The following is a 71,244-nucleotide window of genomic DNA, read 5'->3' as shown; positions in this document are numbered from 1 at the left end:
CATAGCAGCTCTACCCGAGAGCTCAGCCAAATGTTCTATAATCCCCGAAAGGCTTTTGCATGACTGCACAGGACAAGTGACAGCCTGGATGTCTGGTTTAGCCAAGGGGCACCTGGAGGTCATCTGCCACTAGTCATTTCTGGAGAAGGATGAGACTTAAGCTCCCCAGAGGTCCTTTTTTGTCAAGACTATCAAGACCTGAACCTCAAGATTTCAGTCCTAGCAATGAGCATCCATCCACATTATGCCTGGCAGGGGTGGTAACCCCAGTTTTCTTTTTTATATACAGCTTTTAACTCCCAGGGGAAGGATAGCTAATAGCTCATACTTACTGTACGTTTATTAAGTGCCGGCTACTATGATGAACACTTCACATCAATAATCTCATTAATCTGCAAACTGCATTGACCAATATCTTCAATTTATAAATAATGAAACAGAAGGGAAGACACAGTAAAAGATGCCTTTGGAATCCAGACTCCGGAAATCCTGTTCCAGGGCCTCAGAGCTTCCCCAAACTGCCCTGCTACTTCCCAGAGAGCCCTCCAGGGGAGCTCCACACAAGCTCAGCAACCCCACACCCACAGGGGGGCTGGACCTCAGGCCAGAAGAGGAAGCACACTCTACCCAACTTACAATTTAATTAAATTTCTGAACCATGACTGCAAATCAACACTTCATAAACTAAGCCCTCATTTCCTAAAGGCATAAAGCTATAAATTAGAGTTCTGTTCCTAGAAATCTACTTTTTAATAAAAGTACACAAATTGATCATTGAAATAAAACAAAACACACCAAAAAACCTCTCTATATTTACATATATACACAGATATTTATTAAGTAGAAGAAAGCAAGTAATAGAAAAACTAAATGTTATAAGTGTCAGATTGGGTGGACTTATCAGCAAGGACTAGATGACAATAGTGTCTTAAAACATGAGTTAAATGTGATTTAGATTAGAAATGCCTTCATTTTTATTTATTTATTTTTTTTTGAGACAGAGTCTTGCTTTGTTGCCTGGGCTAGAGTGCCATGGCGTCAGCCTAGCTCACAGCAACCTCAAACTCCTGGGCTCAAGCAATCCTTCTGCCTCAGCCTCCCGAGTAGCTGGGACTACAGGCATGCGCCACCATGCCCAGCTAATTTTTTCTATATATATTTTTTTAGTTGGCCAGATAATTTCTTTCTATTTTTAGTAGAGATGGGGTCTCGCTCTTGCTCAGGCTGGTCTCAAACTCCTGACCTCGAGCCCTCCACCCGCCTCGGCCTCCCAGAGTGCTAGGATTACAGGCGTGAGCCACCGTGCCCGGTCTTCCATATTTTTGAGCAAAATTTCTCTGGAGCAAAAACTGGCATTCTTCCTTGTTCGAAGGACTTTTGTGCTGAGCTCCAAATCGGGGACCTCTTTCTCAAAAATTTTCACAGCACGAAAGCACCTGAATCTTTGAATAGTGTTATTGCTGCTTTGATAGTTTCTTCTGTTCTGTTAGAAGTTGCCACATGATACAAATGTGAGTTTGGTCATTGCAGTGAGGGTCTTATGGTGCAAAAGGACGTATTGGTGGAGGTGACAATTCCCGTGGTGGAGAATCAGGGAGCAGCCTGACTCAGCAGTTGTGTGGACACACTCACAAAGCTCTAAGGGTGGCCCCTCTGTCCCCAGGCCCTCTAAGGCCTCCACCTGGCCGGCTGGGGTGGTGAGGGGAGGACAGGATCTCGTGTGATAGGGCTAGAGGTGGGATAGACACATATACAGGGCTGGGGAACAGTAACAAAGGGAAATTGAAGGAGTCATTTCCAGCCAATGGCTATCTCACTTTTTATGATCTGCCTGGGATAGTTAAATTTATGTGTCCGCTTGACTGGGCCATGGAGTACTCAGATATTTAAGCAAACATTATTCTGGGTGTTTCCATGAGGGACTTTTTAGATGAGTTTAACATTGAAATTGATAAACTGAGTAAATCGTATCGCCTTCCCTGATGTGGGTAGATCTCATTCCATCCCTCGAAGGCCTGAATAGAACAAACAGGCTGAGCCTTCCATGAATAAGAGTGAACTCCTCCTGCCTGACTGCCTGTGAGCTGGGCCACTGGTTTTTTCAACCTTCAAACTTGAACTAAAGCATTGGCTCTTCCCGGGTCTCGAGCCTGCCGCCATCAGACTTGGACTGGAACTACACCATCAGATCTCCTGGGTCTCCAGCTTATTGACTGCAGATCTTGGAATCTGTCAGCCTCAGTAATTGCATAAGCCAATTCCTTATAATAAGTCCTTTTCTGTGTATGTATACATCCTGTTGGTTCTGTCCTTCTGAAGTACCTTGACTAAGATGCTGCTGTAAGCAATCAGAACTGAAAAACAAACATCTTAAAGAATTGACAGCCAGCCTTCTCATAGCAATTGCTGGGGATCTTTTTAAGTGCAGATCCTGATTTAGCTGGTCTGAAACGGGGGCCTGATAATCTGCATTTCTAGCCAGCACTTAGGTGATGCTAACGGTGCAGACCCATGGACCACACCTTGAGTGACAAGGACTTACAGATCAATAGTCACGGAGCAGTTTTCTCTGCTTTGTGCAACCTCTGCCCTAGATGATGCTTCCTTTAGATTCTTATCCAGAAACGCTTAATCTTGGGTCATCAGCACTTTTAGTCTTGGTAATTTCATATTTGGTTATATTATTTAGCCAATTCAATAGTCTCAGCCTTCTATGAGTCAAAATCGAATAGACTTTTTCAAAGGGGCTCTACAAAAATGCTCAGACTTCTCCTGCAACATGTCCTTTCTCCAGACTTTTCCCTCCATCCGTTTGTCCCCAGAAATCTCACTCTGATGATTTTCCTTCTTTGCTCTTTGACTATACCGTTTTTCATTACTGATAAAAATCCTTGCTACAATTTGTCTCTTCTCCCATTCTTAGTAATAATAAAAAAGTGGTCCATGATGGCAGTTTTGTGTCATTTTGAATATACAGGAAATTAGAAACAAATGGATGAGGAACACAATGTAGTTCAGAGGAAATTCTCGGGTTGGAAAAACATGCTTATGAAAAGTAAGTGAGTGAATATGATTTGGGCTGGGTAGGGCATTGGAAGATTAATCACGAGTTGGCAGTGGGCTGAAATGGGACCTCAGAGTTAACAAGCCGGATCTGAAATGCCCCCATTGCTGTGTGATTTCTTACAGCAGGAACCCCAGGGGACAGCTATAGGCAGGCATTGGCTGCCCCTTCCTGGTCTCAGGCCCACCCATGACATACGAGAGGCTCAGGGGAAGGATACAAATGGAGCCCTTAAACCATTTGACTAAATATTTAAAATTATAAATCAAGGTAACAAACTGTAAACAAAGTGTTCTATCCTCTGTCATGACACATATATCTCTAAAATCACCTGGAAGGCCAGATGTAGAGGGTCAGAGTTCTTGGATTCCTGGGCCAGAAATTGGTGGCACCAAGATAGTCACCCATGGCCTGTGGCTCATGCCACTCCCTTTCTTTCTACTTCCACCCCCAGCTGTGTTCCACAGCAAGAGGGACCTTGTGCCCATGTGTCTGGCTACCGCTGCCTGCAGGCCAAGCTCCTTCCCGACCCCTCCAAGCAGCAGCCCTCGGCTACTCCTCCAGCCTAGGGAAGTGCACCCCTAGGATAGGGTCTCTCCCCGGGGAGGACGGCCTCGAGAGAGAGGCTGCATGGCCCACTCCACCCCTCAGCAAGATCAGGCTGGGTTGGAAGAGTGAAAGAGGAAGAAAACGTCTACATCTTCAGGATGAGTCACCTCAAGTGAGACACCTCCAAGGACTAGGCTGTGACATCGATTCTCCCAGGACAGCCCACAGACCTTGCTCTGTGTGGTAGGCTCTGTTCTGTGAGCCATGCCCACTGGGAAAAAATCCATACATGGATTTTTGAGTTTACCCTGCTAATATTGGCCATGAGCTGTTCAGAGAAATCACTGCTGAATTTCCGTGGCATGGATTACAGTGCAAAGGAGGGGGGATGGGGGGGGCCGGGCAGGAGCCTTCCCTGTAATTTGATTCATTTTCTGTTGGAGAGAAGCATGACTGAGTGCAGGCTTCTGCAGTGGCTGATGGCTTAATTGTCATATACACCTTGTGGGGAGCACTTATTGGCATCCCTGTGCTTGACTCCCTGGCACTGGGAAACAGCTGACACCTGGAGTGAGGGGAAGGAGCCAAAAGGGTTGGTGGCTGATACCCAACAGTGAAGGAGTTGGAATCATCATTCCTCTACTCCCATTTACATCACCTCTTCATTTTTAAGGACCATGCAATCTGGTGACATTTCCAACAGGAACTGTTCCTTAATTATTCATATATTATTCCCCAGTACACAGTGCAGTGCCTGGCACAGGCCAGGGTCTCAGCAATGTCTGGTAAGGACACCCTGGCTCTGGGTTGGCTCTTTGTGAATGGCTGTGTGACATTCCTAGAGCACACAGTCTGCACCCGCCCCTCACTTTCCCCTCTTGGCAGACTGTGTCATTGGTCAGGAAACACTCCTCCCACCCTTCCCATCTATGGTGGTGTGTACTGTCCCAGTCCACTGACGTTAGGCTTGGTCTGTGACTTACTTTGGCCAAGGACACATGAACAGATGGGAGGCAAGCAGAGGCTTTACTTGTGCCTGGTGGTCTTGCTGGGTATCTTTGACTCTCTCCTCAGTCATGAGAGGAACATGTCTAGGTAGCTGCTAGCTCCAGAACAAGGAGACTTATGGAGCAGACTTGAATCCAGCCAATCTCAGCCAAATCCAACAATGTCAGGCTCAACCTTCTCGTCTGCAAGAGAGAAGTAAATATGTATTGCTGTACGCCTCTGAGATTTCGGGGTTATTTGTTACACAGCATCATTAAAGAAATAAACTGATTCATACACCCTCCCCTGCTGGACACTAACACCTGGTTCAGAGCAGCGGCAAAGGTGGCTTTGATAATCACAAAGACCAGAAAGAGAGAAATGAGCAGATCCTATTATATCTCATGTGTTTCCAGCATTAACATACTTTTGTTTTATGTCGACATCCCATCAGTGAACACATCCCATGCTACCTCACCAGTTGTTATACTTCAGCTCCTTTTATTAGGCCTCTTAAAATTGACATGTCCTTCAAATTCCAGCTCAACTCCCATTTTCTCTCTTATTCTTTTCCTGGTGACTCCACTCCTCCTTTTCTCCAAATTGCCATGGCATGGTTTGAACCACAAAATTTAGTCCAGTATGTAGTATACATAATGCTATATATTCCTCATGCTAGAATTTGTCCTCCTTGTACCTCTCTCCTCCCTTAGCTTCTGTATTTCTTCTCTCTCTGGTTTTCTTCCCAAGACATTTCCCCCAATAAAACAAAAGCATTTGTTTGTTAGGAGCTTCTGGGTAACTTTTTGCTCTTCAGTTGATCACTTATCCTGCCTTCCTCCTGCCTGGAATGATAAAGTGAAGCTTGGAGCTGCGACAGCCATCTGTGACCATGAGGCAACAAGCCTAAAGGACAAAAAGGCCAAGCCTCTGGCCAATCCTGGGCTTCCTACCTCCAGACATTTTGATGTGCAAGTTACTGAAGCCACCATTAATTGAGGGTTCCATTTACAACTAAATGCATTCCAAATACAACCCATAAAGTAAAAGAAAACCAGGTGCCCACAGAAAGCTTAACGATTCCTGGTGTGGTACCTAATGCATCAGCTTATGAATGCAACCATAAGCTATGACTCACAGATCAACCTCATCAAATAAAGGTCAGCTGTTTCTATAATACAGTAGTGTTCCCTCCCCCCTCCCCCTTGCTTACCTGCAGTTTCACTTTCCACGGTTTAACTTATCTGTGGTCAATTGTGATCCAAAAATATTAAATGGAAAATTCCAGAAATAAACAATTCATGAGTTTTAAATTTTGCACTATTCTGAGTAATGTGATGAAATCTCATGCAATCTTGCTTCATCCTGCCCTGGACATGAATCATCCCTTTGTCCACAGGTCCATGCTATAGCTACCTGCCTATTAGTCGCTTAGTAGCCATCTAGGTTAGCAGATTAACTGTGGTGGTCTCACAATACTTGTGTTCAAGTCACTCTTATTTTACAGTAATGGCCCCTAAAGTGTAACAGTAGTGATGCTGGCAATTTAGATATGCCAAAGAGAAGCTGTAAAATGCTTCCTTTAAGGGAAAGGTAAAAGTTCTCCACCTAAAAAGGAATGAAAAACCCATATACTGAGGTTACTAAGATCTATGGTAAGAATGAATCTGCTGTCTGTGAAACTGTGAAGAAGAAGGCCAGGTGTGGTGACTCACATCTGTAATCCCAGCACTTTGGGAGTCCAAAGTGGGAGAATCACTTGAGACCAGGAGTTTGAGACCAGACTGGTCAACACAGTAAGACCCCTGTCTCTACAAAACATAAGAAAAATTAGCTGGGCATGGTGGTGCATGACTGTAGTTCCAGCTACTCAGGAAGCTGAAGCAGGAGGATCCCTTGAGTCCAGGAGTTTGAGGCTGTAGTGAGCTATGATTGTGCCACTGCACTCCAACCTGGGTGACAGAGTGAGAACCTGTCTCTAAAAAAAAAAGAAAGAAAGAAAAGAGGCCGGGCACAGTGGCTCGTGCCTGTAATCCTAGCATTCTGGGAGGCCAAGGCGGGAGGATTGCTTGAGCTCAGGAGTTCAAGACCAGCCTGAGCAAGAGCGAGACCCCGTCTCTACAAAAAAAAAAAAAAAAAAAAAAGAAAAGAAAGAAAGAAATTAGCTGGACAACTAAAAACACAGAAAAAATTAGCCGGGCCTGATGGTGCATGCCTGTAATCCTAGCACTCTGGGAGGCCGAGGCGGGCAGATTGTTTGAGCTCAGGGGTTCGAGACCAGCCTGAGCAAGAGTGAGACTCCGTCTCTACTAAAAATAGAAAGAAATGATCTGGACAGCTAAAAATATATATAGAAAAAATTAGCCGGGCATGGTGGTGCATGCCTGTAGTCCCAGCTACTCGGGAGGCTGAGGCAGGAGGATTGCTTGAGCCCAGGAGTTTGAGGTTGCTGTGAGCTAGGCTGACACCATGGCACTCTAGCCCGGGCAACAGAGCGAGACTCTGTCTCAAAAAAAAAAAAAAAAAAGAAAGAAAGAAATGAAAAGAAATTGTGAAGAAGGGAAAAGGCATTCATGCATAGTATATATAAGATTTGGTACTATTTGTGGTTTTAGGCACCCACTGGGGGCCTTGGGATGTGCCCCCATGGATAAAGTAGAACTACTGTGTACTTCTCATCAGTCCCTGTAGCTAGCCACATGCCTCTGTCTTAAAACTGCTATAACTATAACACAAGGCTTGGTGGCAATCACATGGAACAAGAGATTAGAAGAATTACGATCGTCTGGCTGATTTCAAAATCGCAGAGAACACAGCTCACTGGAGCAATAAGACTGTAGCAAAACTCAGGAGCTGACTTATCAGCTGGCATGAAATTGGAAAAATCAGGGTGTAACTCATAACTCTAGACTTTCATATTTCCATAGTGGCTCAGTGTATTCAAAGTGTCTCCACGTAGACTATCTCAGTTCAGCTTCACAGCAGTCCTGTAACTTAGTTACCACTTACAAAACAACCATTTTCTTAAATTTTTGATATTTAAAAAATGGTTTGGTGACATGAAGGGCCAGTATTAGGTATGCACATCTCTATGGGAAATAAATTGAGCCAAAAGCATTGGTTTGAATCATCCTGGGGTGTTTGCCGTCTGAGATGGAGCTAGGTACTCAAGCTTTTCCCCTTCCCCTTGCACCAGGACGAAGCAGCAGAGATAACTAAACCCCCAAGCAGCAGAGGAGGCAAGGGAGGAAGGCCTTGCTTGCTATGGGTTTTGTTTTAAAAGACAACACTTCCTTTATCAATAAGAACCCTGCCAACTTAAATTTATCTTACTGAATACAGAGAGGTCAGAGGCTTATAGGAGCAAGGTCAAGTTGTCCTCTTCCCACAGTGTCTCCTCCCTCAAGTGCATCTTTTTACAGGGCACGAAACACTCGGCAGGATTGAAAGGATCTTCCCTCCAGCTTGGAGGGCCAAGTGTGCTCTTTGCTCTGGGTCTGGTTCAAGTTTTTGGCAAGGCCAGTCAGTTCCATCCCTGCCATTGCTTTGGCCTCTCTGGGCACCCGTAAACATGGGTGGGACACAATGACTCCCCCGTTCTAGGATTCTCGGTTTAGAAAATCAAAGCAGTAGAGTCTCTAAAACTGACTAAACTAAAACTCTAAAACCCAGACAGTGGTCTCCTCTGTTTTTTTAAAGTCCTATCTCCCCAACCCTCCCAACCCCAAGACAGAAGTGCCTTAGATCAGCGGTCCCAAACCTTTTTGGCACCAGGGACCAGTTTCATGGGAGATAATTTTTTCCACCGACCGGCTGGGTGGGGGGTGGAGGGGCCATAGCAGGGGCAAGGAGAGAGGAAGAATGCGGGGGCGGCAGGAGGCGCCATGTGCACTTAAGAGGGAGGGAGGAAAGAGTGGGGACCAAGGCCATGTGGGACAGGCAGCCCCTCACACCGTGGTGAGTGCTGGGCAGGTTTATAAAGTCTCTAAGCTCACTGAAACCTAGATTGATTGATTGATTCCTTCCTTCCTTCCTTCCTTCTTAGTGTCCTGCTGTGTTTCTCCATCCATTCTCTGTCTTGACTCATTATCGACACTTTTAAAACACGACTCTTGCAAAGCGTTGTCAAGAGACACGAGGGGCACCTCCATCAGTGAGGTGGGGAAGGAGATCAAGCTCAGTGAGCATAAAGACTCCAGACAGACATTGGAGATAATTCCACATTCCCTAAACTGCAAAACATCCCCGCACGTCTTCCCAAGAAGAGGGGCTGTGACCCCACTTGTCCACTGCTCCTCGTTTTGTCTCCCCGAGGGCACAGTCTCTGCCAGTTTGCACAGCAGCTCCACGGCCTGACTGGCCTCCCCTCGTCTTCTGCTTGTTCCTGGGACAAGCAGGCCCAAACCCCTTGTCCTTCTCCATTTCAGATGCTCCTTCAGCCAGGCTGATCTGTGACAGTCCACAGGCATCTAGGATGGGAAGACAGATTGCTGGCAGCTTTCAGTAAAACATGCTCGAGGGAGACTGGTCTCCATCTGCTGCACCTGCAAGCGTTTGAGGACAGACACTCATGCTGCGTGTGGGGTGACGGTGCCTGCAGAGGGGGGCAGGTGCAGAGGCAGGATGGCTCCCCCGAGTGCAGTGGTGATGGGGCCTGGAACTAACTAAGCAGCCATTGCAAGCTCAGGGACACCAGCACTTCCAAATTTTACAAATGAACTATTAAGAGTACAGAGAATGAGAAACTTAGAGCCATAAAGACTTGAGAGATCCAGTGGTCTAGTCCTCTCCTTTGACCCTTGTGGACACTAAGGCTGAGGGCAATTAAGAGAGTGTCCAGTATCACCTAGAGCCCATAGAAGGCAGAGCTGAGACATCCAGTTTGAGCCCTGGTTTATCTCTAAGGCATCCAGGCTTCTCATTTCTGCCACTGAAATGCTCCATTTGACAGTTGACTTCCTTTTTCTCTGCCTCACTGACCTCACCACTTTGCTAGTTCATTGCAGAGAGTTTGCCAGCCCAAGAACTGTTTCATCAGCTCTTTCTCCCAACTCAGAGAGGGTCCATGGTGGGTCAGGATTGTGCCAACTTGGCTTAGCTGGAACTAGGTTTCCCAGAACTCGTTCCCTGCATAGGTCCAAGTGAGTGTGGCTGCAGGAGACACCCTGAGTGAGCCGTGGAAGATGGAGGCAAAGGGACAGTCCCGGTGCTCTTGGTAGGTGGGTGTGATGTTGCTGCTCATGAACGGTGTTACGCATCTGCTGCTCACCTATCTACAGGTGCAGCATCCTGGCTGCCATGGCCTGCTGGGTCATCCCACAGCTTCTCTGGCTCCTGGGGCCAGTTGCAGCTCTATGACAATGGGCGCCTCATTCTTAGGTTGGGCACCTTGTTATTGAAGGTGGAGGCTTGGGGCAGTGGGAGAGCAAGGTGTCAAAAGGGCTATGTTCTTTCTGGAGGCTCTAGAAGAGAATCTATGTTCTTGCCTTTTCCAGCCTCTAGATGCTTCCTGCTTTCCTTGGCTAGTGGTTCCATTTTCAAAGTGTATCACTCCAATCTCTAATTCTGTCATCACATCTTCTCCTCTGACTCTTCTGCCTCCAACTTTTCCTTTTAAAGATGCTGTGATTACATTGGACCCACCCAGATAATTCAGAGAAATCTCCCCATCTCCAGATCCCCAGCTTAACCACATCTGCAAGTCCCTTTTGCCAAGTAAGGTAACATAGTCACAGGTTCCAGGGATGAGAGCATGGACATCTTTGGGGGTCATTATTCTGTCCACCACAGTGATTTAAACTCTGGTCTTTGTGACTCTAAAAGCCATGCTCATCCAAGGATATACACCCTGCTCCTGTAGCCCACTGTTAGAGCACGGGCCACACATGCACAGAAAGTGTTTCTGTAGGTGTCAACTGAGAGACTAAGCCGTCTTTGAGCTACACATGCACACTGGTGATAATAGCGACAGTGCTAAGGTCAGTCCTTGGTGTGGTGGCCCTGAGCCCTCTACATGTCCTTAAGAGTTGAGGGTTTTTCTCTCTGGAAAAGTTGTTCATATCAGCTAGAGTCCTGACATCCCGCTCGAAAAGATGATTCCAGCCACTTTCCTGAGTCTATCTAAGAAAGGACATGATTTTACAGTACACTAAGGACTTTGCCACAAAAGATATTTAAAAAGTCATAATAATGTAAAAGGTGACTAACAATTTAAAAGAAAATATTAATGTAACTACCCTGAGATGAAGGGATTGGGAGATTTATCATCTACCATAACCAGAAACTAATAGTGTTTAACACTGATAAATCATAGTTATGGCCTTAGCATGTTGTTTTTTAAAAATACAGGAAGTAACCAGAAGAAAAGATGGAAAAAGTTTAAAGTATATGTTTTGGGGGAGAAGAACTTGGAGACAGGAGACTGTGTTTTTTTTTTATTATGTCTTTCAGAATATTTTCATTTAAAACCAGACCTTAAAAAAAAATCCAGATCTATTCTTAGTATACAATTGTGGAAATATGATGACTGGAAATTGGAAAGATCACTTAAGAGCTTCCTGGTATAATTTCAACTTGTTTGCAAAAATAAGGGAAGGGGAAAAAAAAAACAACCTTTTATTGTATTATGTAGAGACTAAAATCATACATAGATGAAAACCCAAGTCTTTATTTCCCCTGCAATCGAAACTCAGCACAAATGAGCAATTAAGTCCAATTATAAAGGCAGAAGAAAATCATATCACTCTATTATGCTTCCACCAGCATTTGAACCATGTAGACATAACTAGTTAGAAAAAAGATCAAGTTAATCTGTCTCTGTGCATGTAAATATATATTTATATATAGAGAGAGAGTCTGCAAATGCCGGGCAAATACACCTTCACCTCCTGATAGAAATAAACTATCACAAATCCTGTGAAATGTCCGGGTCTCATCTCCAAGCAGGGCTGAGATCAGCAGCCTGCCTTTGGTGAGAACTCAGGCTAAAGGACATGGTGGAGCTATTGTCTGAAGCAAGGCAGCAGCCTCTCCATGAACATGTGAAAGGGGAGGCTCTAGATGCCCTAAGTACCCTCCTATAAAAACATCCCTACTGTCACCCCTGCCTAGGCTGCCAGTTCCCAACAGGGAATTTACAACTCTACTCAATTCTCTGGATTAAAGTCCAGCCTTCAGGAAAACCCAAGTAAAACACCACTAAATTAATCTGGAAGGGACCAACTTGTGATAAATCACTAGGCCATTGTCACACATTCAGTCATCTCTTACAGAGAGCTGGTGCTAAGGAATGGGACACATAGGTTTTCCCAGAAAGGGTCTGGAGTGTGGGAACTGGTGAAGCAGGGGGAGGGGTCATGAGGTCACCTTGGATGAGGATGGAAGGGGAGCATGGGGGGGTCTGGGAGATGGTTAGGGAACAGAGACGAAGGAACATGCACTGAGAACAGTGTTTCCCTTGGTCAGGAGTCCACGGTGGCACTGCCCAACACAACACAGACCATGGTGTGAATAGTGCTCTGGAGCAGTGCAGCATGGCACCCAGGGGTTGCACATGGGTGTCAGCCCTGCCTGTGTCACTAGGGAAATGGAAGAGTCAGATGAGCTAAAGGATTGAAAACCACTTTGGTGGGAACAATGTAAATAAAAGGGAAGCTTCAATTGACCCATTGTGGTTTCCCAAAATGTTCACTTTTCATTCAAATACTTTGACATACAAGTCAGCCACAGAGTGGGGAGTGTTAACGGTGCATCCAAAAGTAGCTGTCTTAAGATGAGCCAAGTAGGACTGTGGGGCTGTGAATAAGGCAGAGATATTAATGAGAGCTCTGCCCCACCAGTTTCAGTGAGAGATGCCCATGGAGGGAAATGTTGGTATGTATCTACATCACTATTCATTTAGAAGACATAAAAAGCTCTCACAGGCAAAGCCCTCCTCACCCTTAAAGACTTACGTTGAAAAGCCTTTTCAGATGTCCCTAAAATATCCTCCCCTAGCTCCTTCATCATATTTCACAACAGCATTCATCAGTTGGTCTTACAGTGATGAGTTTATACGCTTGTTTATACCAGCAAACTATGAACTCCTTGGACTGAGGGGCCCTGGGAAGAACATGCAGGCATTTCCCATTGAGTGCTTTTGGAAATAAACGAAAGACAGTGCCACAGAGAATTGAAGCCCTTAGGATCTCTTTATTTTCTCAAAAGCACACACCTTAATAAATGTGCAAAATGCAAAACTTGCTTGCGTAATCAATCCTTGGCCTCCCTTCTCAAGCGCCAAAGGAACAAGAAGGCAAGAGGCATCATATTCAAAAAAAATAATGCCATCTATCCATCCAAAGGAGATTGGGTAACTTCTATGACCATTAAATACCAGAAGATTGACTTGGGCGTGCTCTTCTCCCCTTTCTCCTCTTCCTTTCAGAAGCTGGGGGCATGTAGGAGAGCACATTCTCTGCCCTCCTCCAGGGGTGAGCTCCCTCATAGCACTGCCTGGGACAGAGGATCAAGTCTGTCCAATTCTGGGGTCCTATTAAGCAGGTCCATTTGGTTCTTGTACTAAACTACATCCTCTGTCTTAGCGATGAGGGTTATTGTGGTCTCCATCTTAGTCCTTTTCATATTGCTTGGTGCATTTAGATATCAAACAGCAAAGAGATGTGATGGTTTTTAAATTAACTGGATGATATATTCAAACCTATAAAATGCTAATTCTTGATCTACTGTTTGACCTGGGTGTATTACTGGGTTTTAATCAAGGGAAAAGAGAGACTAAAGAGATTTCTTGGGTCTGACAGAGAGAGGATCCAAGAATATCGGGGATTTATAAATATGGAATGAACTGTGAATCAATTCACCTGTGACCTTAGAAGGTTTTTTCACAGATAGGTATGGACCATGGTAACTATCCACAACCCCCTCCTGATGACCAGGGTGGTGATGACAATGATAATTTGACTGATAGCTGCCCTTCTTTTATTGAGAGCTTACTATGGGGCCAGGCTCCATGCTGAGTGTTTTACATGGAGTGTCTCATTTAATCTTACAAGTCTGTGAGGCAGGAGCTTATGCCTACTTTACAAATGAGTTATCTGAGGCTTACAGAAATCAGGTCATTGACAAAGATCACACAGCTGGTAATGGCTGAGAAGGAACATGAGCAAAGGCCTCCTAGCTTCAGATCTCCTCTTAATCAGAGTCATAATTTTGGGAGGCTTTCAACAGAATCAGGGCATGCATTTGTAGTCCACAGTCTCTGTGCGGGGTGACCAACAGGGATGGCCCTACAATCATACCTGTGTCCATACTGCCTGTAGGAAGTGGCGAAGATGCATTTGTGAGTAAGTAAATTAATGGGGCCTTTCTGTTGGCTTTCAGCTCTCACCATAGCCCCTAAAATCACAAAGATCATGGATCCCCTAGTCTACAAAATCAAACCAAAATCACTCACAAACAAAGGAAAAGTCTAAGCAGTGGTGTGCCAGTAAATATATAACAATTGTCCCTCTGGAGGAAAAAATTCTAATATGTAGCATTTGCCAGTTTCTATGGTGTAAATACTTCCAGCACAGCCAGTTTCAAGCTATGAACTTGACAACTCTGAACACGGAGATGTGAAGAGATGCACCGAATTGGCTCTTTCCAGCTGGTAGGAGTCTAAGCAATTCCATAAAGTCAAGTTTTAGGGAAGGAGATGAGAACAAAGCCTCTTCCCATTAGTCTGAACTGGAAAATTGGTCTTACCTTCAATAACTTTCTGTTTTTCTATATTGTGTACATTTATTTCATTCCATATGTGCCATCAAACAGCTAAAGGGCAGTTCCACAAAAGCTGTGATGGGAGAATGCAAAAGTCATAAAGAAGATGGTCCCTGCCTTGTACATTCACAGTCCCCTTCTAGAGTCACATACCTGAACTCACTGGTCCTCGTGGCCACCCTGTAAGGTGAGGGAGAGGCGGAATAGTCGATGTTTTGGAGGTGAGGATACCAAAGTCTTATGTGGTCTGCCCAAGGTCATACAGGTTATGGGAGAACAGGGTCCCAAAGCCACCTCCCTCGCCCAGTACAGGCACTTTTATTTGCAATTCATCACTCATGCAGGAGGAATCACAGGGCGGTATCAATGCTGGTTCCTAAACTTGGGTGTTTAGGGTCCACTTAATACTCACTGTCCTCTTCTACATAGACTATTTAACCCTAGTGTCTATCACTAAATAGTGGTTCATAGTCTTTGAAATTGCTTTGGGCTCCATACTCTTGCCACATTCTGTCATAAAGAATGATTTTGCTTTTCTTATAGGTCCAGTTCTATCTCCTTTTAATAGCATATTTTCAGTAGAAAGAATGCAATGACTCCAAAGCTGCTACTCTGAGATGTAAATGCAATGGATGCTGAACCAAAAGTGGGTTGAGAATCACCAAAGTAGATTATTTTCTCCCATGTGATTTATTGAAAATTCAGGTGAACTACCCTCGTGTGACCAGCAGGGGCTTATGGGAACAAATAGCTGAGGTTCCATTAAGCAAATTTCATGAAGCCAAAGGAAAATTGTACACTTCATTAAAAATGAACTGCACATTAAAAATAGGAACTGCAAATATTAAAAGAGCAAAGGATCACATTTAATAATCACAATATGAGGCTTAATAAATTACTATATTTATATACTCACGTCATGTACTTTTGAAAATAACAAACTATTAGAGCAAAATGTAAGGAAACGCAAATGCTGAAGTATAATTACTTAGTTTTATCTACAACATCCACCTGTTCTTAATTACCTCATTTTCCCCCCAAACAAGTGAGCAATCTGACCTTAATTACCTCTTAACCTGGCACACTCTGAGTTGTCAGAGGAATAGGACGTTCCAATTTATCTTAAACTCTTTGATACAAAAACCATTTGAGGACATATACCCAATACAAATGCTATGGGGCTACATTGTAATTGAATTCTACCTAATGATCATCTCCTTAGTTTTGTTTTGCCTGTTTCTTACCTACTCAGAGAAAAACGTATTATACAGCTTTCGAAGATTCCTAGTTTGTTCTCAAAAATGTCCCCTTTGACTTTCTTAATTTTTTTTTTTTTTTTTTGCATGGCAGAAAAAATAGGGTCATGTTGTAGCATGATCCCTCTGATATAAGTAGAAACCCTTACTGATGACAACGTGTGGTTTCCTTGGTAGGGAGCAGCTACCTTCTGCAGGAAACTCCCCCTGGGTGCTCTCTGGGAATCAGCCCACAGTTAACCAGGCAGCCCCCCCACTTATTTATGTATTTATGACTTGACCTTTAACACAGACTTCTTTTAAAGGGACCTGGAATGAAATCATTCTAACCATTTAGAATGAAATCATTCTAAAGCAGATTAAAAATCTGCTTTAAATTTCTTTCATTTACCAAGAAGGAAAGAAAGAATCCCAGGATGTTTGCAGGTTAAAAAAAAAAAATAGAGCTATTAGAAGAAAGGTGCCATGAAAATTAACAATGAAGTAAGAAATGGTTTAAAGGAGATAAACTCTGCACGGCAGCCGCTGCTCCAATGCAGTGTTTTGCTGATGAAAATCTTTCTGAAGGGCTTTACTGGAACAAAACCATATTAGGAAGTCCTAATTCTGTCTACAGTTAAGGCATCCATAAAGTCAGTAGCATCTTGGGTTTTTTATTTTTTTCCTTGAATGTTACTATTTGCTATCTCTGTAACTGAATATATTATAAAATTAAACATTCTATATGTCAGCTTTCACAAAGAAATTTGGGTTATGCAAAAAAAAAAAAAAGCAATGTCTAGTTTGTTTATGAGTCTGTTGGTTTTACAGAATCTGAAGAGAGAAGGATAATTTTACTGATAAATAATTCACCTTCCCACCTCTCAAATAAAAACACTTTCAGTACGTGTGAAAACTCCATTTCAGAAATCAAACCCAATGGTGGCTCCTCCTTAACTGGCAAACTGTGCCCTAGAGGCCCCTCCACCTCCACCCAGAGAACGTCAGGGGCATCCTGGTGCCCACACCCCTGAAGGCACAGGCCCAAGAGAAGCCTATGGTGCAGTGGGGACCTGCTCTAGTCTGTGCCAACGCCTGTCCCTACTGCCCACTGGCTCCTGATGACCCTAGTCCTTGGTTACGGGGAATAAAGCAGACACTAATCTCTGCCTGCCACTCCCCACCCCCACACTCAGGCAGACCCTCAGCATCCAGAGCTTCCACAAAGGAACCATTGTGCAAACACGTACTCCTGTAGAACTATCCCAGATTCCTCCCCTGTCCCAAGCCTCAGGACTCTCATCCAGTTACCCTCTCCCACTTCCCAACGCAGAGCTGCCCCCTCATCACTTCCCACCTTTATTTCTTCTAGACAGATATGTACACCCCTGGTTACTCAACAACTCATGATCAATGTCGTGCTTTACTTCGTGCTGTTTTACCAATGCACGAACAGCCTTGCCTGAGGCCCGGTATCATCATTCTCATCTTACGCATGAAGAAGAAGCTGAGGCTTGCAGTCGCCAGGAGAGCCCAGATCAAAACAATTGCAAAGGCCGTCCTCAAATCCGAGGCTTCTGCCACAGCGCAGGCTGCTCTCAGCTGCACGGTGCCCCGGTCTCGTTCTTCTCGGGTGCCAACTTCTTTATAACCTGTAATATTTTTTATTTCGTGCCTTGGAAGAGTTCATTTTTGAGATTGCAGTTGGAGCTTTAACATCAGGAAATGCCCATCCTGCTAGCAGGAGCTGGGTGCAGAGCTGTTGTATCCTAAGGCAGCCGACCCTGCAGCGAGAGAAGTGAGACCCGAGGTGGGCAAGCAGAGGATGCGCCCCCTGCTGACTGCTGGCCGTTCTCAGGGCTCTGGATTACGAGGGCTTGAGGGGAGCCCTTTCCAGATGCATCACGCCCGGCATCTGACACTGAGGGTGGCATCCTCTGAGGGTGACAGCTGCAGCTGTTGGAAAGGGGGTAGGGTGAAGTCCCGAAGCACTGAGAGCTTAGGCTCCAAGCACCATGCTGGATAGACCCTTCCTTTCCTCAAGGCAGCGTCATAAGCTGGACATTGTGCCCATTTTGCAGATGGGGGTGAAGGCTTCCGAAAGTGAAATGATCGATCGGCCTAGCTGAAGAGCCAGGATTTGGACCCCGGCCTGCCTTCCCAAGCCCACGCTCCACTGAGCCACCTCCTGATCTCAGGACCCATGGGGAACAAGAGCCCTGTGTTAGTCAAGGTTCTCCAGAGAAACAGAACCAATGGGCTACATAGAGATGAATAGTTACGGGAAGATTTACTATAGGAATGGGCGCATGTGGCTATGCAGGCTGAGAAGCCCACAGTCTGCCAGCTGCAAGTTGGAGAACCAGGAAAGCCGGTGGTGTAACCTTCAGCTCAAGTCCGAAGGTCTGAGAATTGGGGGCCTGAGGGTGCAAGTCCCAGAGTCTGAAGCCTGAGAACCAGGACCGCCAATGTCCCAAGGCAGGAGAAATGGATGTCTCAGCTCAAGCAGAGACAGGGAATCGCTTTTCCTCCACCCTTTTGTTCTATTTGAGCCTCTAGTGGATTGGGTGATGCCGCCTGCACTGGTGAGGGCATCTTTACTCAGTCTACTGTTCAAATGCTAACCTCTTCCGGAAACACCCTCACTGACACCCAGAAATCACGTTTTCTCAGCTGTCTGGGCATCCCTTAGCCCAGTCAGGTTGACACACGACCTTAACCATCAGAAGGCTCCTGTGCAAGGGCCCTGGTCCACTTCCTGGGCTGGCTTCCAATGCTGTCCGCAGGCCAAAGGACCAGGATCTTGGATCTTGGCTAGGGTATCCCTGCCCCGAGCCATGCAGGACATTCCTTCCTTCCTGCCCAAAGCCCTTGACCCATCTTACCACTCACCTTGGGGGGCCAGGGTTTCAAGGGAGCAGCAGAGAAGGCTGTATATTCAAACTCCTGAAAGGTGTCTTAAGTTTGTCTCGCGGGGAACAACCCCAGGGATTTCTGCCAACCCACAGTTATCTTATATCCATGGCTCTGATTTAAGACACAAACAGAAGCAACTGTCTGCCACATTGGCCCTTGGCTGGTACACAAAGAGTTGAACCATCTGTTGGGCAGTTTGCCCGAGCTTCGTTTTGCTTTTGGCAGCCCGTATTTATCTACAATGGGCCTCTCTAAGACGAGGGCAGGTGCTGCTGGAGGCTGGGGTAACATAGAATAGGAATTAGGCTTGTGCCTCCTTCCTTGATTTTCCAAGATGCCTTTACAGAGCCCTCAACTTCCTGACACTTGCCGACTACCAAAGCACTTCCCTTTCCCACAATTGCATTTACAAACAACAGATAAAGGGAGGAAAGGTGGAGGGACTTGGGAAGGTGTCCCTGGCAGCTGTGTGGGGAAGAGGACAGCTCACCTTGTGTGGCTGTGATAGGGCATTCTCATCACAGTCTTGTGAGCAAAGGAGGGCCAGACTCTTACTCCCACTTGCTGAAACAAGAGGTGACACATTTTGCTGGAGGTAAAAAGATCCAAGGGGCCGGGCACAGTGGCTCACACCTATAATCCTAGCACTCTAGGAGGCCGAGGCAGGAGGGTCACTTGAGGTCAGAAGTTCGAGACCAGCCTGAGCAAGAGCGAGATCCCTGTCTCTACTTAAAAAAAAAATATATATATATATATATATATATATATATAAAGTTAGCTGGGCATGGTGGTGCATGCCTGTAGTCCCAGCTACTCGGGAGGCTGAGGCAGGAGGATTGCTTGAGCCCAAGAATTTGAGGTTGCAGTAAGCTATGATGATGCCACTGCACTCTAGCACAGGCAACAGAGGGAGACTCTGTCTAAAAAAACAAACAATAACAACAAAAAAAAAATCAGCTTTTCTAAAGCAAAAGTCATTATTCATAATAGCTGCCACCAATTTCTAGCTTTATGCTGCCAATAACAACATATAGCATGTCATTAAATTCAGCTATTGGGAATATTTTCAGCCATTAATGTTGGTATGTGGGGCACAGGCTTATGACTGTGGATACAGGGTTCATACTTCCCAAGTTCAAAACCTTGTTCACTACTTACTAACAGTCCAAACTTGGGCAATTCACTAAGTCACCATTTTTTCATCTGTAAAATGGGAGTATATGAACAGCATATTCCTCATATAGCTGTTGTGAAGATTAAATATGTTTATAGACCTAAGGCAATTATTTCAATTCTGAAAAAATGTTATCAATTACTCTTATTATTTTTCTCAAACTGAGTAAACCATGAATGAAGTTTTTAAGTCAGGCAACTAAAAATTTGTTCAGAAAATTAAATATTTTGCTACTAATAAGGCAATCAAAATAATACTCTTCCTGTGTACATCATAGTCTTGAATTTGCATCTAGCCTATAGCCCATATCACTTTGAATTTTTAACAACAGACTTTACATTTAATCCTCGTGTCTCCTTAGGCTCCTCTTGGCTGTGACAGTTTCTCAGGCTTTCCTTGTTTTTGATGACTTTGATGATTTTGAGGCATACTGGTCAGGTATTTGTAGGATGCCCCTCTACTGGGACTTGTCTGATGTTTTTCTCATGATTAGACTGGGACCCTGGGTCTTGAGGAGGAGGTTGGTGGAGATGAATTGCCATTTTCATCACTTACCAAGGGAACATACTATTGTATCAGCATGATCTTTCACTGTTGATGTTGACCTTGATCACCTGAGGAAGTATTTGTCAGATTTCTCCACTGCAAAGTGACACTTCACCCAACCCCTTTTCCATACGGCACTCTCTTAAAAGGAAGTCACTATGTGCAGCCCACACTTAAGGAGTGAGAATTTATGCTTGAGGGCAGAGTATCTGCATAAATTATTTGGAATTCTTCTACTTGGGAGATTTGCCTCATCTCTTCCATTTATTTATTTAATAATTTATTTATAGAAGTATGGATACATGGATATTTATTTTATATTTTGGGTTATAGTCCACTACTACTTTATTTTCTTGCTCTAATTGTTCCAGACTTGGCATTTGGAGCTCTTTCAGTTGGCTCCTGTGTCTCTTTGACATACTCCCATCAATGCTTTTATTTATTTACTTACCTATTTTGCACTTACTTTCAGGCACTACAAGATGTTCCAGGCTTACCTTTTGTATTTTCTGCCCTGGTCCTGGAATCAGCCATTTCTGCAAGAAGCCCTATTCCCTTTTCCTGGAGAACTAAGATCTGAGAACTAGGTGTGGTAGTTCTGCTGCTGTGTGTTGTTTCTTTTAGGTTCTTAAACCTCACAGAGCAAGGAAATGTGTGTATACTAATCCATGTATAAAGACCTATCTATAAATATTCCTGTATGTAACCATCTATACCTATATTAAACTAAAATGAGTTCATTCTGATGTCTCCATCTCTAATCTATTACCACATAGGTCGTTTTATCTTTCTAACCCCCTTGCTTATCAGTAAAGTTTTGCTCCAAAAGTAAGAAATCTGGCTCCCACCATTTGGTATCCATTTACTTGATTGTTCAATTCCAGCATACATGTATAGCAGTATCAGAATTACTGACCTGTAGTCCCATGGGAAACAACTTTATCAACTACAGTACAGTGCTTACATGCAGTTCTTTTCACCTGCAGTATTTACAGACTCCACCCATTTCCAAAGTTACTTAGGTCAGCATCTTTGCCCCCATCCACTTTGATGAAGTTGGACATTGTAATTTTTTAATGAATGAACAAAAAATTGGATGCTAAATCAATGCTAAAAGAATTTCATAAAGACATGTACATATGTACATACAAACACACATTTAGAAAAAATATAAAAGAATAACATTTTATATAAGGTCTAATGTAAATTGTCATCAATAAACTTTCCTTATCTCACATATTTTTGACATATTTTTATTAAGCTTGTCCAATATTGTTCATGCACTCAATCAACTGTAATTTACCTTGGATCCTGCCACCTAGGAAAAATTTCTTTCTGACCACTGTGTTTGAATTTCTATGTTATTTTCTCCTGGGAAATAAACTTTAGGCAGTTGAACCACACTAAGCCTTGAGCCCAGCCTGGAATAAACCATACTAATTTGTTGAACTCCAGGATGAATCCTCTCTCTGTTGGTGTATATGTATCACTTTTTTAATTTACAATTTAAACTAAATTTTCCCACCTTGCCACCTATATCTATATATCTGTGCCTATATTACCTACACTTACACATCTATATCTATATCTACATTTAAACACAAATCCTATTGAACCCATATTGTAAGAGACTATTGTTAAGGCCAAAACAAAATTATATTGGGGATTTATGGCATATATCACAACAATGAGAAAGTCAAACTTCAGGAATTTCTTAGCTCCTAATGGTTTAAACAAAGAGATATAGTAAATATATTGATTTTAAAAAGTCATCCCTCTGGTTTTCTGGACTGACCAGTATTTTTCCCGAAAAAACAGAAAATTCAAGTTCCAATAAAGGTATTCTTGAAAATATCTCCTGCATTTCTATTATAAAACGTGAAGTAGGCAGCACAGACCCACATTGACAGCTACCTCCGTTGCTTAAAAAGGAATTTCTGAGGCAGTTTTAATGAAATGGCAATTTTGCAGACAATGTAAAATTCAAAAACATTAAGGATATGTTAGGAAAAAACATGCCAAGCACATAAAAAGCAGCATCTGGCAGTTTCCCTTTGGAGGCCTCCTGTGCCAGCATTTCACTTAAATAAGAAAAAAAGTCTCCTTTTTTTCCAGCAATCTTCTTAAATGCTTTAATTTGACACTATCCGAAAGTGATACTTAACTGGTGGTAAACCACATTTAATTGCAGCAGTCTGCTCCTTATTATTTGACTACTGCTTTTATTTCTCTTCAAGCTCTCAAAGACCCCACGGAAAATAAAGTATTCCATTAATTGAGGTGCTTTCATTCTTACTGACTTTTTTGCCCATCTAGGTCAATTATTTTGACATATGCTAAAGCATTAGCAGTTGCATTAAAAGGTCAAGGAAAGCTAGAAATTACAACTCAGCTCTAAGAACTCAGCATTTGATTGTCTGTGTTTCTATCTCACCTGCTTAGGTGCAAATTGCTTGAGAGTCCAAATGTTGTTTGAGCCACTCTGAATCCACAGCACCTGGCTCTTGACCTCAGTAATGTTGGAGTAATGAATTCATGAAGGGCCTACTACTCATGAGGATTGGGATAGGGGACGTGGGTACAGATAAAGAAGACACAGACCCTGCCCTCCAGGAGGTTGCAGGAAGAAGGGCAGGTCAACCAGTGATCATAAGATACTCCATCTAGGGGTGCCTGGGCTTCAGAGGCTTGTTTTCTGCAGGACTTTGTGCTGGATATGGAGCTGGTCCTCCATGTTCATCGCCGCTCTTCCTCCCAGCAACGCCATAATGCTGGGAGAGAAGAGACTAAGGTTCAGAGGAGTTGGTGGACTTGCTCAGGTTTTCATGGCTAGTTGGAACTGAAAGCTGGGTCTCTCCAGACCATGGCAGAGGTTGCTGGAGAGGTACAGAGAAGACGGGAATGGAAACCATGGTGGTGGATGGAGGTGGGAGAGGGAATTGGTAAGGCAGAGTAGGCACCCCAGAAATGATGAGAAACCAATAAAAATTTTCATTTGTAATAATTAATGCATCCCTCTCCCTTTATAACCAAAGAGTTCTTAGGGCCGGAAGGAATCTTTGAAGTTATCTGAACCAATGTCCTTGCCTCCCAAGACTGGCAGAGGGTCACTGAGACCCTCCTTGGTCATCTTCAGGGACAAAGAGCTTATCCACTAATGGGGCTGAGAGCCGTTGGCACATTCTGACCACTGAGGAATCACTTATCAAAATTATTTTACCAAGAAGCAGCAGGAAGCTCCTAGTTGCCGGTGTATATAACTCTTAACAAAGGCTCAGAGAAATAAGATATTCTAGATGGCACTACTGAGAATCATGTGTCATGACGAGTTGGCAGGATCAGAAGAAAGACCCTTTGTTGATGCCTGCCTGGAAAAAGGCAGTGGCTATTGAGATTTGGGTTGAGAATGAAAAGTACAGGGAATGCTAGACATGATGTCAAATTGAGGCTTTCTGTTTAGAGTGGGCCAATGTTAGCTTCTTGGAAGGAAATGTCAGGTGGTCTGTGAAATGCAGGGCACCAATATCCTGAGAATAAGGGAGAAGTAGCATTTGACAACATCCCAGGGCAGAGCAATGTAGGAAAAGGTACCCACAGTCTGTGAGTCAGCAGGCTGGGACTCACTTTCTAACCTCCTGAGTCTTAATTTCCTCATTTGTACAATGAGAGACTTACTGCAGAACTTACTAATATTCTACAGTGAGTTGTGATTTCATTTTACATTACTGGGTGGAAAAAATTACCATTTTTTCCCCTAAATCTGATAATAGCTATTCCAAGTCTCTACCCTTCTGGCTAGAGGAGCATTGTCCTTCAGTCATGTTTTCTAGGAGTCTCTGGGTCTCATGTACTCTACAACATTCAGGTAAGGATGCCCTGGTCTTCTGAACACTTTGGTCCCTTTTATAGTTCCGTGGTTCAGGGCACCTTGAAGAAGCAACTTGGCTGTACTCTAGCTAAGCTTGGACATGGGAATTTTGATGGAAGTAAGAGTCTTGGCTCTAGGGGTCCTGGTTCTCTGGCTGTCTAACCTGAGGTCCAGCTACCTTCCAGAGAACAGCAAGGAGATGGATTTTCTCTCTGTGGTTCCTAGAGCTGGGTCCTGGTCTTGGGAAGCAATGGAAGCCTCTTCTTCTTTGATTAGGACCATTTATGCCTCTCTCAACTTTTGGTTTCTCCCTTCCCACCATACACGAATGTCATCATATGCTTAATATTTTTTTTTTTTTATCATGTAAGCCCTCAGGGAAGGCTATCTTCCAGGGGACTGAAAAATTCTGCTTTTGACTGTATGTCAGTTTATCTGCGGTTGTGTGCTAGACACGGTATCATAAAATATTTGTTGAAAGAATTGGAGGCCAAGGATGATGTTCTGTCCTCTGAAGAGGATTTGATTTGCCTTTGCAAGGCACTTCAGGGAACTAGCAATTCAAGATCATGTTAATCCAAGTACAGGGCTCTTTCCCAAGCAGCATAGAAATATTTAAATATTTTAACAATTGTATATGTGTCTCCCCAATGAATATCAGCTCTGGATGCTCCCAATACTTAGAAAAGCTAAGTCCTTGTTAACATGGCTATTTAACATATCACCCCCAAATTTAGAATTTAAAACAACAATAATCAGTATTTCTCATGGTTTCAGTGGTTCAGAAGTTCAGAAGCAGCTCAACTGGATGGTTCAAACTTGGGGTCCCCCATGATATTGCAGTCAGATGTCAGCAGGAACTGGAGATTCCACTTCCAAGGTGGCTTGCCTACAAGGCTGTCAAATGGATTATTGTCAGGAGGCCTCAGTTCTTCTCCATGTGTGTCTGTATGTGGAGCTGCTCGAGTGTCCCTGCAGAGTGACAGCTGGTTTCCCCCGAGAGAGAGATCCAAGAAGTCAAGGTGAAAGCTGCAATACCTTTTGTGACCTAGCCTCAGAATTCATACACCATCACTTCCTCCATAATATATTGGTCACCCAGGGCCAGCCCTGATTCAACGTGAAGGGAACTCACAAGGGCATGAATACCAGGAAGCAGAGATCATTGTGGACTAACTATCTTGGAGACTGTTTACCACACATAGAAATTGGGACTCAAACCCAGGTCTGTCTGATGGCAAAGTCCTTGTACCTCACTGTTATGCCCTCCCCAAGCAGCCTCTTTGAATTTTGGGGTTCTTCTAAAAGGAATATTACCTTAAGCCTGCAGCAACATAGAATGGATAAATTAAATAAGATTCAGCATGTTGCAAGAGAAGCAGAGAAGCCTGGGATCCCTGGACATGACATAAGGGGAGAGAAGTGGGGAGTGAGAGGCAGAGGGCAGGGCCAAGAAGAAGAGTTGAGAGAGGTAGGTTAACTACCACCCCCTGCACATTTTGTTTTTTGCTACCCTGATGTCAGCTATCAGAAAGTCTCTGTGGGTGAACCTCTGAGCACCCTTTTATACTCTTAACAATCCTCCTGCAAAGCTTATGTTTGATGGATTTGGATGTCCTTAGGCAGAGCCAGGCTTTCAGAAAAGAAGTTGACTTGTTCCTGTCCCAGAAAGTCTGCAACCTACTGTGTTTAACCCGAGCTTCAAAGCAACAGTCCAATCCATGCCTATCCCCCAGGGTTTACAGAACAGAGTCTCAGTTGGAAACACTGCAATGAGCAGCTTGGTGTTTTTCTCTTTCTCTTTCAGTTTGTTCTATATTGATATTTAATGAATGTTCCTTTTGTGGTATCTCTATGTTCATTATTTAAACTCTGAAAATTGAAGCCCTGTGGCTTCCATAGAAAATAACTGTTAACTCTCCACAGGGAGCCATATAAATATTGTTCTAAGTTCTAATGGGAATGACCACTGGGATTGTTTTTTGCAAAGTATAATTTCCATTATTTTGAAAGCCCTCAACTCAGTATCTAAGAAGGGCAGCCATTTTCTTGGCTATCTTTCTTAGATTTTGCTTCTTCATTTTTCCCTCCTTCCATACTACTTTACACATCCTTCTTTTGTTTCTTCTTTTGTTGTTGTGTTGCTATTGCTATTAAGGTTGCTAATAAATGAGGCCTCAGGACTCAGAGCTTGACAAGTAAATAACCATTCTTTACCTACTTGCCTCATCATGTTATTTTCAAGCTGTTTCACAAACATCATCTCATTTGATGCACATTAAAACTCAGATAGATGGGAAAAACTTCATCCCTATTTACAGATAAGGAAGACAAAACCTGAGGGCTCTGAGGTTCTGTAGGGCTGGTTAGAGCCAGAGCATGGGCTGGTCCCTCCACTCAGAGGAGACCTCCCTCTCCTAGGCTCATTCCACCCCACCTGGGCCTAGAATATCTAAAGATACTTTATGAACACATGTCTATGTCTATGGAAAGCTCTGCCAGTTAAATAAATTACCCTAGACCAAGCTGTGCTCTAAGGGTCTGGTGAGCTCTGTTATTTTAAAAATTACTTTAAATAACTATTTTCTTCTTAACTAAAAGAATGTTTCAAACAGAGAGGATTACAGAAAATAATTTAGAATCAGCCAGATTTATCGGAGTTGCCATTTTGCTATATATGCTTGAAGTCCATCCATCTGTCTCTCTTTTATGGAGTGAAATGTTCCTCCTCACTCTTCCTTGTCTCCCTCCCGAGGCCACTTGTATCCTGAATGGTGTGACCTTCCATTGTGTGGTGTTCTACTGTCATACACAAGAATGAGTCATAAATCCTATGTCACAATCTCCATGTTTTGTAAGAATTTGCATGAATAGTCTCCTAGTACTCACATCTGAATGACGTCCTGGGGTTTTGTTTTACTTTTCTGGATGTCTGGCTCCTCTGGCTCTGCATGGGTGGTCTGTGGGAGAACAGAAGGAATGTCCAGGACATTAGTGGTCCCTGCTGCAGCAAGGGCTCGTTTCCATGACTGTGGTTCCTAAGAGGGGCAGAAAACCAGCACCCATTATGCACTAAATTGCATGGCCACAGCCCAGGTGGGAGGAAGGGCTGATGACATCCCAGGACAGGCTGGAACTTGAACTATTCTATGAACGGAAACTAGGTCCAAGGAGAGAATGATATTCTTAATGTCTCACTTCCAGAAATTGGTAAAGCAGGGACCAGCTCAGGGCTCATGACACCTTATATTAACCGTGTTGCCTTTATCCAGTTGTACTCTTCCTCCGGCAGGCAGCAGACCACAGATTTGATTTTCTTGCCGCTGCTCCCCTAGGCGATATGCCAGCAAACTGTAAACATCCATGTCCTGAGATCCTAGCTCAGACCTCATGTGCCCCCTGTTTCTAGGACACAGCAAAGATTCCAGAGTTTCAGGGAAGTTTGGGTCAAACGGCTGAGGAGCAGCCTGGGAATCTTTTTTGCTTGGCTCGCCCTCTGGTGGCAAACTGGGTGACAACCCTTCTATTTGCCATCTGAGAGGCAGCGTGGTTGCAGCCAGTGTTCTTTCCACGACTCCTCTGGGGACTTGCTCCTCCTTCATTAGTGCACCCCTGAGCTCACCGTTCCAAGACACATTTACTTGGAACTGCGTCCCTGAGATCATCAACTCCCAACCAACATTGTTTCTGTGTGTCAGCCGCTGTAACCGGAGCCGTGGGGATGCAAAAATAAGAATGCATTGCTCCTGCCCTCAAGGAATTGAAAGTTAACTGGCTGAGATGAACATACAAGCAGCTGACTAAACTCAGACTCAGCGAGGCCAAGACTGGACAAAAATGAGCAATAGGCTGCGGGAACATGGAGGAGGGGAGATTGGGTGTTACCTACAGAAACCTCGGCGTCCTTGCTGGGGAAGCCAGAGCTGCCCCTCCTGCCCACAGCGCCTGCCTGCACTTTCACTCACCCCAGGGCGAGTGAGGAAGCTTGCCGTGAGCCTTACTCGAAGAGGGGGAATTTCAGGCCAGCTGGGTGCTTGAGGGGAGGACACCAGTAATGGAACACAGGTGGGGGTCCCAGGCCCCCTTGGCTTTACCTGACTCTGCCACCTGCCAGCGATGAGTCTTTAAGCAAGCCCTGAACACTCCCAGTCTTGAGACCCTCTGACAGCCATGCCACCCTCTCCCTGTCACCAAAGCAGCTCGGCCTTTCAGCTGGTCTCCAGATGCGAAGGCAGAGCTTGATGAAGACTTGATGTTCTCTGAGACCTCCAGGGTGGGCTCTCAGTGCTCTGAATTTTTGGGCTGGTCTATTCCCATAATTTTAAAGCAATGATAATGATAATACCACCTGTGGAACGTTTACAATGTGCAAGGCACGCCACTCAGCCCTTTAAATACACTATTTTAATCATTATAATAAACCTATGATGTAGGTATTATTATCTGCCAATTTTGCAGGTGAGGAAGCTGAGGCTGTATATTATTTTTAACGATAGTGTTATGTATATTTTTTTCTTTTTCTTTTTTTTTTTTTTTTGAGACAGAGTCTCACTCTGTTGCCCAGGCTAGAGTGCCGTGGCATCATGGCATCAGCCTAGCTCACAGCAACCTCAAACTCCTGGGCTCAAGCAATCCCTCTGCCTCAGCCTCCCAAGTAGCTGGGACTACAGGCATGCACCACCGTGCCTGGCTAATTTTTTTTCTACATATTTGTAGTTGTCCAACTAATTTCTTTCTATTTTCAGTAAAGACAAGGTCTTGCTCTTGGTCAGGCTGGTCTCGAACTTCTGAGCGCAAACGATCCTCCCGCCTCAGCCTCCCAGAGTGCTAGAATTACAGGCGTGAACCACCACGCCTGGTCTGATAGTGTTATATATTAATAATGGTATTATATACACATGCACAGAGAAAAGTCCATGTCATAAGGGTATATCTTAACGAATTTTCACAAACTTAATTCACTTGTGTAACCAGCACCAGATCAAGAAACAAATATCCAAAAATGCCATCACACCAAACTCAACAACACAAAAACACAGATAACTTGATTCAAAAATGGGCAAAGGACTTTTATGGGCATTCCTCCAAAGAACATATACAAATGGCCAATAAAGACTTGAAAAGATGCTTAGCATTACTAATCATTAAGGAAATGCAAATCAAAACCACAATGAGCTGCCACTTCACACCCATTAGGATGGCTACTGTCAAAACAAAAAACCAGAAAATAACAAATGTAGTGAAGATGTAGAGAAATCAGAACCCTTGTGCACTGTTGGGAACATAAAATGGTGCAGCTGCTATGGAAAATTGTATGGTGGTTCCTCAAAACTTAAAAATAGAATTTCCATGTGATCCAGCAGTTACTCTTCCGGGTATATACTCAAGAGAATCGAAAGCAGGGTCTCAACAAGATATTTGTACACCCGTGTTTATAGCAGTATTATTCACAGTTGCTAAAACGTGGAAGTAATCCAGTTGTGCATCAATAGATGAATGGATAAGCCAAATGTGTTATATCCATACAGTGGAATATTACTTTGCCTTAAAAAGAAGGAAATTCTGTCATATGCTATGATATGGATGAACCTTGAGGATGTTATGCAAATGAAATAAGCCAGTCACAAAAAGACAAATACATACTGTATGATACCACTTTTATGGAATTGACAAAATTAGAGTAGTCAAAATCACAGAGACAGAAAGTAGAATGGTGGCTGTCAGGGGCTGAGGGAAGAGGACTGTGGGGAGTTAACACGGTCGGCACAGGAGCCCTGGGCCAGGCGTTGCAGCTCTGGTTTCTAGGCCCAGATAGTTTGAGACCTCTAGACCTTTCTGCTCTCTGGACCAATTTCCTTCAGGTGGATGCAGTCTGTTTCAGAGTATGCAGCTTCAGGTTGGGCTGTGGCCCCTCCAGGGGTACACATGCGCTCAGGCATTGACTGTCTGCCTCTCACTGTGCCCTTGGGCCACCAGAGGCCCAGGTGCCAGTAATTTCCAACCAAAGTGACTTCTATGTCCACTTTCTTTACTCTTTCCTGGAGCCAACTGGGAGGATAAAGCACCCAAACAGGAAAGCGGGACATCCTGAGGAAGTGGCCAGAATGTGCCATGTGGCCGTTGACATGCAAGCCTGAAACACAGGAGATGAGTTGATACATTGTTCACAGTACAGAGCCATGTAATTCAAGTATGAAAATGTGCAGGGCAGTGGTTTGGACCAACTTCCAGATCATGGATGAAGCTGGGGCCAAATAAAAAGAGAAAGCAGGCCGGGTGCGGTGGCTCACGCATGTAATCCTAGCACTCTGGGAGGCTGAGGGGGGAGGATTGCTTGAGGTTAGAAGTTCGAGACCAGCCTGAGCAAGAGTGAGAGGCCATCTCTACTAAAAACAGAAAAAACTAGCCAGGCATGGTGGTTTACACTTGTAGTCCCAGCTACTTGGGAGGCTGAGGCAGGGGGATGGCTTGAGCCCAGGAGTTTGAGGATGCAGTGAGCTATCATGATGCCACTGCACTCTACCCAGGGTGACAGAGTGAGACCCTGTCTCAAAAAAAAAAAAAAAAAAAAGAGAAAGCAGTGCAGAAAGGCTTTTAGCTGAACATGTGATACTCTTTCTTAAAAATCATGATTGCAATCACAAGTTTGCAGAGAGCAGTGTGCAGCATGACTCCTCCCACCTGTGTGCTCAGGGTGTCGGGAGCTCAAGACTCCAGAGAGGGTCCAGCCCTTCTGCTGACTCACTCCAGGAATCAACCCGCCACTGCCGAGGCACACGTCCGCACTAGTGAAGAAAAGCCCCTCCCTCCACAAGAGTAACTGCGGAACACGAGGTGAGCAAGGAGAGATGGGTAAATTCATTGCACAGCAGGCTACTGGGGAACTATTCAGCACAGCTGCCCTGGGCTGCAGCCTACCCTCCCCTTACGACTTAGCAAAAAAGAAGAACCTGGCCTCAAGGTCACAGGTGCCACATATTGAGGGAGAGGGGTTGGACACCACAATTTCTGGTCATATTCTCTGCCCTTACCATAGAAAGTTAAAGCAAGGAAAGGATTTGTGAGCTAGACTGAAAGCTCTATCCACGGAAGGGTTGAGAAGGCGAGGTTAGACTGTGGATCCCAATTTCCCGGGATTGAGCTGGTGTCCCCACTGGAAAGCCCACATCACAGGAGCCTCCCTCAACCCTGGGCAGTCGGCACAGCTGCTCCCCACGGTGGCTACAGGAACTTTGGGGAGTGGGTGGCAAGTGATGATGAGGTTGCTACTAGAAGGGGACGGTTGGGGCAGAAGGTCTTGACCACGGCTGCTCGGTAAATAACCTGCTGATGTTCACTCAGCACCACAAAGAGGTTGTTTCAGCAGCTAGAGACCTGAGGTCCGGGCAGCAGTAACTGGAAATGCTGCCAGTGGGTCTCCTGCAGGGCTATGATGACAGCCACCCGGTTAGAACTGGGCCCTGACCTTAAATCCCAGCCCAGAGGCCCGAGGAAATGCGCCCCCCCCCCAGCAGAACCAGAGGCCAGTGTGGGAGGGGTCCTCCTGTGGGGCTCCCACCCAGCCACCCGTGAGATGCTCCAGGGGCCGAGCGGCTTCTGAGGACCCACCTGTTAGCAGAGCGTCTGGTGCCTGCTCTGCCCGGCACACTGATGGTCAATTTATTTTCATTCTTGTGCTACATAAAATAATGGTACATCTTAACATTGAAAGTATCTTAACTTCAGTGAAGTACATATGTCTAATAGAAATGCCAAAGGGAGATGCCCTTTCAAGGTTGATGCAGTGCTTTAAGAGACTAACACAGAAGGGTAAAGTCTCCATAAAACCCAAAGAAGAGATTGTAAAATTCCTCTTTGGATCCTGTCTGAAGTCAGAGCTGAACCAGAAAAAAAAGAAGAGAGAGAGAGAGAAAGGAAGGAAAGAGTGAGAAAGAGAGAAAAAGAAAAAGAGAAAAAAGAGAGAGAGAAAGAAAGAAAAAGGAAGGAAGGAGAGAAAAAAGTGCCAGAGGGAGAGAATAGAATAAGAAGATACTTGAAGTCATAATGACTGAGAGTATTCTAGACTTGAAATAAATTAATCTTCAGTTCTCTGAACAGGATAAATAAAACTAAATCCATACCTAGATACATGGTAGAAACACCAAAGAATTTGACAGACCAAGATAAGATATTGAAAGCAACTAAAGAGAAATGTTGTAAACAAAGCAAAAGAGAAACGACAAATCCCATCCAACCTGTAACAACTGAAATTTTCACACAAATGAACACAGATTTAAAACTGAGACTGCTCATATCTATTGTTAGGAAAATAAGGGGAAATGAGCATGTTCATACACAATCTTGGCTGGAGCATAAATAGCAATCTTTTAGTCAATATGGTAACATCAAAAATTTAAATGTGTATGCTCTTTGACTAAGCAATACTGCTTCAAGGAGTTGATATGACTAAAATACCTAAATGTTCAAAGGTGTTTGTAATTACAATGGGAAATTGGCAAAATTAGGTTACATTCATGAGATATTATGCCATTTTCAAAAGAGGTACTGCTATAGAAAAGACGGACGTGGTATAAAATTAAAAGTACTTTTATTGGCCAGGGGAGATGGTTCTTGCCTATAATCCCAGCACTTTGGGAGGCCGAGGCAGGAGGATCCCTTGGGCTCATGAGTTGGAGGCTGCAGTGAGCTATGCCAATCCCACTACTGCACACTGGCCTGGGCAACAGCCTGAGACATTGTCAAAAAAAAAAAAAAAAAAATAGGCAAAATACTTAACAGAGCACATTTAGTTTTATTTATTTAATTTTTTTGAGATGGGATCTCCCTCTGTTGCCCAGACTGGAGTGCAGTGGCATCATCACAGCTCACTGTTGCCTCGAACTCCCGAGCTCAAGGGATCCTCCCGCCTCGGTTTCCCAAAGCGCTGGGCTTACACATGTGAGCCACCACGCCTGGCCTGGAATGAACGGATTTTTAAGTGTGTATTTGTATTTTTTAAAAAAGCTTAAAAGGCTGAATATAGTCAACGATTGCATGATTTTATGAGCTTGGTATGTGTGTGGGGATGTTAAAAAACCGTGGGTGGAAGTTAACGTTAACCAAACAGGTACACCCCTTTATCGTCTGACACTTTTAGGAGCGTATCACTTACATAATAGCAAAATAAAGTGCATATTTAAAGCAGCTGCTGTACTCTTCGTGCTACTAGGCGGCTTTTCCTCTCGGTAGGTTCGATTTGCATTTCACTTTCGTGGCTGGAAACTCTACCCGCGGAGTGGGAGGCTGAGGAGGCACTATAAAGCTGGGGCTCGGTGCTCCCGGGCCTGGCCCTGACCCTGACCCTGACCACAGCCCCGACTCACCTCCAGCCCAGGCTCAGGAATTAGGCAAAAAGAGGAGCAGACCTCCGGGAAGCCGCTCCGCCCGCAGCCCGACACCCAGCGCGCCTGCCCCGCCCCTGCGCCCGCATCCTCCAATGGAAGTTCGGGGGGCGGGCCTCGCGCGGAGGAAGGACACGATTGGTCCTAGAGTCTCTCCGCCCAGGCTGTGGGCGGGGCGGCGTGGTGACGTCGCAACACTGGGCGCTGGGGGGAGAGCGCGCGCTTGCGGACGCGGCGGCATTAAACGGCTCTTGGCGTAGCTGACGAGTCGTCGTCTTTCTTGCTCTGAGGCTCTCGCTGCTGCGCTTGTCCTCTCGCTTTCAGCTTCAAGAAGCCAAAGCCGGCCAGACTTTCCTCCTTTCCATCCGCCTGTAGACGCGTCACTGCGACTACGCCACCATGTTCGAGGCGCGCCTGATCCAGGGCTCCATCCTGAAGAAGGTGTTGGAGGCACTCAAGGACCTCATCAACGAGGCCTGCTGGGACATCAGCTCGAGCGGCGTGAACCTGCAGAGCATGGACTCGTCGCACGTCTCTTTGGTGCAGCTCACCCTGCGCTCCGAGGGCTTCGACACGTACCGCTGCGACCGCAACCTGGCGATGGGCGTGAACCTCACCAGGTAGGCCGCGGGGCAGCGGTGAGCAGGGCCGTGGCCCATCGGCGTCTCTGGCTCTTGGCGGGAGCGCCTTCGAGCCGGGCTCTCATTGGCTGGCGTGGACCATCCGCGCCTTCTCATTGGCCTGCGACGCCGGGGGGCGGAGCCCAACTGAGAGCGCGGTTCCGAAAAGCCCGCGCTGGCTACAGCGCTAACCGGCTCTTTTCGCGCCAAAGTCACAAAGCGGGTGGTGGCGGGAAAATGATCAGCTTTTTTGCAGTGCCAGGAAAACTGCTGTAGAACTCTTTGCTCGTTAAATGCCAGTGGCTTTGAATGGGTTAGCCTTAGTCGTGGTTGACTCTAAACGCTTTATAGTGTGCCCTCGTGAGAATGTGTGTCGCCCTGTCACCCTTCTTGGGGGCAGCAGATTGTTTCTGGTCTTTCATTACAAAGTCGCAGCGCGCATCTGAACATCCTGAGCTGGGAAAATTTCTCCAGGGCAATGGCTTTCAACTTTCTTACTGCTACATATTTAGTGCATTGAGTTTTAAAAATATGCTTACATTTTAAAAGGGTTATAAGAAATAATTACTCAAGCAATATGCAACGTGTTCTCATAGATTCATTAGATCATTTTTAAGATTTGTCGCGGCCTGAGAATAATTTATGCACTAAAGAGATTTGCAGTTCAGAAAATAGTGCTCTTTTATTTATATAAATACTGCCAGATTGCATTCCAAAATGGTTGGACCGACATACACATCTTCCAGCATGTTTACCCTCGTCACCAATTCTCAGACAGCATAAATAACTCCTACTTGCATTAGAAATCTGGATCATGAGCAGATGGTGTTGATTTTAAACCCTGTGTCTCGTGTATTCTAGCATGTCCAAAATACTAAAATGTGCTGGCAATGAAGATATCATTACACTAAGGGCCGAAGATAATGCGGACACCTTGGCACTAGTATTTGAAGCACCAAGTAAGTTTTACCCTTTCACTAAGTTACACTACAGAAAATTAAAATCCAATGTCAGCATTTCCTAAAGCTGTCTGAATATTAAGATAATGTTGGTGATGATTGTAAAATTCACATCATAATTATAAACTCAGGCTTTTTCTTCAGCAACGTTTACTTTCTTTTGTTAGATCAGGAGAAAGTTTCAGACTACGAAATGAAGTTAATGGATTTGGATGTTGAACAACTTGGAATTCCAGTGAGTATCAGTTTCTAATTGTAGGGGGTGCTGCACTCAGTCAGGATAGTTACATAAGACATGTTAATATAATTTAAGGCCTATTTCCTGACAGAACTTTTTCTGGAAATCTATCTACTAATGCATGTTTCAAAGAGGGATTTTATTACTGGACTGACATATAATCGATGTCAGAAGAAATTTATCAAGGTTAGGTTTATCAAGATAAGGAGAGAGAAGAAATGGGATGTTGAAAATACCCAGTATCGTGTTCTTGTTTTCTTTCAGAAAGCAGTTAGGTCTGTTTTTACCATCATTATTTCTGTGCCATACCCTAATGTCGTCTTGAGTTAGTCCTGGATAGTGCATTTACTGTTAAAAGTTTAAGCTCTAATTTGTTTTCTTAAGATAATAATTCTTACAAAATACATGTTTTATATCTGCATTTATTTTTTGAGTGGTTGGGGTGTGCTAAATTACATGAATGACATTTTAAAGTAATCAGAAAATTTAAATTCTGAGTTCTCATTTAGATGTTGGTTCTTAAGTGAGGGTGCCAGATCCTTACATTTCTAGCAATTAGCGTTTAAAATTTCTTTGTTTTGTAGGAACAAGAATACAGCTGTGTAGTAAAGATGCCTTCTGGTGAATTTGCACGTATATGCCGAGATCTCAGTCATATTGGAGATGCTGTTGTAATTTCCTGTGCAAAAGATGGAGTGAAATTTTCTGCAAGTGGAGAACTTGGAAATGGAAATATTAAATTGTCACAGACAAGTAACGTCGATAAAGAGGAGGAAGCTGTAAGTAGGTTTTAAATAAATAGAAAATACTTTGAAGAGAATTGTAATACTGCTTGACATTAGGTTAATTACTAAAAATTAAATTAAAATGGACAAAATTATATCCCAAGTAATTTGTGAAAACTAAAAGATACTATTGAAATCTGCAAGTGATAAAAGTGCCATCCAATTTAGAAGTGTATTTGTGAGAAGGAAATACAAATTCAGCTCTTCTACAAACCACAAAACACAATGAGTTTGTAGATCAAGCCCAGACATGCCCTAAGGATAGGATCGGGAAGGTAGGCATCTAACCTTTAGCTTTCTGGAGATAATTACTCTGCCTCTACCAAATAATTGAGCATTGGACAGCAACTTCATTGAAGGATATGGTTAGGGATAAAACTCCAGCTGTTATTAGCTCTTATATAATCCTTATATTAGCTTTTTGTGTTGTGGATCCAATTATTAGCCCACACGTGGAGATGCCAGCTGAACAAAGTTAAGTGGCAATTTAACCGAAGCTGTACGAATCAAGGGTTAAACAGAGTCTCCTCACTAAAGCTAGAAAGTAGACTACATGCAACTTGGAAAGAATTGCACTATGTTAAATACTGACTAGCATTTAAATACCTAAGCTTTTTCCATTATTTGAAAGGGTGCCTAGAGAGCTCTCATTTAACAAAATGATGAAGAACTGTAATGCCTAAATATCTTTAAGTGAAGGTTTTCCTGAAGTGAAGTGCTTTTTTTATATCCTTAGGGTATTTATACACTGATATTTGGTAATTATAGTAAAGTGAAAAAACTTTACTCACTAGCTTGAGCACCAATTAAACTTGTAAATCAAGGATGATTAAAGGTCCTAATGTTATAGGATTATTAGGATTAAATAGTGTCTGGCATATTATAAGCTTACAATAAATATTAGATATTATTTTCTCATCCTTTGCATAAGTGCTCAACTCTCAGTTTAAATTAAAGTAAAATTCTATTTATATAGAGATTTTTTTTAAAAGGTTAGTAACAAAGCCCAGAGACTGATTTTTTTTTTTTCTTGTTAACAAGGTATTTTTTTTATTTCAGCATATTATGGGGGTACAAAAGTTTAGGTTAAGTATATTGCCCTTATATATACCCCCCATTCTTACCTTTATCTGTCTCCTAAATCACATTTCCACTCCCCTGCCAACCCTGTTTTTTTCAAATTTCATTATTTCATCCATAAATAATAAAGTCCATACATTGAAATTGATTTATATGCCCCTAACTTTCTTTCAACCCATTGGTTCCCTCCTTATTCCCTCTTTTCCCTGGTGCCATTACAATCTATTTGTTGAAGAAACTAGATCCATGTCTGGATTTTGCTGAGTGTATCCCTGTATGTCAGCATATTCCTCTGTACTTCCTGTAAACTGATAGCTACAGCTCCAGAGGGTCAGTAGCATTCAGGATGTTTGTTTTGGGGGTGAGAGCAAGAATACTTTAGAGGTGGTAGTGTGTACCTCTAGTAGGAGGCACAAGGTGTCTGAGTGTTTTTTGCAATGTTAGCAGCCATCATAGTCATTGTCTGGCTCCATTAAGTCATTAGCATTTGCAGAGTTGAAATACATTAATATACTTCGTTCCTTCATTTATTAGTTGATTTATTAGAAATATTTCTCTAAAGAGAAGCTTTCTCATTTTGCATAATTTGATTACCTCATTACAGTTTATATAGGAAAAGCTAAATACTTGGTTCTTTTGTTTTATTTATAGTCTTCAAAATTAGTTTTGTAGCACCCTCCAAAATAACCAATAAAGGTTTTTGGTTTTTAGTATATATTATTAATGGATTATAACTTCTTTTTTTTTTTTTTTTGAGACAGAGTCTTGTTCTGTCCCCCTGGGTAGAGTATGGTGGCGTCATTGTAGCTTACTGCAACCTCAAATTCCTGGGCTCAAGCAATTCTCCTCCCTTAGCCTCCTGAGTAGCTGGGACTACAGGCCCTCTCCACAACACTGTCTTGTTCTTGCTCAGGGTGGTCTGGAATTCGAGCTCAAGCAATCCTCCCACCTCAGCCTCCCGGAGTGGTATAATTAAGGTCTGAGCCACCGTGCCCCGCATGGACTATAACTTTCATGATTTTTTTTCAGTGTGACAAATCTTTGCTTTTTCCTGTAGGTTACCATAGAGATGAATGAGCCAGTTCAGCTAACTTTTGCATTGAGGTACCTGAACTTCTTCACAAAAGCCACTCCACTCTCTTCTACAGTAACACTCAGTATGTCTGCAGATGTACCCCTTGGTAAGATAATAAATTCAAATGTTGTTTCATAGGTAGTATATGTGATACTCCTCAGTAATTACCTATCTTCCTGTTTTCTTTCAGTTGTAGAGTATAAAATTGCTGATATGGGACATTTGAAGTACTACTTGGCTCCCAAAATTGAGGATGAAGAGGGATCTTAGGCAGTCTCAAAGTCGAAGAAAATAAAACTAAGCTATTCGAGAACTGCTTCTGAGATTCCAGCGTGTACTGAAGTCTTTCCTGTCATGAAATATTGAGTACATATGTAGATATTTTCTGTAAATAACCTATTTTTTCCTCTCCATTCTCTACAATTTGTTTAAACAATAAAATCCAAAGTTAAATCTGGTCTTGTTAACCTAGAAATATTTTGTCTTACTTAGAAATACTTCTTGTAATTTTTATAATACAAAGAGTCTTGATTCTAAATGCAGTTTTAAGAATTGTTTTTCAATTTAAATAAAGTTACCTGAATTTCAAATATCGCAGGGCAGTGCCTTCATTTGGACCCTGACTTTTCCAGATATCCTACTCAATTCTCAGCCGTAGCTACCCTTTCATGTAAATGTGTTTTTCAGTCTAGAACAGCCTGGTGGAGATAGTAATAAAAAGTATTTCAAATGCCAGATATTTTGAGGGATTCATTTGTCAAACTTACTTTGTTCTAATCTGAGCTCAAGTAATGAACGGGGAAAGTAGAGCAAATCCTGTGGATTTCGTCATTTTAGTCAGCAAACATTAACACTTTTCAGAAGCTTACTGTACCCAGAATTGTGTGGGCTTCATAAGACTAGCACTGTTATAGGGCAGTGTTTCTTCTTAGCCCAGGGAGTCTTTTACAAGAGCGGTGAAGTTTCAGTAGATGTGTGAGAATAGGGCTAAAGGAGTGTATGGTTGTGCAGAAATTTCTCTATTATGAGTACTCTTTTGGGACTTCACTCCCTTAAAGGATGAAGGTGTCTCAAATTCCATGGATGTTGGACGGAACCAAGAAAGTGAAGGCCCTGTAGTGCAGAAAATATTCACAGGAACTGCTACAAGGTCACTGGCATGTTAAATGTTGAGAATTACTTTATTAGAATTTTTTTTCCAGATCCCCACATTGCTTGTATTTTTTTCCCCAATGTATTTTGTTTGGTAGATAAAATGACTGGTTTCTTTGTTGTGTTACTTGGACAGTTCTAGTTATTGGATGTTAGAACTGACTGTATCCAAGAAGTATTCGTACCTACGGCATACCTGCAAGTGGGGATGGAGAACGGCTGTAACGGGGCCCCATGGAACTTTCTGGGGTGATGGAAATATTTTATCTAGCCTGGTGATGGTTCCAGTACTGCATGCGTTTGTCAGAACATCCAGTTGTATTTTACTGTATGTAAATTATGCCTTAATAAATCTAACTTTTTAAAAAGCTTCACTTACGGCAAAATGTCCCTGTGAGCAAGCCTCTCTTACCTGGGCAAGGCCTAATGACCAGGAAAGGGAAACAAGCACAAGGATGTGGGGCTACACAAGGGATGTAGCGACGGGGTTGAGATCTGGTGGCTCTGACCGGACCGGGGTACACCACTGCGCTCCCCACACCGCCTCAGAAGCGTTAGAGGAGGAACAATGTAGTAGACTTACCCTGGGCCTGACTGTGACCCAGGTGGGCGGGGACCTTAAATACCCGCCCGCCAGCCCCAGCGGAGGGGGCTGGTGGCGGGCACAAGTCGGGGCGCCTTCCGAGACGGCGACGCTCCGACTGGGCCACCCCAGAACCCCGATGCCTCCAGGTTACATTCGCCAACGCTCGCAAAGCGCTAGGACTAGACGCGTCCAGGAAGTGAGTGAGCAAACGTCGCTTCGGGTGACGCAGCTTCCGGCGCGCCACTTCCGGCGCCCTAGTCCGTGCTTGGGCCGACTGTGTGGCAGTTAGGTGGGCCGTGCCATGCAGCCTCGGGCTCCTCCGCTGCCAACCGTGGGCGAGCTCTCGGCGCGCGGGGCACTGGCGCGGCGCTCTGGTAAGGTGTGCGTGCGGCGGGGCGCGAGCGGGAACGCCCTCTTCGGCCTCGGCGTGGCGGAGTCTGCGCTCCCCGCCGAAATCAAGCCGAGTCCTCGGGGTGGAGCTTTCGCCCATCCAGGCACGGTTGGCCTCTTTCCAGAAATCAGTTTTGTTGATTTTACGTGCAAATTCGCGTTGGTTCTTATTTCTCTCCCTGGCGAGGTTTGGAGACCGGCAGGAAAATAGCGTATGGTGAGGCGTGTAATGCCAGGCACTGTGCCAAGCGCTTTACTGATGCTTTTATAATTCTTGCAACATTCAGTTGCGGAAGGAATTTGGGGGTCTCGATGAACTGGTAAAAAGCCTGTTGGGAAGTTGGACTGATACTTTGAAAATACTCCATCGACTTAAATTTTGCTTTTTCTCCTCTTTTAGAATCCTTATTCTTTGCCAAAAATAAGCATTCCTTTCTCCTCTCCCTCATGCCCTGTGATTTTTTTCTTTTTTTAAGTTTTTATGCGGGTATATGAATAGTTAATGGCAGAGTATGTCATTTTTAAAAACATAGTGATAAAAATCAAATGTGATTAATTCATCAAACCCCCTCATATTGGTAGTTTGAACTTTTATAAAATTAAATGTAATCTAGATTTCAACACTAAACACCTAATATTTGCCACACAAAAGGGTTAGTTTCATCTAACCCTTTTAGAAAAGTACATAGATTAGCATTGTTGTAACTTTTTATTTTTTATTTATTTATGTATTTATGAATGAACGAGACAGAGTCCCGCTCTGTTGCCTGGGCTAGAGTGCTGTGGCATCAGCCTAGCTCACAGCAACCTCAAACTCCTGGGCTTAAGCAATCCTCCTGCCTCAGCCTCCCGAGTAGCTGGGACTACAGATGTGTGCCACCATGCTCAGCTAATTTTTTTCTATTCGTTGTCCAGCTAATATCTTTCTATTTTTAGTAGAGATGGTGGTCTCGCTCTTGCTCAGGGTGGTCTCGAACCCCTGGCCTCAAGCGATCCTTCTGCCTCTGCCTTCCAGAGTGCTAATATTACAGGCATGAGCCACCGTGCCCAGCCATAGCTTCTTAAAAGTACATGGACGTTTAGCTTCATTTCTTTCATAATGCTAGTTATTTTACATTGACTGTAAGCCACTTAAAACAGTGCCTAGCACCTAACCAAGACTAGGTAAGTAAGTACTAACTGCCATTATTGTGATGATGATAATGATTATGATTTATAAAATGTCACACTGGAGAAAGGTCAGTCTATCAGTTCTTTTTTGTCTTTTTTAATGTTGCTCTTATTGAAATACTTAATTTTCTATTTTTGTATTTACATGGCTTTGTGATCAAAATAGATTTACTAGTTTTGTTCATATAACTTTGTTACTATATGGAGGAAAAGTGTACAAATACAGGTTTGTTTGGGTTTTTTTTATTTGTTTGTTTGTTTGTTTGTTTTTTGAGACAGAGTCTCACGCTGTTGCCCAGGCTAGAGTCCATGGTGAAATGATAGCTCACTACAGCCTCAGACTCCTGGACTTAAGCGATCTTTCCACCTCAGCCTCCTGAGTAGCTGGAACTACAGGCGAGAATCACCACACCCGGCTAGTTTTTCTATTTTTGTAGACACAGGGTCTTGATATAGTGTAGGCTGGTCTCAAACTCCTGGCCTTAAGTGATGCTCCTGCCTTGGCCTCTCAAAGTTCTAGGATTACAGGCATGAGCCACCATGGCTGGCTTAAATTTTTTTAATTTAAATGTCTTGTTTTTAAATCTTATACACTGTCTCTTAGCTAGTGACAAAATAGCCATGATTTCATTACTGTTGTCTGCTTTGAATATTTTAATCAATAAACCAGATTTTTATTCAATTTTTTGAGGGAGCTACAGAAGTAATAGGAAAATGAAATCACTGCTTTCAGTGCTTGGGATGGGGCAGGGAGACAGGCATTTCTGAAGGCACTGGTATAGTACTGATAGCCAGATGCTTAGCCAAATGTACAAGAAGCTTCATAGATCTTTTACATTAAAAGGATGATCTCCATCAAGAGAAAATAGGCAGAACACTGATGTGAGTGTATTCCCTTCCCTGCCCTCTCCTTCCTCCTTAGCAACTAAGAGAATCACTTGAGTATATGCTGCTCTTTCTTTTTCCTGCGCGATACTGTGGTGTCAGGTGGACCTGGATTTAAGTCACCACTCTTCCACCTAATCTCTGTGTGATTTTGGAAAAATTAAGAGGCAGGGAACCTTGGTGCCAAGATAAAATGGAATCTGGTTCTTAGTGTCTTGGCTGTCATTGTACAAGGACAAACCAAAGCAAATACATGATGAGAAAGTTTACTGTGTCAGAGGAATATCTGGATCTAAGAGCAGTAAAGCCTAAATTGCCAGTTGCAGGTATGACATGACAGCCCAGAACTCCAATGCATAATATCTGAGAATCCTGAACTCGTTGGCTTTAATGCACCATTGTCATCTACAGACAATAACAGGGTTTTATTGTTTGCAGACTATAGCTGTGTCAGTGTGTTATGATGCCTTCCCGTACCAACCTGGCTACTGGAATCCCCAGTAGTAAAGTGAAATACTCAAGGCTCTCCAGCACAGACGATGGCTACATTGACCTTCAGGTAAATGCAGAAGGGAACTGACGAGACTGACTGCATATGTTTCTGCTGTTAGCAGGAAAACCTTCCCAGTGGAGGTTTTGCTAACTGTCACTGGGGATTAAAGGGGGCAGTAAGAAGTAAACTCAGCTCTACAACCCTTTCAGCCATAGCTTGCAGAAGAGGACCTTGGCAGGGCAGTTTCAAACCAATTCCAATATTGTCCATTTTTAAGAATTTTTAGATATAATGCCAGAGCCCTGTAGTTCCAAGTTTTATTTAGTTTATCCAGAAAATAATCAGACCGTGTTTTGTGAAGTGGAGTTTTTTTTTTTAAGGAGTTTAAAAATTTTTGCTAAGTGGAATTTTTTGTCACCAGTTTATTTACACACTTTAGTCAAAGCCAGTTCATCTTTTAAGGGAGAAACTTACTGCTGAAGCCAGCAGATTGTGGGACTCTTCCTTCTTTCCTGATGTCATGAGATCCAATTTATTAAAGGTATTCTTTGTGTCAAACAGTAAGTAAAACAATATTAAATTAGTTCCTACCCTAACCTTTACAAAATAGTAGTACAGCATCTCCTTTTGCCTACTTCCCTTGGAATAGGATATTCTAGGTTGGTCTAGGGCCAAGGAGGAGGTAGCAGGTACCCATCCCTTTAAATATAAATAAATAAATAATTCTTCATACTCTTGGACCTGCATTTGAAGGAGAGATATAAATAGATCTGGGAAGCTTTCAGCCAGTTAGATCAGATATAGCCATGAGCCAAACCTTAGAAGGTTTGTCTCTGAATCTTAACCTTGAATTGAACTTATTCATAAGGCAGGTTACATGCTCCGTGAAGCAAGCAACTAATGCTTTAGAGAAAGCTGAAATTGTATGTTTCTAGAACCTTTAACCATATACTAACTTAACTTTGATTCCAGAAATCTCTTATTTTCTTCTCCATATCATGGTATTCATTCTTAAATCCCCATAAATTAGTACAGCCATCTGTGTGCCAGGTACTTAATAAATATGTCAAATGAATGAACGACCATCAAGTAGTTTCTGTTTTTGTAAAAAAAAAAAAAAAAAAGTTTCTTATGAACGTGGGATAAGAGTAGAACTAGAAAGGATGACGATTCTCTAGGACTGTTAGAGCAATAACTAGAGCATTGTCTCCTGCCTATCCCTTTCCTTTCTTTCCCAGAGCTGCACTGGGTGGTAGACATATTTCAAGACCCAGAAATCATCCAGTTTTTTTCTTAATTATCCTCCCTGTTTTAAAGTATCTGAGCTGTGGTATTTTCATAATGTCCTTCCTTGTCTTTTTTGTTTCTCTTCCAGTTTAAGAAAAGCCCTCCTAAGATTCCTTATAAGGCCATTGCACTTGCCACTGTGCTGTTTTTGATTGGCGCCTTTCTCATTATCATAGGCTCTCTCCTGCTGTCGGGCTACATCAGCAAAGGGGTAAGCTGACGGACATCGGGAATGTGCTGTGAGATCTTTAAAATGTCAGCCAAGGCTCTGTTGTTTTTACATTCGTTTCTAGTACAGCAGATTCCAACAGAAAGGAGATTTTCTTGTATATTTTTTTCTCTGATGATAAAACATGTTTTTCTTCCTTTGAGCATCAATAAACTTCCATAGTTCCTGTGAGGATTGTGGTGCTGGTAGCAAACTTAATCTCTGAGATATTAGGCAGTTTGCCCACTGTCATAGTTTGGAACAGTACAGCTGAGGCTGGCATCCAAGATGCCTGATTGGTAAAGGGCTGTAGCTGGAGTAATATTATGTCTTCATAGCTTTGCAGCCCACTGGTGAGCGTTTGGAGAGAAACAATGATTTTTCTATAGGTCTGGGGTCAATGAGCCTCATAAATCAGTTCTTCTTACGTTGGGTTTAGTTGGAGTTTCTGTCGAGCTTCAATGTGATACCTTAGAAACCTAAGTTTTCTTAGATACCTTAGAACTAAGGTTCTTCCTCATGGGCTGTCCCCATTATACAAAGTATCTAAGTTATCCCGAACTGATTCTGACCATGATTAACATACAGCAGGCTGGGGGATGATGGTCATATTACTCTACAGAAAGAACACTGCCCAGAGCTGAAATTATGGGTATTATCATTGGAATTGGGAATAGTGTCACAATAAAGTGGCTGCATATGATTTTTAAGAGGTATGTCTGATTTGCCTTAGGTTGTTAGCTATTAAAAGCTACTCTGTGGCTACCAGAGGCTTTCTTAATGCAGTTAAATTTGAACACCTAACATCAGGACTGGGTCTTCAGTTAACTTTCGTTGAAGCATGCAGTATTAATCCCCGGGGTGTAGTAAGGAGTTTATTAATGATATAAAAATTGAAAGGTGGCCAGGCATGGTGGCTGACGCCTGTAATCCCCCCCAGCACTTCAGGAGATAGAGATGGGAGGATCACTTGAGGCCAGGGAGTTCGAGGCCATCCTGGACAACACCTCTTTTTTAAAAAATCGGTTATAGCCCTGACTAAAGCATTATAAAACGTGTCCATGTAACAGAAACATTTGTATCCCCTTAATATTTTAAAATAAATTTTTTTAAAAAAGAAAAGAAATGCAAGTCATACAAAGAATACTGGAGGAAAAAGAATTGAAAGCAGAGGGAGGTAAGGTTGATGAACAAATATCATTTCACCTTGTGTAGTTTACAGAAGACTACCTTATAAATATGGAAAAAGATATTAATTAAGAAATTAGGCCGGGCGCGGTGGCTCACGCCTGTAATCCTAGCACTCTGGGAGGCCGAGGTGGGCGGATCGTTTGAGCTCAGGAGTTCGAGACCAGCCTGAGCAAGAGCGAGACCCCATCTCTACTAAAAAAAATAGAAAGAAATTATATGGACAGCTAAAAATATATATAGAAAAAAAATTAGCCGGGCATGGTGGCGCATGCCTGTAGTCCCAGCTACTCGGGAGGCTGAGACAGGAGGATCCCTTGAGCTCAGGAGTTTGAGGTTGCTGTGAGCTAGGCTGACGCCATGGCACTCACTCTAGCCTGGGCAACAGAGTGAGACTCTGTCTCAAAAAAAAAAAAAAAAAGAAATTAATGAAGAAAATCACTAATAGATTTTGTTTTGTTTTTGGGGTTGGAGTTTTTTACTTTTTATTAACAGATATTTCGAACAGAAGTAGAGGGAATAGTATAATTAACCCCCATGTGTCCACCACCCAGCATCAATAATTACAAACATTTTGTCAATATTGTTTCATCTGTCCACCCAACTTTTGTCCCTATATATCAAATACCAGATTTACATTTTGGGTATAAATTCTTAAGTGTACAACTTCAGTATTCATCTCTAACAGTTTTTATATAACTTTAGTGGCACTGTCTTAATCTCATTTACCTTGTTCCTCTACTCCTTGTATTTCTTGCAAACTTAGATTTAGGGTCTTGCTTAGATTCAGATTGAGTTTTGTTTGTTTTAGGAAGAATGTTTCATAAGAGATGTTATGTATTTGCTATAGCACATTGTTTCTTAAACTTAAGTATCAAGCTGAATTACCTGATACATTAACACATAGATTTTTCTGCCCCACTCCCGGTGATTCCAGTTCTGTAGGTCTAGGGTGGGGCCTGAGAATTTACATATCAAACAAGTTCCCAAGTAATGCCAGAGGTCAGTGGAACACTTTTTAAGAACCATTGCTATAGCATTACATTAGGAGGCACATAATAAATGGTTGGTGGGGTTTTTTTTGTTTTTTAAGAGACAGGGTCTCACTCTGTCACCCAGGCTGGAATGCAGTGGTGAGGTCATAGCTCACTGTAACCCGAACTCCTGGGCTCAAGCAGTCCTTCCACCTGAGCCTCCCCAGTGGCTGAGACTATAGGTGCACACCACCACACCTGGCTAATTTTTTTTTTTTTTTTTTTTTTTATAGAGGCGGGGTCTCGCTATGTTGCCTAGGCTGCTCTTGAATTCCTGGCCTCGAGTGGTCCTCTGAGCTCAGCCTCCCAAAGTGCTGGGATTACAGGGATGAGCCACCACACCCAGCAGCTTGTCCTAATTTTAAATGATATTAAGACTGAACACTGGGTTTAGGTATCATCAGCCTAATTCATTTATTACAGACGTCCCCATCACCCTTTCCACTAATGAATCTAGTTCTCTCATTTTGTGCATTTATCAGCTGAAATTCTCTCATAAGGTACTTTCTCAAATCTACCATTTGGTTACCCTAAAATATAGTGTGTTTAGTAAAGGTAGGAAAAATCTTTATTTCTCTTTATTTATCAACTTTTTTTTTTTTAAGACAAGAGTCTCACTCTGTCACCCTAGGTAGAGTGCAATGGCATGATCCTAGCTCACTGCAACCTCAAACTCCTGGGCTCAAGCAATCCTCCTACCTCAGTCTCCCAAGTGGCTGGGACTACAGATGTGCACCACCACACCCAGCTAATTTTTTCTATTTTAGGTAGAGATGGGGTCTCGCTCTTGTTCAGACTGGTCTAGAACTCTTGACCTCAAGCAATCCTCCCACCTTGGCCTCCCAGAATGCTAGGATTACAGGTGTGAGCCACTGCAGCCGGCCTACTAACTTTTGTAAAAATACACCTACTAACTTCCAAAGGTAACCAAAGAATTGTTAGTATCATTTTGAACTCATTATTTTGTTTACATGTTTATGTTTTAATCAATTACAGTCTTTATTCTTTCTCAAATATAAATTGTCCCATATTTATTCAGGAGGTGTCCCTTCAAGTTACTCCTGTGTCCCTCAAACCTGTATCCTTTGATAGTGGTAGGTTCTGTGCTTTCTGGCACAGGTTATCCCAGGCCCACCTGCATATTTCCTGCCCCCAATGTAAACAGCTATTTCTCTAAGGAGCCCTGCTTTCTTTCAGTTGGAAATAGATTTAGAGGTCACAATCTACCCAGATTAATGATGCTCATTGTATTGGGTTGTCATTGTTTCTAGGCCTTTTTAGTGACAGAATCAGGAAATAAATACTTTAAAAAATAAGGGAAAATAATTTCATGTAGACATTTTCAATGCTTATTTAAGATTATAGATTTTGAACTTAATATCTTTGATTTTTATGTATGTCAATTCTAATGACATTGATAAAATTACTTGCCATATTCTATATTGCACATATAATAGCTTCCAAATAATAATAGTATTATTGTTAAGTATCAGAAGGAAAGGCTGGGTGTGGCTCATGCCTGTAATCCTCCACTCTGGGAGGCCAAGGTGGGAGTATCGCTTAAAGCCAGGAGTTTGAGACTAGCCTAAGAACAAGACCCCTTCTCTACTAAAAATAGAAAAATTAGCCAGACGTGGTGGCTTGGGCCTGAAATCCCAGCTACTCAGGAAGCTGGGGCAGAAGGATCTCCTTGAGCCCAGAAGTTTGAGGTTGCAATGAGCTATGATGATGCCACTGCACTCTACCCAGAGCAACAAAGCGAGACTCTGTCCCCTCCCCCCAAAAAAGAAGGAAAGTATTTGAAAAGGGTAAGGCTGCAGCCAGGAGTGTTGGCTCATTCCTATAATCCCAGCACTTTCGGAAGGTGAGGCAGGAAGATTACTTGAGGTCAGGAGTTCAAGACCAGCCTGGGCAACATAGTAAGACCCTGTCTCTACAAAAAATAAAAAAAGGAAAAAAGCCTGAATGCACTGTAAATTTTCTTTGCAATTCTTTTAATCATTACGATATATTGTATTAGAGGTGTACAGTTAAAGTCTTATAAAAGATTTAAGAAGTAGAAAATGAAAAATAAGATTACAGAAATAGCACCAAGTATGTCAGTTGTGAGAGTTGCAGATTTTACTCTTTTTGATACTCATATTGTCCATTTTTTACCTGAGAGAGCCCCTTCAAGTTCTCTTCCTTCGGTTTTAAGTTCATATTTGAGTCATTGTGTGCTAGCTGGGGCTACTTGTTTTACATATGTTACCTCATTTAATTTTCACAATAACTATAAATACCCGTTTCTGTTTGTGGTTGAAGCAGCCAAAACTATGTTGATTAGGTAACTTATCAATATACATTGTGTCATCTTGCTAAAAGTGGATTTTTAGATTGGGTTTAAATCTTTAGTTGAGGGAAATCTTCCTAAGCTTAAAAACAAGGAAAAAAATTCACAGAGAAAAAGGAGGATACATTTACCTGTATAAACATTTTAAACTGCATTGTAGAAAACAAGGCAAACAAAACAATTTTATAAAGGCAAGTGCATTCCAGCACTCTTATGGATCCTCTAGTTAGTACATGCTGGGTAGAGCCGGGGGCATAAGGATAGCAAAGTCCCTGCCCTCATAGAGCTCCTCAAAATGTTGAAGCCCTGCTTACAAAGAGCCTACTAAGGACATAATCTGAAAGGCCAAGAAAAACACAGAAATTTCTTTTTGTTGTGGTATTCTGTGCAATTGCAGAAAGTGAAAAACAACCAAAGTGTCCAACAACCATGTGGGGCCCATTGAGTAAAACTGCAGTACCTGCATTTCAGTGGAATGTTACACACCGTTACAATTTAAATGTACGAAGAGTTTTTAATAATATTGGCAATTGTGTGTTTTAAAAAGACATAAACATGCAAAGAGTATGGTGTATTCACAACTAGGAACTTTTAAAAAGGAGCAGAAGGAAATAAACTAAAATATCTGTGGTTGAGAATGAATAATTTTTCTTACCATATCATTTTTAGTACTTTGTAGTTTTTCTTCAGTTTATAATCAGGAGGAAAAGAGATATAAATCTTTTCCCTTAGTAGTGTATTTCCCAAAGAAAATGTTCTGAAAGTGTAAGATACTGACCTGCAGATTGGGCCCATGATGTTTTTATTTTAAAATTTGTAGCTTGTCTGGTACTAATGTGTTTGCCTCCTTCTGCCACCAGGGGGCAGACCGAGCTGTTCCAGTCCTGATCATTGGCATTCTGGTGTTCCTTCCTGGATTTTACCACCTGCGCATTGCCTACTATGCATCCAAAGGCTACCGGGGTTACTCCTACGATGACATTCCAGACTTTGATGACTAGCACCCACCCCAGCCCTGAGGAGAGGAGTCACAATGGGACCACGCCTAGCTTTGAGATATTGAGCAAAAACTGTGGCTAAGGGCTAAGGAATTCTGCTGTTCTAAATTTTTAACAAAACAATGGCCAGATTATGGGTCCATACCCAAGATGTTAACTGAGCTTACAATTAGCTAATTAGGACATACTCTGTTTTCCAGCTCCTGGCCCTGGCAAAGCTCCTGACAAGTTTTTCCACTGGAATATGTATCGTGGAACAATAGCAATGTTAATTGTCTGGGAAAACAGGAGGTTATTCTGTAGTGGAAAGTGTTGCTGCCACCACCCTCTTTAGAGTTGAGTGTTTCTGTTAAATTGTCTTCATTGTCAGTTCGTTCTTGCAGCAAATGGAAGAATGCAGCATGTCTAATTTCTTATTACTAAGTAATTTATTTTTAAAATATCTAAGTATCTTATCCCCCATACTTATTTCTACATTCATTTCTAGTGGAAGACCTTGGTAAAATCAAATATCAGTATGGGTATATCTGTAATATTTTTTACTCTCTTTCTTACTGACAGCAACCAGGAATTTTTTAAACTGCAGAGCAAGTTTTCAAAGTGTAAACACTTTCTCTGTTTACCAATCGTTGGCCAGCTGTGAGCTGTATCACCAAGAGGTTGAACAACATATAATATGGGTCATTATGTCCTTTGTAGATCAAGATGTTCTGTATATCATGCCTTTAAGGACTGGACTTTTGGCTGTTTCCTAATGAAAAATATAGATAAGGTTGTTATTTAGAGTTTATAACCCTATTGCTAGTACCTTGTATTGTGATGTCATTCTGCTAAAGATCACAAGTCTGGATCCCTACAGACTGGACTGCCTTAGGCTGATTCTGCTTCCTAGCTTGCAAAAAGTGACTTCTACTCAAATTAAAATGTTGAAATCCAAATCCTAAACTTAAAATGAGTTAACTTTAAACATTTCAAAAAACATTTTAACTATCTTACCATATCTTAAATCCCAGTACCCAGAACTACCTTTGTTTTCAGGTTAATTGCACTGTGGGTCAGACTCTTCTTTCTAGTCATTCTTTTGCTCTGAGGTTGTGGACTTGGGCAGCTAGAAGCTGGACATGTCATCAGCTGCGATTTGGAAACTGGGGGTAGAGCAAGTCTTGGAGTGAAGATGAGTTTTGCACGTGTTAAATTTTAGGTGTCTGATATCCAGGTGGAGCCGTTGAGGTAGTCACAGTGCACATTTGTGTCTAGCATTCAGGAGGGAGTTAGACTGGAGTTAGAAATCTGGGAGTCAGTGTTTGGACAATGTCTTGGGAGCCACAGGGCTGGATGAGAGCACCAGTGGCATGACTGCACATGGAGGAAAAAAGAGGACTCGGGAAACGAGGGACAAAGAGAAGGTGTCCTAAAGCAGCCTCTAAGGTTAGGCACATTTGGCAGTGGAAAAGTAGGCTGGAGAGTCCAGTACTCTAGAATTCTTGGGCCTTGACAGTGAAGATGTGAGATGATAACATAAAGCTTTGTCTTGGGCAGTGTATGCAAAACAAAGCTCAGACCAGGATGTTTCTACCGAACTAAATCATTTGGTCCTTATAAAGGTAATGACGCTGCTGGCCAAAAAAAAAAAAATCAAAGTGGAACGGAAGGGTATAAAGTGAAAAGTAAACATTTGAGGGGGTGGAGAGTGAACATTTTCTCCCCCGGCTCACCTCCCAAGGTTGTCCCAAGTTTCTTGTATATCCTTCCTAAATTGCTCTAAGCCACATAAACATATATATATATATATATCCATTTTTTTAAAACTTTGGCTCCAGCTGTATGGTTGTATAATTTCTTTTTTTCCTCCCACTTAGCCTATTTTGTGTATCTTTCCATTCTCATGGAGATCAGCCATACTCTGTTTTGTTTTGTTTTGTTTTGTTTTGTTTTGAGCCATATTATTTTTAACAGGCATTACAAGTGTAGTTTTCCATCCTGTGCATGTAGTTGTAGTATCCTAAGAGCAGAGACCAACTTACTACCTAGGGTGGGAATCCCTTCCAGTGTCCCCTGAGTAATGGCCCTTGCTGCTCTAGTTGATGCTCATAATCTCATTCCAACTGGTGTTACAGAAGTATCATTTATTAAGCCAAAATCAGACTCCCTATAACTTCTGCGCATAGACTATGATTGTGTTCTTTGGTGTTTTGTAGAAAAGATCTACACTACACCTCTGTGATAACGGAAAAGATAGGACTTAGTCAGTGAGGAGCAGAGGTTGCAAACTAGCTGCCACACGTTGGCCTGGATTTTATTTTTAAAAATGATCTTGATTTTGGACTTCTTTTGAAAAATTAGATCTTCCTTACTGAGAGGCTCCAGCCAAATAGAGCAAAGTAGTGAAAGTAGCTTTAGCTGAGCAGGATTCTCTAGTTCATCAGTTTCCACTCTGTTACTTTTATACCCAACCTGCTGTTTTTCTTCACTAAGGGCAAAGAATGTGTTTTAAACCCTCTCACAAAGTCTAGCACAGTGCTTGTAGGCACTTGTTTGTCAAATGAATGAGCTAAAACCTCAAGTACATTTCCATCCCAGGGCAGGCACTATGTTGCTTTGAGGTATGGACAGTTGGGCTAGTATCATTTAATTCAGACTTTTCTAGGTGGCCCTCCATCAGCTGTGTGGCGCCCTTTGCTCTGGCCACCAAGCCCAGTGCACAACCTATGTGTACCAGGTGGCACAGGGGAGCCTGCTGTTAACTGGTATGTGGTGAGGGAGCCTGGTAGAGGGACAATAATAGCACAGCATTGACTTTCTGCTGACCTTTGAATGGTCATGTGCCAAGTCAGTGCACCTTAGATGCCTTAATTTCTCATTAAGTTCCTATCCTGAGGCTTCTCTCTTACATTCAATCCCATAGGGCCCTGGCCTCACAGGCATGTAGTTCAGTCATGGAGCCTCAGTTTCCTTATCTTACAAAGTGATTGTGAGGATTAAACAAAACAATTCCAGATGGAGCTTCACACAGAGCAAGTAGTAAGAGCTCAGTAAATGGGAGATGCTGTTTGAGAAAATGTAGGTCACTCCTTTGGCTTCAGGGAGCAGAGCCTGGGGTGAGGCAGAGGTGGAGGGGAGAGAGCCCATTAGTTAATTCTGAGTCCATCTTTACGAACCTGCTGTTCCATGGCAGAACTACTACGGGGGCAGGGGCAGGGCCCAGCAGGGCTCCTCTCCCTGACAGAACTGCCTGCTGGAGGATGTGAGGAGGGCTCAGGCCCTTGGCGCTTTCCCGGCACGTGGTTGGGCCTGGGTGGCTGTGTGCTGGACAAGGTGGAGGGTAGGGAGGACAGAAGCATCCCCATTGTGTCCGAAAGGCTCTGCAGGGAAGGCCTTAAGGATGAGCTTGTTTTTCCTTCTCTGTTTTCACCCTCTGCACTTCCCCTCAGTCTTGCCCCTTGTCACTCAGATGCTGTCGTCTGTGGACCAGCAGCATCAGCATCTTTCGGGAACTTGTTAGACATGCAGAACCTTGGGCTTGTCTGCTAAATCAGAGCCTGCATTGTAGCAAGACCCCCTGGGTGTTCACTACATGTCAATGTCTGAGGAACACTGGGGGGGGGGGTCATCCTGCACCTCCTAGTCCATTTCCTTACCTTGGGACTGGACCTTCCGAGGCAGTGCCAGTGGGGGGAGGGCCCAGAAGTAGAGTCCTTCCTTGATCCATTGTTATTCTCTGGCTAAGACAGTAACTCGCCAGGTCTTGAGGAAGCTTCATAGAAATGGCACAGAAACAGCAGAGGGAGGCTTGGTGAAGATCATTTGTGTGAGTAGTGAGAGTTCACAACAGGAGTCCTGAAGATGAGGAAGGCTGTGGCCGGAGTAGAACAAGCTTTGCTGCCCTGAAGTCCCCAGGGAAGGGGACAGGGTGTAATTTATGACCCAGTGAAAGGCAAGGTCGGTGATTCAGGAGTTTACCCTGAACATTGGAGGTGCTGATTTTCCTCCTTGTCTCTGTGGGTGTCTAACACCTCCATTCTTTCATTCCTGTCACTAACTTCAGCCAGAAAATGCTCCAATCTGAGGGATAAAGTGTTTTGGCCAAGGTGCTAATTCTTTTTTTGAGACAGACTCTTGCTCTGTCGCCCAGGCTAGAGTGCCATGGCATCAGCCTAGCTCACAGCAACCTCAAACTCCTGGGCTCAAGCGATCCTCCTGCCTCAGCCTCCTGAGTAGCTGGTACTACAGGTGCGTGCCACCACTCTCAGCTAATTTTTTCTGTTTTTAGTAGAAACAGGGTCTCGCTCTTGCTCAGGCTGGTCTTGAACTGAGCTCAAGTGATTCTCTTGCCTTGGCCTCCCAGAGTGCTAGGATTACAGGCTTGAGCCACGGCACCCAGCCCAAGATGCTAATTTGAGAGGGTTTTCCCTAGGATTAACACCTGCAGAGTTTGCCCTGAGACCACTATCCTCAGGGCCGGTATCCCCTACAGTACTCCCCTCTGAAATGATGGCAGCAACAGAAGCACCAGCACAGCCTAGGAGGGTTTGTGACCTGGAGAGGTGAGAGGAGGCAGTGCCCTGGATCCATGCTGGTCGAGATGATTTGCATTAGGAGATGGGAGCGACTGTGAGGAACCCGGGGAGTGAGTCAGGCCACCTGTCCTTGTAGCTGTGATCTAAAATTTTAAGAATTAAAAGCTTACTGATGGTCCTGGAGAACTCCAAGCTTTCCCTTCTTGGGGAATGTCAGATTTATTCCTAAGTATTTTACTTTTTTGTAGCTATTGTAAATGGAATCGTTTTCTTGAATTTTTTTCCAGATAGTTCATTCTTAGTGTATAGAAACACTGCTGGGTTTTGTATGTTGATTTTTGTATCCTGCAACTTTACTGAATTCATTTAGTTCTAATAGTTTTTTTGGTGGAATCTTTAAGGTTTCTACATGTAAGATCATGCCACCTGCAAATACCGACAGTTTTACTTCTTCCTTTCTGATTTGGATGCCTTTCATTTCTTTTTCTTGCCTAATTGCCCTAGTCAGGACTTCCAGTACTATGTCAGTAACAAGCTGCGAGAGTGGGCATCCTTATCTCGTTCCTTATCTTATAGGAAAAGTTTTGACTTTCCAGCCTAACATATGTTGGCAATGGGCTTGTCATATATGGCCTTTATTGTATTGAGGTACATTCTTCCTGTACCTAACTTGTTAAGAGTTGGTTATCATGAAAGGATGTCAAATTTTGTCACATGCTTTTTCTGCATCTTTGGAGATAGTCGTGTAGTTTTTGTTTTTATTTTGTTAATGTGGTGTGTCACATTTATTGATATGCATATGTTGAACTGGGGAATCAGAAAATGTGAAGTATTTTCCCCCATTTAATGGAGAGTGAAAGCACAGGGAGACCAAAAGAGCCATGGAATGATGCTGGCCCGGGATCAAGGACTCCCACTCATTTTGATCATTGACTCAGGATGATCTTCCACCGTGTTGCTCTCCCCAGCGTCTCCATCTCCCCACCTCCAGCAAGGGGTAACAAAGCCTCTCTTCTCCAGTCTTATCAGACCAGCAGTAAAAAGTGAACTTCTCAGAGTACGGAGGTAAGGACTTTGTAGTCTAGGGAAACACCGGAAGCAGGCCAAAGTCTATAAAGTCACACACGGTGTTGGCAGGACAGACCTACGTTTACATACCAAGCCCTGGGGTCACAGAAACTTGAAACTTGAGAGTACTTTGGGGGCACGATATCTCTTTATTAAAACAACTCCACTTAAACATTATCCAGAAAATTAGATCACAGAGCTTTGAAAGCTCCGTCTTGATACAATTAGGTCCTCCACGTGTCTTAACTATTATCAGTCACAGCTTTAATCTAACCTTGGTTTTTATCTCCAGACTTTGATTTAAATTTGCATATCAAAAACAAAAATTTTGCATATCAGTTTACCCTAAATCCTACCTTTAAGTTTATCCATGAAATATTTTTAGGGCACTGACTATGGACATAGCTTTGGCCAGGCATCTAAAAGAATGGATCTTGCCCGGGCGCAGTAGCTCACACCTGTAATCCTAGCACTCTGGGAGGCTGAGGTGGGAGGATCACTCCAGGTCAAGAGTTCAAGACCAGCCTGAGCAAAAGCAAGACCCTGTTTCTACTGAAAATAGAAAGAAATTAGCCGGACAACTAAAAATAAATAGAAAAAATTAGCCAAGCATGGTGGCACATGCCTGTAGTCCCAGCTACTTGGGAGGCTGAGACAGGAGGATCACTTAATCCCAGGAATTTGAGGTTGCCGTGAGCTAGAATGACACCACTGTACTCTAGCCCAGACAACAGAGCGAGACTCTGTCCCAAAAATAAGTAAATAAATAAATAAATAAATAAAAATAAAGTGTATGAGAGGATATGCCTAGGTTAGATGCAAATACTATTCCATTTTATATAAGGGACTTGATTATCTGCTTATTTTGGTATCCAAGGGGATCTGGCACCAGTCCACTGCAGATACCAAGGGACGACTGCAGTTTAGAAAGTTGATGCTCAGTAAGCATGTTGGAGAGGAAATGAGGCTGAGCAGACGATGACATGGTCTCACTGAGACACAGGCAGTTGGGGAGGGGGACTTCGGCCAACCCAAAGCTGGCAATGGGTGCTGTGGTCTGGGGCCCACAGGCCGGGCATGGGGATAGTTGGGGATTAAAGTTGACTAAGAGACATGGGACTAGCTTGTGACCAGCTAAGGAATGAAAAACTAGTGTAGTTTTTTGTTTTGTTTTGTTTTGAGACAGAGTCTCACTCTGTTGCCTGGGCTAGAGTGCCATGGCGTCAGCCTAGCTCACAGCAACCTCAAACTCCTGTCCTTCTGCCTCAGCCTCCCAAGTAGCTGGGACTACAGGCATGGGCTACCATGCCCAGCTAATTTTTTCTATGTATTTTTAGCTGTCCAGATCATTTCTTTGTATGTTTTAGTAGAGACGGGGGTCTCGTTCTTGCTCAGGCTGGTCTCGAACTCCTGACCTCGAGCAATCCTCCTGCCTCGGCCTCCCAGAGTGCTAGGATTACAGGCATGAGCCACCGTGCCCGGCCTCATTGTTCCTTTGAGGAGGGGAGGGTGTGACTGCAGAGCCTCCCGGCTTGCCATGCGTCTATGGAGCTGGCTGGTACCACTCTGATTCTCGGTTTTTCCTTTGCTCTTTTTCTCTCTGAGTGCTTGTAGGATTTCACAAAGACATGTCTTGCCGTTGCCTGCTTTTATCCTGCACCTGTTACCCATTGTGCGGGGCGCTCTGAGCCCTGTCAGCCTGGACACTCATGTCCTTTAGTGTTAGTGAGTTTGCTGAAATTAATTTCTTTGATAATCTCTTTCACTCACATGTCTCTGTTTCCTATTTCTGGGATTGATTCTTCAGATGTTGGTCCGTCTCTTTTCTATTTTTCATACTTTGGTCCTTTCTTTTTTTCATACTTTGTCTCTTTGATCTCCTTTATGGGAGATTTCCTCAGTTTTTTATTCCAACTTCCAACTCCTCTGTTATACTTAATTCCTACCCTTATGTTACTGTTTTTTGCTGTCATGGTTTTAATGTCCAAGGACTCTCTCTTAAGTTTTATAGCAATCCATTTTTATTTTGTGGCTGTAATATTTTTTCCTTATCTCAGTATATTCTCATCAACATAAAATATTCACTTAGTACAGCAGCCAAAGTGATCCCTTTAAAATGTTGTATATTGAAGTCCCACCACCCACACTCAGATGACCTTGGTGTCATTAACCGTGCCATTCCACCTGCTGTGTGGATCTCCTGTCACCCATGACCGCAGTAATAAAATCTGGTTCCTCGGCCTTTGCCCACATTTCTGCTGACCTAGCCAAGTTAGGCGACATGGACACTGCTTCACTCTTCAAACCTCTATCTCCCATGGAAATTTTTTTTTTCTTTTTTAATGGAAATTGTGTTAAAACTAATTGTGTTTAAAGACCTTTAAAAGAAAAAAAAAATGTCCTCTCACTCTTTGAGATCTTTAGAAAGCTCCTGAAGTATGCAAAGCCAGACCTGCAATGATTAGGTCCTGAGGTTCAAAACCCTGTGAGTAATTGACACTGGAGTGAGGGTAGAAGGTGAGAGCTCCTCTGTGTTCAGGAAGGAGACAGCTGCATGTTCGAATCTCTCTGGACACAGCCAAGGCTGTGAGGGTATCTGTTCATCTGGAGTCAGCCTTGGGTTTCCTGCTACCTGTGTCATTTTCCAGATTTAAAAAAAAATAGTAATTTATCCTCTTTAAATGTAGAATCATATTAAGCAAAATATTAAAGACTGCTTATTAACAGTCTGTCATTGTGGGCTTCCAGGAAAATGCGTATATAAAAATATATACAAATACATTTAATACCCTTTTCATTGTGAAATATATCTATATAGAAAGGTACACAGAATATAAATGTATAGCTTAAATTATGATAATATAGAAAGGTACACAGAATATAAATGTATAGCTTAAATTATGATAAAAGTGGAAACTCAACAATACACTACCCAAGTTAAGAAACATGCCATCTTGGACAGATGGAGCAGCACTGGCAGCATGGTGAGAGGTGACACCACAGGTGTGGCCTGAGAGCTGCTCAGCTTCTTTATGGCTGGGAGGTTGTAGCAGGAGGAGGTTGGGGAGAGGATTCAGGCAGGTGAGACCTTGGAGAGTCCTGTGTGCCTTGGGAGAGAGTTGGCCTCCTGTCCCCTACCCTAGCTGGGGTTCCAGCCCTTCTCTTCACTTTCAGCTCATCCTCTACATTTGGTAAATAGGGCCGGGCATGATGGCTCACACTTGTAATTCTAGCACTTTGGGAAGCTGAGGCAGCAGGAGGATCATGTTAGCTCAGGAGTTCAAGACCAGCCTTGGCAACATAGCAAGACCCCATCTCTACAAAAAATGGAGACACCTGTAGTGGTGAGCGCCTGTAGTCCCAGCTACTCAGGACACTGAGGCAGGAGGATGGCTTGAGCCCAGGAGTTTGAGGTTACAGTGAGCTATGATGATGCCACTCCACTTCAGCCTGAGCAACAGAGCAAAATCCTGTCTCAAAATATATAAACAAAAAACCAAAACAAAATAAATAAATCTGGTAAATAAGCCCAGAGAAAGTATGGCTTTTTTTCATTGTCTGGAACTAGAAGGTTAGAACAGGAAATTTCTTTTTTTTTTTTTTTTTTTTTTTTTTTTGAGACAGAGTCTCTCTTTGTTGCCCGGGCTAGAGTGAGTGCCGTGGCGTCAGTCTAGCTCACAGCAACCTCAAACTCCTGGACTTAAGCGATCCTCCTGCCTCAGCCTCCCGAGTAGCTGGGACTACAGGCATGTGCCACCATGCCCGGCTAATTTTTTGTATATATATATTTTAGTTGTCCATATAATTTCTTTCTATTTTTAGTAGAGACGGGGTCTCACTCTTGCTCAGGCTGGTCTTGAACTCCTGACGTCGAGCGATCCACCCGCCTCGGCCTCCCAGAGTGCTAGGATTACAGGCGTGAGCCACCGCGCCCGGCCTAGAACAGGAAATTCCTATCACAACTCCTGACACTGGACAAAAACAGGCTCCTTTGGGTAAAAATGAGAAGAGGCACTTGGCTCATGAGAAGATTCAGGAGCACAAAAGAAAATGGAGGAGGAGAATTAGAGGAGAGTTGCTACTGATGGGAAACGTACAAAAGATTCATATTTGTGGTGAGATCAGAGAGGACATGGGAGAGGGCAATGGATAGCTGGAGTCCACGAATACTACTTTCAGCTGTAACTCCAGGATTCAAGGATAGACACTCAGGTAATAGAATATTAGGTATAACTTTATGTAAGAGTTTAAAAATCAAAGTAAAATGGACTTTTTTTTTTTTTTTTTTTTTTTAAGACAGGGTCTCAGTCTGTTTCCCAGGCTACACTCAAACTCTTGGGCTTATATGATCCTCCAACCTCAGCCTCCCAAGTAGCTGGGACTACAGGTTTGTGCCATTGTGCCTGGCTTGAAATGGACTTTTTTAAAATAAGAAAATGTAAATTAGGCTGGGCACAGTGGCTCACGCCTATATTCCCAGCACTTTGGGAGGCGTAAGTGGGAGGATCACTTGAGGCCAGGAGTTTCAAGACCAGCCTGGGCAACATAGTGAGACCCTATCTCTAAATTAAATAATAATAACAAATTTTTTAAAATGTAAATTAATGAAACTTAAGAAGAAATGGAAAATCTAAATAGACCAACTAACTCTGGAGGATAGGAAAAAGGTCATCAAAGGTCTTATACCCCCAAATTTTCAGACCCAGTTAGAAAATACTGTGGAAATTTTCTAGTAAACCTTGAAGAAAAACTGTAGGTAGTTTTACGTTTTAGAATCTAGAGCATGAGACAAGTTTAGAGGCATCACTATTCATTTAACAAGCTGGCTATAACCCCCATATCAAAGCTTGTCCAAATGAATGTTTAAAAAAATGTACATGCCAAACTCACCTATAAATATTGATTTTAAGATTGTAAAGAAATTATAAGGTGATAAAATCTAGCCATGTAATAAAACAAATAGGCAAAGTCAAAGGTATTTTAAGGAAATCTGTTGTGTACTTCATTACCTTAACAGCTTGAAGGAGAAAAATCGTATGACTCCCTTGATACCTGCCAAAAGGCATTAGGTAAAATTCAACATCTATTCCTGATTTAATAAAAAGACATATTAAAACTCTCTAGCTAACTTGAAATAGATGGACTTTAACATCATTGAGAACATGAAGAATTAGTACCAAATGCCATTCTAACAATAAAAATACCAGCTGCATTCCTATTAAAATCAGAAACAAGGTAAAAGTGCCTACTAACTTTTGTCATTTTGATTAAACAAACCCAAAGTAGGCAAGCATCTCAGTCTGCAGACTCAGGTTTACGAGAAATAAGGCTTTCCAAATTTTTTCTGCTTTTTAAAAAATTCCTTTCAATTTCAATCATGAGTCATCATTTTCCCAGGTGATGGAAATTTACTCTTGGTCATTATGAGAGCGTTCCCCTTCCTGACAGCTTTGCCATCTCATCTGAGGAGAGAGGGTGTCACTTGGTGTCAAGGCCTCCAGGGAGGAGAAGCATGTGTCCCCACTGGTGTTTGCTAAGAGACACTTTGTCTTGTCTAGACCCCGGGTGTTGGTGCATACAGGTAGCCGCTGCATTATTACTTGTTTTCAGCTTTGAATATTCTTCAGGTCTGTGTCTCTCAGCTCCTTCTGCACCACATTTGGGCACCCAGAAGCTTTAGGTGGCCTTTGTGCCCATTTGGTGGGAGTGTTCAATTCTTCATTGCCTTTGGGCTCCTTTTGGACACACGTCAAGTTGTTCTGCTGCTCCAGCCCCGTGCTGGGGCACGTGGGAACTGTGTGGGCTGCCCAGACCTGGCTGCCCAGCTGTGCCCACAGCCTTGTCACTGCCCAAAGAAATGATAGGATCTTGCTCCTTCCTAGACTCTACGTAGAACAAGGGGCCCTTCAGATTCCAGTTTCCTGGTCTATCGAGGATATCTGGCTCTGCTACTGGCAGCTCGCCCCTTCCATCCTCCACCGGCCGTCTATGGCAATGCTTGGGCTTCTGGGGTGGAGGACAGGATGCAGGGACATAATGGCAGTTTCAAACCTACCTGTTTGTCTCTAACTGTCTTCTTTCTCTGAATCTAGACACTTTTAGTTAGTCTAAAGAAGTACATATCAAAACATGTAAGAAGAAAGACCAACTTTGTTTTACTTCCAGTTGTCATGGATTAATATTTTTGACCTGTACATGGCTCCGTGAGATGAGTCTGCCAATCAAGCCCTTGGATATTGTGGCAACAGCAAATTGCTATAAAAGCTCCTACATATTTGTTCTCAAGATCTGTGCTTTAGGCCGGGCGTGGTGGCTCATGCCTGTAATCCTAGCACTCTGGGAGGCCGAGGTGGGCGGATCGTTTGAGCTCAGGAGTTCGAGACCGGCCTGAGCAAGAGCGAGACCCCGTCTCTACTAAAAATAGAAAGAAATTATATGGACAGCTAAAAATATATATAGAAAAAATTAGCCAGGCATGGTGGTGCATGCCTGTAGTCCCAACTACTCGGGAGGCTGAGACAGGAGGATTGCTTGAGGTCAGGAGTTTGAGGTTGCTGTGAGCTAGGCTGACGCCACGGCACTCACTCTAGCCTGGGCAACAGAGTGAGACTCTGTCTCCAAAAAAAAAAAAAAAAAAAGATCTGTGCTTTAACTCACCATGGATAGCAGCAGCTCATGGACCAGCAGGGGTCATTACATTGAGTAACCTAGTATAGAAGCTCCATCACGTCCTCATCTGCAGTTCCAAGTCGAATAAGGGTTAGACACTACAAATTCCAAGAACCTGACTTCCTTTTCCTACATTCTGCTGTGTCATTCCTTCCCTGAGCCAGTAGACGGGAACACCCTAGCTGCTGCCAGGCTGGAGAGAAACAGTCATGGGGTCACTGAAAATAGTGGAAATGAAAAGTGCGTCAGTTAACACAGTCAGTTTCACTCTCACAACAGAAATGAGAAGTATAAAATTGGTAAAAAAGAAAAGAAAAGAATGAGAAACTAATCATAATTTGTAAATAAGTTGATTACAACCTACAAAAAACAAAAGAATTTTTTAAAAAGCTATTAGGCCTAATAAGAGAATTTTTTCTTTTTTTTTTTTTTTGAGACAGAGTCTCACCCTGTCATCATGGGTAGAGTGCGGTGGCATCATCATAGCTCACTGTAACCCCAGACTCCTGGGCTCAAGCGATCCTCTTGCCTCAGCCTCCCAGGTAGCTGGGACTACAGGTGCGCACAACTACAGGTGTCTCTATTTTTTGTAGAGATGGGGTCTTGCTATGTTGCCAAGGCTGGTCTTGAACTCCTAGGCTCACGTGATCCTCCTGCTGCCTCAGCTTCCCAAAGTGCTAGGATTACAAGTGTGAGCCACCATGCCCAGCCAAGAGATACGATAGGATAAGAAATAATGGTTACAAAGAATATAAAAATTGAGAGCACTTCTACTATACTAGAATAATATTTAGGAAACATAATATGAGTCTCATTTACACTAACTATAAAACGAAATCCTTGGAGATCAAATTAGTAGGAAGTTAATATATTTGAAGAAAATCATAAAACCTTAATGAGATATTAAAAAGATTATTTTATTAAACTAGTAAGTCTCAATATTGTAAAGAACTATAAATTCATCTGCAAATGCAATTCCCTTCTACTCAAAATCATGTAAGACGGATGGGATGACTTGACAAAGTGATTCTGAAATCTATCTAGAAATTAAAGATATAGTAATAGCCAGAAAAAATTTTAAAGGAAAATCTTGAAATACTTAACTGCTTTAATATTAAATGGCATTATAAACTGGATATGGTGGCATGCCTGTAGTCCCAGCTTCTTGGGAGCTGAGGCAGGAGGATCACTTAAGTGCAGGAGTTGGAGGCTGCAGTGAGCTATGATGAAGTCACTGCACTCCAGCCTGGACAACAGAGTGAGACCCTGTTGAAAGAAAAAAAACAAAGAAGAAAGAGTGAGGGAGGGAGGAAGGAAAGAAGGAAGGAGAGAGAAAGCAAGGAAGAAACAAAAGGAAGAAAGTCAGTCAAGGTGGCAGCACCAGAGCATTAAACCAAACACGGGGGCCTTCTAACTGTGGGTCCCTGTGTGACTGTACAGGACACACATATGAAGCCATGAACCTGGCTGGGCTGTGTGTAACTGACATGTCTGCATCCTCCCTTTTCTCCTAGGTCAATTTCCTTAGTGCTCGGCCCAGGTTATACTTCCACAGGGCAGTGAGGGTGACGTCTGTGGTTCATTTATGAAGTCTCTACTTAAACGCCACCTTCTCAGTGAGGCTAAACCCCATCTCCCATGCTCTGTATCCTGGATCCTGATTTATTTTTCTCCTTATACTTACCACCATCTATCATAGTATCTATTTTATTTATCTTATTTATGAGTAGTTCCCCTACTAGAATGTAATCCACAAGGGCACAGATCTTTGTCTGTTTTGGTCACTGTGTATCCTCAATACCTAGGATAGTGCCTGTCAGCTAGCTGCTGACAGCTAGCTGCTCAGTAAATAATGAGTGAAGGGAATGAGAATGATTTTAAAGAATAACAATCTGAGAATACAGGCAGAATATATACAGATGCCTGTTACATAACTGGTATCTACACACTGGTGAGTCCATCCATACAACAGTATTTAATGGTTGACTCTCAAGTCACTACATCTGGGGTCCAATAACAACCAGACCACAATGTCCCTTAGGACACTCCCTGTCCAGTGAAATGGTTGGGTGCAATTACAAAACATGTTCTCACAGGATGTTGTGAGGTTGGACCCCTGTAGGAGAAAGATTCTTTTCATTTTTATTTTATAACTTTAAATCAACTTTACCAGGGTACAATCTATTACCATAGAATGTATCCATCTTAGCTATGCAGCCTGATGCACTTAGATAACTGTATACACCTGCATTCTGCATGATTTTTTTATTATGGTAAGAACACATAACATTAAATTTACCATCTTAACCATTTTTAAGTGTGTAGTTCCATAGTGTTGTGAAACAGATCTTTAGAACTTTTTCATCTTGCAAACTGAAACTTTATACTCACTAAGCACTAATTCCCTCTCCTCCTTCCCTCTAGGGGAAAAGATTCTTTTTGATTCACCCTTATACAATAAATGGAGCATTCAGGATGCCTTAAAGAACTCCTTAAAATAATCTCAAAACAGCCTGAGCAAGAGCAAGACCCTGTCTCTACTAAAAATAGAAAAAATTAGCCGGGCATGGTGGCGCATGCCTGTAGTTCCAACTACTCGGAAGGCTGAGGCAGAAGGATCGCTTAAGCCCAGGAGTTAGAGGTTGCTGTGAGCTAGGCTGACGCCACGGCACTCTAGCCAGGGTGATGGAGTGAGACTCTTGTCTCCAAAAAAAACCAAGGAATCTCAAAATAGGGTCACTTCCAAAGAGAGCCAATGAATCATTCAGGACTCTTAAGAGTACAAATTGGGGGAAAAAAAAACACCTCAAATTGGCTAAATAGTAAAAGGGAATTTGGGGACTTCTGTATCAGAATAGTCCTCTTCCCAGGGCTCAGATGATGTGACCAAGCCCAGTTTCTCTTTCTTCCTGTCTCAGCACTGTCTCCGGATGTTGCCTCCCTTCCCAGGCAGGCTGGGACAGCATGAGTGGTTATGGACTACATCCTTCCTCATTCATGGCCTTTCTTCCCCAGGAGGCTCTTTCTTCTTGGAAACCCACGCAGATGCCTCCTGTGCTGAATCTGTTTGGGTTTCCTGGCTGTGATGACCAGAGCAATAGCCGCCATGTCTTAAACCCATCAGCGTCCATGTGGGAGCATGGGTGAGGGTTGATTTGGCTGGGAAGGACCTTGAAGATAGGTGATAGTGCTACTCAGCAGGTAGAGTCACAGCCCTTTAAGAACATTCTCAGGCAATAGGCTTCTATCTCTACAATTAAGGTGGACCCCAGGGTCTCTGCAGCCTGGCACATCCCTCCCACTGTTTCTCAGCCTTGGCTTCCATTCATAGCTCTCTCTCTGAGGGTACCTCTAGATTATTGTCCCCCTCAGCCTGATTCCTGGACTTTGGCAGGGCTTAAGCTGCCTTTGACAGTATCACAAAGCTACGTGAGGATGGGTGGTCTTGGGGCTATTCTGGGCACGTAGATGTGGAAGAGTTCCAACAGAGGCCCGTAAAGGGCCAAGGACTGTTGGCCTTGGGCAGCCTAAATGTGGGGCTGTCAGGCCTCCTTGAATGAGGAAGCAAGAGCATGAATGCGTCAGTCTTTTCTCGTGTTGAATTTCTGCATGGTTTCCTGCAGAAAGACTGGGAAAACCTCCACGTCAGCATCTACCCGTCACGATGCTATAAGTTGCTCTGGGGAACTTAGAGGCCAAACTTAGTGTCTCCTGGGTCTGGAGACACAACCACAGACCAGCATCAAGGCAAACCACTGCCCCTGCTTGGGCAAGCCAGGTTTTAAAATTTTGCTGCTTGTTCAAAACCAGCCTGAGCAAGAGCGAGACCCCATCTCTACTAAAAATACAAAGAAAATTAGCTGGACAACTAAAAAATATATAGAAAAAAACATTAGCCAGGCATGGTGGTGCATGTCTGTAGTCCCAGCTACTCGGGAGGCTGAGGCAGGAGGATCACTTGAGCCCAGGAGTTTGAGGTTGCTGTGAGCTAACCTGACGCCATGACACTCTAGCCCAGGCAACTGAGTGAGACTCTGTCTCAAAAAAAAAAAAAAATTTCTGCTTAAGTGCCTCTCTCTTTTCTACCCACCTTTCACCTTTCAATTGTGCTTATTGAAAAACAATGCAAAAACAACAACAAAAATTATAAATAAAAGTAATCACCCAACCCACCCCCCCAACACAATCTTTGCATATTTCGCATATTTCATTCCAGTTTTTGTCATTTCAACATATTCTTGTACATAATCACACTCACAGTACACGGGCTATTCTGTATACCAGTTTTCAACCTTGGCATTAAGAATATTTCCAGATTGCTTGGCAGTTTCCATAACCATAATTTTTATCGAAAAGATAACAGTAAAGAAACTTTCAGAAATAGTTTTACAATTACCATCCCGCTCAACATATTTTTTTTTTTTTTTGGAGATAGAGTCTTGTTCTGTCACCCTGGCTAGAGTGCAGTGGGGTCATTGTAGCTCACAGCAACCTCAAACTCCTGGGCTCAAGTGATCCTCCTGCCTCAGCCTCCTGAGTAACTGGGACTACAGGTGAGTACCACCACACTCGGCTAATTTTTTCTATTTTTTGTAGAGACGGGGTCTCACTATGCTGCTCAGGCTGGTCTTAAACACCTGAGCTCAAGGGATCCTCCCTCCTTGGCTTCCCAAAGTGCTAGGATTACAGGTGTGAGCCACTGCACCCGGCCTCCTCTCAACATTCTATCTCAACCTTGTCTCTCCAGAAAAAACATCTACCTACCATAGAGATACCTGTATTCTTTTTTTTTAAGACTAGTCAAGTGCAGTAGTGAGGAGGGGGGAAAGTAGTAGAACAAGGAGTTCAATCTGTAACTGACTGTGAACAATCAAGTAAGATAACTCACTACCTTCGGACCAGCCAGATACCTGTATTTACCACATACGGGTAAATACCCTCTCATATATACAGAAAACCTCTTTACATTTTCCGTATATCTCTGTCTCTAAATGCACATACTGATGTCTATATTCATCTTATTATATATGTCACTCTAACTATAAATCTATATATCCCTATATGTATATTCATGCCCCCCCCCCTTTCTCCAGCTCTCCATGTCCACTTACCCACACCCTTTTCTGCATCTGTCTGGGTTTTGGTGTGTTCTTGGTTGCACTTGCTGTACAGAAAGCCACATATAGCCCAGTGATGCATACTTCCTGAGCTGAGGCATTCACTAATGACTCGACTCAAATATATCTCCACTCCCAAGCTGACATCACTTCTGGGGCATCTGGGGATATGATCAGCTGACTTTTGAGTAGCTCCCGACAACCATTCCATTGCCATTCACCTGGAAATAGGGCAGTGTCAGCTCCTGAAAAATAAGGAAAAATAAACAAATAAAAAAATCCCATACATCTTCTAAGAAGACTATTTCTTTTTTTCTCCCACATTTGCTCCAGAGCAATAACAACAAAGAGAACCAACCAACAAACAAAATCTGCCAGATCATTTGCACAGGGTGAACAAAAATCCTTTCATGCAAATATTTGTTGGGTCTCTGCCCTCTTAATAATTAAATACTGCTTTCTGCTTACACCTGGCTGAATGGACCCGCAATGGTAGAAGGATGCCACCTGTCACCTGCCTCAGTCCTTAGCTCACCTAAAGCAGGAGTGTGGCAGGTAGGTAAGCTGGGCAGTGCTTTCTCACGAGCAGGATTCCTAGGTGATCAAGACAAATTTAGGGTTCTCTTCCTGGCTTAGTCACTCCTGTGCTTATTTATTTCTACATTACAAATGGCCCTTACACTTCATGGCTAAACAATTGATTTTTGTGTCTTATGATTCCATGAGTTGACTGAGCTAAGCTCAGCAGTTCTCACTTGGGCTTTCTCACGTGGCTGTGGTCAGATGTTGTTTAGGGCTGTGGCTATCTGAAGACTTGATTGGATCCCAATTCAAGATGGCGCATGTATATGGCTGACAGGTGATGCTAATCGTCTGCTGAGAACTCAGTTGGGGCAATCAACTGGAGAGCCTACACCTGGCCTTCCAGGTGGCTTGGGAGTCCACAGAGCATAACGACTGGGATCTGAGGAGTATCTCAAGAGTAAATATCACAAGATAGCCAGATGAGACCTGCAAGGCTTCTCAAGACTGAGTCCTAAAGCCCCAAGATGTCCCTTGCGCTCTTCAGTTACAAGTCCAGCCTTGATTCAGAGAAGGGGGAATTAGGCTATGCCTCTTGAAGTGAGTTGCAGCGTTCACATATAGGGAGAGAAGGAAACAGTGGCAGCTGCCCTCTTTGGAGATAATTTAGCTTAGTCTCTCACTGAGTAACAGGTCATAAGCAACCAAGCAAGAACAAGAAGATCTTGAGCTCCTGCCTCCCACAGGCCCTTAGGAGGTGTGGGGGGTGCCCAAATGTGTAAGACATGGCTTCTTGACAATTAGGATTCCTGTGGGTTGAAGCGGTGAAAATGATACAGGCAAAACCTACGGCACTATTGAGAGCGGGTATCTCTTTCTTAGAGTCTCAAAGCCACCCCACAGGAGCAAAGCTGGTCACGAGGGTCCAGTGGCCTCACCATCCATGATGGACCACATCAGGGGAAGGAATCCCAAAGAGGACACAGCTCCAGGCTTCCAGAAGAAAGAAGAATGAAGGCATCACCTGACTGAGGTTGGTAAGTGTGTTAAAAGTGCTAAACTGGGCTGGGTGCAGTGGCTCACGCCTGTAATCCTAGCACTCTGGGAGGCCGAAGGTGGTGGATCCCTTGAGCTCAGGAGTTCGAGACCAGCCTGAGCAAGAGCGAGACCCCGTCTCTACTAAAAATAGAAAGAAATTAGCTGGATAACTAAAAATATATGGAAAAAAATTAGCCGGGCATGGTGGCGCATGCCTGTAGTCCCAGCTACATGGGAGGCTGAGGCAGAAGGATTGCTTGAGCCCAGGAGTTTGAGGTTGCTGTGAGCTAGGCTGACACCATGGCACTCTAGCCAAGGCAATAAAGTGAGATGCTGTCTCAAAAAAAAAAAAAAAAAGATGCTAAACTGAAAATGTCCCAGGAATAAGTATTTGAGCATGAAAATGACTTGGGTTGTAAAATACAGCAGAGAAGTTTCCCCTGCTGAGAGGCTATGTGGAGGGAATGCTCTAGATGTCCAAGAGAAGGTAATTCCCAGCTGTCCTCTCACCCCCATGCTACTCTTTCTGCAAATGGTGAGGATGTCACAGAGGCCTCCCACCTCATTCCTGTGAACAGGATTCCCTTCCTCTTCCTCCCGTCTTTGGTACTGAGAGTGATGCTGAAGAGGCCAGGATGCTCGTGTTCTCCCAAAGGGACTGCAGCGTGGTACAGATGGCTGCATGCCCAGCCCTATGCCCAATTCCCCTTCTTTAGTAATAGAACCACTCAATCTCAGCTGCACAAGTAATAAAACCACCAGATAATGTTGCTTAATATGGCCTCTAACATACAAACTATGTTTCTCAGCATGCCGGTGACTAAGTCTGGTCATGTGACTGGGTTCTGGCCAATGGAATGTAGGCAGAAGTTGTTGGGAAAAGCTCCTCAGAAAGGGAACTGTCAGCTAGCTGCAAGGTATTCTTTTACCTTTCCCCCTGCTTGGGACCCAGATGTGAGGGCTGGAGCTGCAGTGCTGACCTTGCAACCATAGAGAGACCTTGATGATGGGCGGTGAAGCAAGAAGGCTAGGAGCCAGAACATTGTTGACATTGTGGTACCTTCATCTGCAGCGTGGGGGACAGTTCCAGGACATGTGACAGTCCCACTTCAAAAACCTCAGGATTTTCTGCAGCACCACAGAAGCTTGCTCAGCCTTTATACAGGAGTCTGGACAATCTGGGGCTCTAGCGTGTCAAGGACAATCCTCAACCAGTGAGTGCAGGAATCAGTGGGTAACTGCCTCAGTTTCCCCATCTGTCACTGGATAATTCTGAATTGTCTCCTACACAGCTCATCAGAGTCCCCAGCAGGATGAGCCTGCTGCCCACAGTGATAATCTGCACTTCCTTGGCTTTCCTTCCTGCCCTGTCTCACTTGTCCACTTCCTGGAATCACTTCCAAACAAACTACCCATACCCGAGTCTACTTCTGCAGTTGCCCAAGCTTAGACAGGGTGGAATATCAGCTTCACTTTGAAGTCAGTGGGAGCACCTGGAAGCTTTACCCAGGGGCTCAGTGTGTATGGGTGAGCACCTGGGACCCCAGAGGTGGGGGCAGGAGATTGAAAACAAAGAGGTCAGTGGGGAGATGAACACACTTGTGTCCGCAAGGGATGATGAGGTCTGGCTGGGGTCAGTGACGTTCTGTCCGAGCCCAGAGACATTCAAGGTGTAGCTTTGTGAATCACAGGTGTGAGTAACACCAGAAGGAGGCACCTTGGTTATGTTTGGGGTTTTGATGTTTTTGTTTTTAAAGAAATGTTCTCTTTTCTCTGCTTCCCAGTCTTTCCTTTTCTGGGATGCTCCGGAACTCTAGGAGGACAGAGCAGCACTTCACATCCTCCATCAGGGGAAGGCAGTGTCCTCCAACGGAGAGTGACTCACCCTGGGGCTTGGCTGGCCAGTCCCAGCCCTGTCCAGAAGGAGGCATGCCAGTGTGGCAATGATGCATCACCCGCTTGGTTTACTGGCCTTGACTAACCTGACCATGACTGAGCAAGGCTATGAGGTTTCCCAATCTGGGCCAACGTGGGTGTGTGGGCAGAATACAGCGAAGGGGAGGGGCAAGGCCTGAGCACAGTGCCAAAGCTGGGAACTTTGTGGGTTTCTTGCACATCATAGCAGCTCCCCTCCTTGCTCGGATCGGCCCCTGCTTCCCCTGCTTCTCCCAGGGACAGGGGTCTCCGATGCAGCCCAACCCCCTGTCATGGCATTGCTCAACTCCGGTGCACTTCTATCTGACCTACAGTTGCGGTATTTGGCATCGCGGGGGCGTGATCCCTGCCCCCACCCAACCAGTGAGTCATGGCCCCTTTGGTCCAGTCTGTGGATTGGTCACTTCCTGTCCTTCATGC

At 43.5% G+C, this 71,244-nt stretch overlaps 2 protein-coding genes and 1 non-coding gene across 5 annotated transcripts; all 3 read left to right on the top strand.

The window, feature by feature from the left end:
* Positions 1–31,859: 31,859 nt before the first annotated feature.
* Positions 31,860–31,977, top strand: LOC138401318 (small nucleolar RNA SNORA26). Its single transcript, XR_011236477.1, has one exon. It is a non-coding gene; the product is annotated as a small nucleolar RNA SNORA26 (small nucleolar RNA).
* A 1,725-nt stretch (positions 31,978–33,702) lies between these two features.
* Positions 33,703–38,884, top strand: PCNA (proliferating cell nuclear antigen). The gene is made up of 6 exons (XM_069495938.1): positions 33,703–34,098; positions 34,960–35,057; positions 35,225–35,292; positions 35,880–36,074; positions 38,218–38,341; positions 38,426–38,884. The coding sequence occupies exons 1-6, from the start codon at positions 33,878–33,880 to the stop codon at positions 38,503–38,505; spliced, it is 786 nt and encodes a 261-aa protein (XP_069352039.1). The 5' UTR covers positions 33,703–33,877; the 3' UTR covers positions 38,506–38,884.
* Positions 38,885–40,239: 1,355 nt separating this feature from the next.
* Positions 40,240–50,888, top strand: TMEM230 (transmembrane protein 230). 3 transcript variants are annotated; one of them, XM_069495820.1, is made up of 4 exons: positions 40,240–40,347; positions 42,857–42,977; positions 44,287–44,409; positions 49,821–50,888. In XM_069495820.1, the coding sequence occupies exons 2-4, from the start codon at positions 42,879–42,881 to the stop codon at positions 49,959–49,961; spliced, it is 363 nt and encodes a 120-aa protein (XP_069351921.1). In that variant the 5' UTR covers positions 40,240–40,347; positions 42,857–42,878; the 3' UTR covers positions 49,962–50,888. The 3 variants fall into 3 exon arrangements, with proteins under 3 accessions (XP_069351921.1, XP_069351922.1, XP_069351923.1); XM_069495821.1 differs by having other exon boundaries at positions 40,240–40,352; XM_069495822.1 differs by lacking the exon at positions 40,240–40,347 and adding an exon at positions 40,377–40,580.
* The last annotated feature ends 20,356 nt before the right edge of the window (positions 50,889–71,244 follow it).

This window comes from Eulemur rufifrons, chromosome 20 (assembly GCF_041146395.1).
Source record: "Eulemur rufifrons isolate Redbay chromosome 20, OSU_ERuf_1, whole genome shotgun sequence".
Lineage (NCBI taxonomy): Eukaryota > Metazoa > Chordata > Mammalia > Primates > Lemuridae > Eulemur > Eulemur rufifrons.
Note: the sequence above shows the minus strand (reverse complement) of the source record. Positions and strands in the feature narration are given on the sequence as shown.

Coding starts and splice junctions, on each gene's coding strand:
- PCNA (XM_069495938.1), top strand. CDS start 33,878: ATGTTCGAGGCGCGCCTGATCCAGGGCTCCATCCTGAAGAAGGTGTTG. Junction 34,099..34,959: donor ATGGGCGTGAACCTCACCAG/GTAGGCCGCGGG, acceptor CGTGTATTCTAG/CATGTCCAAAATACTAAAAT. Junction 36,075..38,217: donor TCGATAAAGAGGAGGAAGCT/GTAAGTAGGTTT, acceptor TTTTTCCTGTAG/GTTACCATAGAGATGAATGA.
- TMEM230 (XM_069495820.1), top strand. CDS start 42,879: ATGATGCCTTCCCGTACCAACCTGGCTACTGGAATCCCCAGTAGTAAA. Junction 42,978..44,286: donor ATGGCTACATTGACCTTCAG/GTAAATGCAGAA, acceptor TTTCTCTTCCAG/TTTAAGAAAAGCCCTCCTAA. Junction 44,410..49,820: donor CGGGCTACATCAGCAAAGGG/GTAAGCTGACGG, acceptor TTCTGCCACCAG/GGGGCAGACCGAGCTGTTCC.